The following is a 72,089-nucleotide window of genomic DNA, read 5'->3' as shown; positions in this document are numbered from 1 at the left end:
CTCCAGTTTAAGCCAGCCTGTATGCTTTTGAAATATCTTATCTTCTGTGCTATACCTGCCAAGGTATGTGTGACATCTGCCCCGATCCGACCCGACCCAGGTACCCGTTTCTCTGATCCGATCTCTTTCTTTTATGATTTAATATTTATTTATACTTATATTTTACTTTTAATAATAATAATATATTTTCCTTCCCGCCTCTTTCTCTCTCTTTTCTTTCCGCCTTCCTTTTCTCTTGTCGCCGTCCCGCCCTCCTGTTTAACCCCTCAGCCTTGTTTCCCTCTTTTTCTCCTAACTATTTGCTTGTCCTTTGTTCCTTCCCGCCTAAGGTTGTCTGCGCAGCTCCACGCGCCAGACTCCTTACAAGGAAGCCTGCGTGAAGACCGCCTGTTACTGCGATACGCGAGACGAACTGTCCCCGCAGCGCGCTAAGGATTTTAGTTCTTCCCGCGGCGCGCTATGGATACCGTTTTTCCCGCGACGCGTTAAGGAATATAGTTCTTCTCGCGACGCGCTTAGAATTGAAGTTCTTCCCGCGGCGCGCTTAGAAATGTAGTTCTTCCCGCGACGCGTTAAGGTTGGTTCTGTCTGCCTTCGCGCTCGCACTCTTGACCTTCTGTGTCTGCCTTCGCGCTCGAGCTTTCTCGCGCTATGTCTTGAGTCTTCTGTTTAATCCAGCCGTTTACTTTTGTGTTGTCTTATCTTCTGTGCTGTTGACCTGACCTGCCTTATGTCTGAAAAGCCACTTTTGGCGCAGCATGCGCACCAACCCCATTGGTTGACAGAAAAAGTGACTGACATTATCTTTTGAGATCTGCTTTTCCATGCTTTGACCAGTACCTTTATCTGACCCTCCCATGCCTGTTTACTGTTCCCTGTCAGCTTTCCTTTGTCCCCTGCAGCTGCCATATCTTTTGATATCTTTTGCTTTTGGAATCTTTTACTTTTTGGAGATCTTTTCCCCTTTTCTAGGGATTGTGTTCCCTAGGGTTTCTCTATAAATAATAATGTTAATTTCTAAACACTACACACACAAAGCACTTAAACTCTCCTGTTCTCTCTTGCTCCTTGCCGTTGTTCTTCCTCTGCCGTCTCCTCTCTCTTTGCCTTCGTCTTCTATCCTGTTCTGCCCTGCTTTTCCGGTAACATATATTATATATAATAATTTACTTATTAATTATGCTAACTTATAATCAAGACTTAAAACAAATCATTAAAACAATAATCTTTAAATATAGGTTAACTTTGCTTGCTAAGAGTTGGTTCTTGCTTTATCTTACACCGCATCGTTTATCAAGTGAGTAATCTCGTACCTAATCCCTTTTTGCTTTTAATGTTTTGGGATGTTCATGTGTTCATACAAACTTAGAGTCTTAAACTGTTTATGAACTTTAGTCGCGCAGTATCCCATGTGTTGAGGACGTAGACTTGGCTGTTTATTTGTATGTGTGGATCATTAACCGTCTTGTCGGTCTATTCCGCAGTTCTCATGGTACCATTAGATGAACACGGGAGAACTATCGTTTATGATTTTCTCTTTTGTTTACACTTGCACAGTCTTTCTTGTTTGTGAGCTCAATTGTGAGCACTGGCAGTCTATGAATCTTAGAGTTGGTCCCGATCGGATTACACCCTTGTTGAAAACCAGACATACACATGTTGCGCGCAGATTTATTGTTATCTATGTATTGTATTAAACTTGATTTCTCACCAACACGCAAGTGTTTGACGTTTATTTTAACACATGTTCAGGTTTGCAGTAGCTGTTTTGGAGCTTGTGGACACGTAGGACGTTTTTACTTTTGGACCTAGATTAAAATGTATCAAGACAAGTTATTGCTGTTCGAATATTATGATTTATAATATATTGATTTATGATGATTTATGTTATCTTGTGTTTACCTTGCGCGTGCGCGAATGAATATATTTATTAAATATTGACACCCAATAGTGTCACGAGTAATGAAACAATATGTGGCGCCCCGATGTATAATCCGCCTTTGGTCGGGGTGTTACAGATTGGTATCAGAGCTCGTTGACTTTAGGATAGGTGGTTAGACGTAACGGCCTAGAATACCTAAGAGTCCCCTCTCGCGCATGAGAGAAATCTCATGTTTGCGCGCTTATTGTTAATTACTCGTTATTTATGAATATGTTCGCGCCTGCGCAGTATATGATTTTATGTTTTATTCCGCGATATTTCGATTTTTGTTGAATTTCGATTTTTATTGATTTTACTTACATATTCGTTTGTTGGATTTGAAAATCCGAAAAGTCATGGTGATACATGAATAGTTGATTTTCAATTTCCATTTACGATTATGTTCTGAGGTTGGAGACTTGAAAAGTCATGGTGATACATGAATTGTCAACCTCCAATACTCATTTTCTTGTATATTTTATATTGAAGATTGAAAAGTCATGGTGATACATGAATCGTCAATCTCCAATACTCGTTTGCTCGTATATTTTAAATTGGGAATTCGGAAAGTCATGGTGATACATGAATTGTCGATTCTTGATTCGAATTTGTTACCTTTATTAAGTCTGCATTTAGGGTCATTTATTTTACTTTAACTTTTGACAGTAACTGACTCCGCGAAACCAAGCTTTTCGAGGTTATACTTTGCGCTGAAACCAAGATATTAACTAAAAATTAAAACTTTTATAGAATGCCTCCGCTATCAGCTCGCCATCTTAGGAGGAAAGAAGCCGCGCGCAGACGTTCGCTGCAACGTTCCCAGGAAATGGCCGCCGCAATAGCCCAAGCCTTAAACCAAAACAATACCAACACCTCTGGTTACAACATTAAGTCCTTTAACGCGGGTAACCCTCCAAAGTTCACAGGTCTTGAAGGAGCCACCGTGATGCTCCGGTGGCTTGAGAAAATAGAAAACACTTTCCTCCACACCCAATGCCCCTCAGACAGACGAACCCTATATGCTTCCAGTGTCCTGGAATCTAGAGCGCTTACATGGTGGAATGGAGTAGCTCATGCGCGTGGCGCAGAAGCTGCTTCCAGCATGCTCTGGGAGGAATTTAAGGAACTTTTGACGCGAGAGTTCTGCCCTCCCAACGAAGTTAAGCGCCTGGAGGAAGAATTTTGGAATCTTAAGCAATACAGCGGTGAAGCGCGCGAGTACGCGACGCGCTTCCATGAACTAAGCCTGCTTGTCCCTCACCTTGTTACCCCTTCCCGCCGAGCCATAGAGAAATTCCTTGGGGGTCTCCCCATGGAAATTCAAGATTCTGTATGGGCCAGAAACCCAGTTACCCTCTCTGACGCCATCGAGTTGGCAGCTGTGCTCAGCGACAACCATGTCAGAGCAGGAACCCTGTTCCTGCGGAGAACTGAGAAGACCAAACTCACCAAAACTGTCCCTGAACCCGCAGAAACTAAACCAGAACCCTCAAACCATAACCAGAAACGTAGGTGCAGACAAGTCTACGCGCTTACTAGCCCGCCCATAGTCCAGCAACCCGCCTACCAACCTCTAGTATACGCCCCTCAACCCCTGTCAGCCTACCCAACTCCCCCTGTAGTCCACAACTATGCCCTAACCAATCCCGCACTCCCTGCCCCGCCAACTAAGAAACCCTACACAGGAAACCACCCCTTTTGCCCAACCTGTAGACTCCACCACCCACCTCAAGTCCCATGTCGACTTTGTAACCGATGTGGCCGCGCTGGTCACCTTGCAGAAAACTGTAGAGTCCTTCCCGCCAATCCAATTGCGCCAACACCACCAGTCTACCCGCAGAACCCACAACCAACCTACCAAAACCCACGACCCAGATCGTGCTTCAACTGCGGTGATCCCAGTCATTTCCGGAACGCGTGCTCGAGGCTACATGTGCAAATTACGCAAGCGAATCCGGTGAACCAGATTTCGAACCAAGTGACACGCGGACGAGCTTTTAACATAACCGCGCACCAAGCGCAAGCGAATAATGACGTAGTTAATGGTACATTTTTTCTTAACGGATTTTATGCTTCTGTACTTTTTGATACTGGCGCCGATCGAAGTTTTATTTCTCGCGCGTTTGAGCAGAAGCTTGCGCGACCGCGCAACGATTTAAAAGAAAATTTTTCAGTTGAATTGGCTAATGGCGAAACTGTTTTAATTAACTCAGTGATTAAAGATTGCACGCTTAACCTTAACGAAAACGATTTTCTGATCGACCTCATCCCCATGCCTCTTGGAAGTTTTGATGTTATCATTGGTATGGACTGGCTCTCGAAGAATCGCGCCGAAGTTATTTGCGCCAAGAAGATGATTCGCATACCTCGAGAAAATGGTGATCTTCATATCTACGGCGAGAAACCCTCCCGCGGTCTTAAACTTATGTCTTGCGCCGAAGCCCGAAGGCTCATGCGGAAGAGGTGTATTGCATTCTTAGCCCATGTGGTTAAACCTGCTGAAGAAAAGAAGAAGCTTCGCGATATCCCTGTTGTGCGTGATTTCCCTGAAGTTTTTCCTGATGATCTTCCTGGTATCCCTCCCGCTCGAGAAGTCGAGTTCGTATTGATCTTGTCCCTGGTGCTTCCCCCGTAGCTAAATCTCCTTACCGTCTTGCGCCCGCTGAGATGCAAGAATTGGCAAGCCAACTTCAAGAGTTGACTGCTAAAGGATTCATTCGCCCTAGCTCTTCGCCCTGGGGTGCTCCGGTGTTGTTCGTTAAAAAGAAAGATGGATCGTTTCGCATGTGTATTGATTCCCGCGAGTTGAACAAACTCACCATTAAAAACCGGTATCCCTTACCGCGCATTGACGACCTCTTTGATCAACTCCAAGGTGCCTCTTGTTTTTCCAAGATTGATCTCCGCTCTGGCTATCACCAGTTGCGCATCCGCGATGAAGATGTTCCGAATACTGCTTTTCGAACTCGTTATGGCCATTTTGAATTCTTGGTCATGTCCTTCGGTTTAACCAACGCACCCGCCGTTTTCATGGATCTAATGAATCGGGTGTGTAGGCCTTTCTTGGATAAATTCGTGATTGTGTTTATCGATGACGTTCTGATTTATTCTAAGACCAAGGCTGAGCATGAGCAACATCTTCGATTGGTATTGCAAAAGCTTCGAACCGAGCAGCTTTTTGCCAAGCTCTCCAAGTGTGAATTTTGGTCTGATGAAGTACAGTTTCTTGGTCATGATGTAAACAAGATGGGTATTCATGTCGACCCATCCAAAATTGAAGCAATCAAGAACTGGATTGCGCCGACCACTCCTACCGAGATCCGTTCCTTTCTGGGCTTAGCTGGTTATTACCGGCGCTTCATTTCGAACTTCTCGAAGATCGCTTTGCCTTTAACAGCTCTAACGCACAAAGGTAAACCATATATTTGGGGCTCGAAGCAAGAAGAAGCCTTTCTAACGCTCAAGCGTTTGTTGTGTGAAGCTCCTGTCCTTGCGCTACCTGAGGGTAATAATGATTTTGTCGTGTACTGCGATGCCTCCAACCAAGGTCTCGGTTGTGTTCTTATGCAACGAGGCAAGGTTATCGCTTACGCATCAAGGCAACTCAAGGTTCACGAGAAGAATTATACAACTCACGACCTCGAACTAGGCGCAGTTGTTTTTGCCTTGAAGATCTGGAGACACTACCTTTATGGTACTAAGTGTATCCTCTACACTGACCATAAAAGCCTTCAGCATATCTTTGATCAGAAGGAACTTAACATGAAGCAACGCCGATGGAACGAACTCATCAGCGATTACGATTGTGAGATCCGGTATCACCCTGGAAAGGCTAATGTGGTAGCCGATGCGCTCAGCCGCAAACCCTGCCAGCTTAACTGTATCTTGCCGCGCACGCAGCTTCACTTCGCGCCGATCCAAAGCAACCTTGAATCACGCATTCGGGACGCGCAGCGCGCATCCATCAGTAATGGTAACCTTCGCGCCGAGTTAGCGTGTGGCGCGGAAGCACATTTTGTGCCCAATCTGAGTGGGATTCTCTGCTATCTTAATCGCATCTGGATTCCTTGTGATGAGAATCTTCGCGCTGATATCCTGAGTGAAGCGCATAAATCTCGGTATTCCGTTCATCCTGGCGCTGATAAGATGTACAAGGATTTGCGCATTACTTATTGGTGGCCCGGTATGAAAAAGGATATTGCTATGTTCGTAGCTAGATGCCTGACTTGCTCTAAGGTAAAAGTTGAACACCAACGCCCATCTGGTTTGCTCGAACAACCAGAAATTCCTACGTGGAAATGGGAAAGTATAGCGATGGACTTCATTACCAAGTTACCTTTGACAACAAGCAAACATGATAGCATTTGGGTAATAGTGGATCGTTTGACTAAGTCTGCTCACTTTCTGCCCATTCGTGAAAACTACCGTGTTGAGCAACTCGCGCAGCTTTATGTCAAGGAAATTGTCTGCCGCCATGGTACTCCTTTGAGCATCATATCCGATCGCGATGGCCGTTTTATATCTCGCTTTTGGAAATCTCTCCAATCTGCGCTAGGAACTCGCTTGGACATGAGTACGGCATATCATCCTCAGACTGACGGTCAGTCTGAGCGAACTATTCAAACTCTTGAGGATATGCTCCGATCTTGTGTTCTTGATTTTGGAGGTAATTGGGATTCACACCTGCCTTTGATTGAGTTCTCTTATAATAACAGCTATCATTCCAGTATCGGTATGGCCCCATTTGAAGCACTTTACGGTCGTAAGTGCCGCTCCCCGATTTGTTGGAGCGAAGTGGGAGAAGCTCAAATCACAGGACCCGAACTTGTTCAAGAGACAACCGATAAAATCGCCAAGATCCGTGATCATCTGCTGACTGCCAGAAGCCGACAGAAGAGTTACGCAGATCGCAGGCGAAAGCCTCTCGAATTTCAAGTTGGTGATCTTGTTCTCCTCAAAGTGTCACCCTGGAAGGGTGTTGTCCGCTTTGGGAAGAAAGGTAAGCTTGCTCCTCGATATGTTGGACCATTTAAGATTCTCGCGCGTGTAGGAAAAGTTGCCTACAGACTTGACCTGCCGCCCGCGCTCAGTAATGTGCATCCAACGTTCCATGTATCCAATCTCAAGAAGTGTTTAGCCGACGAGAACCTTCACATTCCACTTGATGAAGTTCAAGTTGATGAATCTATGCATTTCGTTGAGAAGCCTGTTGAGATTATGGATCGCGAGGTTAAGCAAACCAAGCGCAGTCGCATCCCTATCGTGAAAGTTCGCTGGGAGTCCAAGCGCGGAGCCGAGTTTACATGGGAAAGGGAAGATCAAATGAAGATCAAGTACCCGCACCTGTTCTCTGCGCAACCTACTTCGAGATAAATTTCGGGACGAAATTTCTTAAAGTAGGGGAGACTGTGACATCTGCCCCGATCCGACCCGACCCAGGTACCCGTTTCTCTGATCCGATCTCTTTCTTTTATGATTTAATATTTATTTATACTTATATTTTACTTTTAATAATAATAATATATTTTCCTTCCCGCCTCTTTCTCTCTCTTTTCTTTCCGCCTTCCTTTTCTCTTGTCGCCGTCCCGCCCTCCTGTTTAACCCCTCAGCCTTGTTTCCCTCTTTTTCTCCTAACTCTTTGCTTGTCCTTTGTTCCTTCCCGCCTAAGGTTGTCTGCGCAGCTCCACGCGCCAGACTCCTTACAAGGAAGCCTGCGTGAAGACCGCCTGTTACTGCGATACGCGAGACGAACTGTCCCCGCAGCGCGCTAAGGATTTTAGTTCTTCCCGCGGCGCGCTTAGAAATGTAGTTCTTCCCGCGACGCGTTAAGGTTGGTTCTGTCTGCCTTCGCGCTCGCACTCTTGACCTTCTGTGTCTGCCTTCGCGCTCGAGCTTTCTCGCGCTATGTCTTGAGTCTTCTGTTTAATCCAGCCGTTTACTTTTGTGTTGTCTTATCTTCTGTGTTGTTGACCTGACCTGCCTTATGTCTGAAAAGCCACTTTTGGCGCAGCATGCGCACCAACCCCATTGGTTGACAGAAAAAGTGACTGACATTATCTTTTGAGATCTGCTTTTCCGTGCTTTGACCAGTACCTTTATCTGACCCTCCCATGCCTGTTTACTGTTCCCTGTCAGCTTTCCTTTGTCCCCTGCAGCTGCCATATCTTTTGATATCTTTTGCTTTTGGAATCTTTTACTTTTTGGAGATCTTTTCCCCTTTTCTAGGGATCGTGTTCCCTAGGGTTTCTCTATAAATAATAATGTTAATTTCTAAACACTACACACACAAAGCACTTAAACTCTCCTGTTCTCTCTTGCTCCTTGCCGTTGTTCTTCCTCTGCCGTCTCCTCTCTCTTTGCCTTCGTCTTCTATCCTGTTCTGCCCTGCTTTTCCGGTAACATATATTATATATAATAATTTACTTATTAATTATGCTAACTTATAATCAAGACTTAAAACAAATCATTAAAACAATAATCTTTAAATATAGGTTAACTTTGCTTGCTAAGAGTTGGTTCTTGCTTTATCTTACACCGCATCGTTTATCAAGTGAGTAATCTCGTACCTAATCCCTTTTTGCTTTTAATGTTTTGGGATGTTCATGTGTTCATACAAACTTAGAGTCTTAAACTGTTTATGAACTTTAGTCGCGCAGTATCCCATGTGTTGAGGACGTAGACTTGGCTGTTTATTTGTATGTGTGGATCATTAACCGTCTTGTCGGTCTATTCCGCAGTTCTCATGGTACCATTAGATGAACACGGGAGAACTATCGTTTATGATTTTCTCTTTTGTTTACACTTGCACAGTCTTTCTTGTTTGTGAGCTCAATTGTGAGCACTGGCAGTCTATGAATCTTAGAGTTGGTCCCGATCGGATTACACCCTTGTTGAAAACCAGACATACACATGTTGCGCGCAGATTTATTGTTATCTATGTATTGTATTAAACTTGATTTCTCACCAACACGCAAGTGTTTGACGTTTATTTTAACACATGTTCAGGTTTGCAGTAGCTGTTTTGGAGCTTGTGGACACGTAGGACGTTTTTACTTTTGGACCTAGATTAAAATGTATCAAGACAAGTTATTGCTGTTCGAATATTATGATTTATAATATATTGATTTATGATGATTTATGTTATCTTGTGTTTACCTTGCGCGTGCGCGAATGAATATATTTATTAAATATTGACACCCAATAGTGTCACGAGTAATGAAACAATATGTGGCGCCCCGATGTATAATCCGCCTTTGGTCGGGGTGTTACAGTATGGGCACTGTAGGCCAGATCTGACATCTGTCTGAAAAGTCACTTTCGGCGCAGCTTGCTTACCAACCCTCTTGGTTGTCAGAAAAAGTAACTGGCATAATCTTTTAAAATCTTCTTTTCCATGTCTTGAACAGTACTTTGACTAACCCCTCCCATGCTTTGAACAGTAACCTGTCAGCCTTCCCCATCCCCTGCAGCTGCCACCATATCTTTTGCTTTTGATATCTTTTGCTTTGATTTGATAAGATCTTTTCCCCAATTCAAGGGATGTGTTCCCTAGGGTTTTCCTGTAAATAAAACTAATTTCTTGGATAATTAAACACTTAAACACTCCCCAAAATCTTTCTCCCTTACTCTCTGCCGAAGATCCTCAGCGACGCCTCCACTCCCCTCTTTGCAATCCGTCTTCTCTTCTTTTCTGCCCAGAAATCTCGGTAAATATATAGTATATAATTATTCTTTAAATAATTTGTTTAAGTGACTTGCATATATTCAAGACATAAAAACCAATCGTTAAACCAATAACCTCTTATTTATAGGTTAACTTTCGCTTGTTTAAAAGTTGGTTCTTGCATTATCTTTCAACGCACCTTTTACAGGTGAGTAATCTCGTACCTAATCCCCTTTTATTTTTAACGTTTTGGGATGTTCATGTGTTCGTACAACTTGAGTCTTAAACTTGTTTATGAAAATCATGTGCGCAAAACCCATGTGTTATGGACGTTTACTAGTGTTGTATATTTGTATGTGTTGATCATTAACCGCTTTGATCGGCCTATTCCGAAGTTTTCATGGATCCATTAGATAAACAAGGGAGACCTATCGTTACGATTTTCTTGGTTTGTTTGCACACACACGAATGATTATTTGTTTTTGCTCGATTTGGAGCACGCTATGAACTATGAGCTATGATCTATTTAGGCTTGATCACAATCTGTTTACACACTATGTTGAACACCAGTTATACACATGTTGCGCGCAGTGCTTTGTTATTATCTATTCATATCTATTAAACTTGATTTCTCACCGACACGCAAGTGTTGACGTTTTATTTTAACACATGTTCAGGTTTGCTGTAGCTGCTTTTGGAAACTCGAGGACACGTAGGATGTTTTCTTTTACTTTGGACCTAGTTTAAAATATAACAAGACAAATTTACGTATTTGAATATTATGAGTTATGATATGTGATTTATGTTACTTTATGGTGTGTTATGCGCATGCGCAATGAAATGTATTTATTAAATATTGGCACCCAAATAGTGTCACGAGTAATGAAACAATTCGTGGCGCCCCGATGTATAATCCGCCATCGGTCGGGGTGTTACAGGTTGAGTAGTCCGACGGTTTCTTCTGACAGTTTCAGGACGTGCAGGAAGTTATGGCGACGTGACAGTATATGGTCATTCCAGACGCTTTTTCAGGCGCGTGGGCGCGAGTTTTCGGGCGCGTGGCCGCGAAGTTTACGGCGAGCGTCCTGTCAACAGCTGTTGCCAGCTTGCTTTTTCCACGTGTCATAGTTTCATTGCACCAGCGTTTTCCTCTCTCTTCCGCATTAAATTCATCGCATTCATTGCGATGAGTATATAAAGGGGGAGAGTGCATTTTAATCCACACTTTCACTTCTTTCTTCTTCAAGCGATTTCCGGCGAATACTCTAACCTTTCTGTCGAGCATTCTCCTGAAATCGTTGCCTTTCGTCCTTCCAGAATGTCTTCTTCCCATGATGTTGAGGCTACTGCCGAGGAGTCTGACGTGTTCGCCGAGAATCCGTCGTCCGCTTCTGATAAGGACGATAAGAGTACTGCTGGCGAGTGCCAGTGTGCTCTACCCGTCGGCCAGTATCAGTATATCGTCAGGAAGTTCATGCTCGAGCCTTTCGAGCCTGAGTTTCCTGAGCCACACCAGACGGTGAATGATGCCCCCAAGGGCAAAATAGGGGTGTATGCTGCATTCTTCATCTATGGGAATCTCAGGTTCCCATTGACAAAGTTTGTATACCGTGTTCTGGAGAGACACGGTGTGCACCTGACGGAGGTACACCCAATGGCGATCGCAAAGATCCGCCATTTTGAATGGGTGTGCGTCATTCTGGGCGTGGAGCCCCATGTCGACCGCCTGATGACCTTCTATTCTTGGAGGTGCATCCAGGGGTGGTATACCTTGGTCAATCGGATCAAGGGTCTGAAGATCTGCGCAACCGAGCGCAGTCTTCGGTCTTGGAAGAGGGAGTTCTTTAATATCTCCGCTCGCGTCGTCCCGATAGCGATGACGTTTAAGAACGGGAGAGCTCTCCCGAACCTTCACGCCTCCAACTATGAGGAGGCGGAATGGTTCGCCAAGATTTCCCGGATCCAGTCTCCGGTTTACCGCTTTGCGGAGTCCGGGATGGTGATGCTCGGGATGAGCCGGGTGTGGAAGAATGCTGGGGCGGAGGCACCGCAGATTCCCATCGTCCTTGAATACGGTTTGAACTCTATCCCTTACGGTATGCTTCACATCTTTTTGCTGATTTAGGGTTTTTCCGCTAAACTGTTTTCTTTTTTCAGAGGGAAACGATTTGCAATCGCTTCTGTACCCGCGGGAAGCTGATGGTCCCGCTCGGATGGGTACCCGTGCTCTTGATGAGAACGAGTTGCCCATCTTGGAGCAAACGAGGGATCGGTTTGTGGAGGTCTACCCGCCGGGCCACCCGATTCTGAGCGCCACGCGGCCAGGTAAGGAGTTATTTAACCCTCGCCCTCTCAATGCTGAAACCTCTGCTGGAATTCCTCTAATTCTGTCATCTTCTGATGAGGAATTCGCAGACGGTCCTTTCTTGACGCGGAAGAAGAAGGCTGCTGGCGGAAAGGGCAAGGCGAAGGTTGCCTCCACCGCCGATCAAGGGAACCGGTCAAACTCGGAGACCGAGAGCGAGGAGGCGGCGGGGAACCCAGGTGGTGTTGAGACCACTGCTCCGGAGGCTGAGACGACTGTCACCTCCGAGCAGCCCAGGACGACGACGGTGACCGGTATGAAGAGGCCGGCTCCATCGGGTTCGTCCCCGCCCGTTCGCACCTTCAAGCTCAAAAGGACCCGTAAGTACAAACTTCCTTTACTTTTAACTTCATATCTTTCCGCCATTATACTTATATATCTTCTTTGTGCAGGCGTGGATGCTACCGCATTCCAGGGTGGAGCGGGGAGGAGCACCTCCGGACCCATGACGGTAGGCTTGGTCAACCTACCTGAGGCGATGACCCAGGCGACTTCGCCTGCTTCAGTTGGTTCAGTTGCTCACCCAGTTGAGCCAACTGTTCCAACTGTGACGACATCTCCGCCGGCTGTCAGTGCCAAATACACTGATTCCTTCACTGGGCGGCGGTGAGTGTTTCTGTGGATTCTTCCGCAGCCGCGGCCAAGGTTGTGAGTTCACCTCTGGTGAGTTCACCTCCGTTGGTTTCCACCGCAGCGGCTTCGACCGTGCCTCCCGCGCCGGCAACTACCTCGCCCCCGGCCGGTTCAGCAGGTATGTTTCGGGCTTCAAGCCAATCTGTGCCTCCTTCCCATCTGCCTGACCTCTTGGATGGATATCCGTTAGGTTCAGGTGATGGGTACGGCGGCTACCGGCCTGTTGTCGACCCTACAGGTGCGTAGGGTGAATTTGGTCTTTTTTTTATATCATCTTTTCCTAACCACCTTTTGTTTTTGCAGTGTCGGATTCGAATGAGGTGTTTGTTCCGCGGTGGAACATCCGCCGGGGAACCACCCTTCGGACGCCTGTAGAGTGCGTCGAATGGGCGCGCCACGCCGCCCCCGCTGGTGCGTTGGGGGAAGCCATGTCAAGCTACCAGGAGGGTAGGCTGACAAATGAGCTCCGGATTCTCCTAGCCCGGATGCAGCCGCGCGTCGAGCTGCTTTGTCGTGAAAACGACAAGTTAAAGGCTGCGCGCATACAAGAAGTAGCTCAGGCGCGGGCTATCCGGGAGGAGAACAGGAGGCTTTCCGCAGTTGCCGCGGATAAGGAGAAGGCCTTCATGGCCCTCGAGGTTGAAGTTCAGGCCCGTCTCGAGGCCCGTTCCAAGGCTGCCCAAGCTGTTAACGAACAGCTTCTGCTGGCTAAGGAAACTGCACGGAACGCAACTGAGAGGGCCACCAAGGCTGAAGCTGTTGCTGAGCCTCTACGCCTCGAGAATGAGGAACTTAAAGCCAAACTAGAGAGGCTCCAACAGGTTCATGATGCCTTGGCCATGGAAGACGCCAAGAAGCTCCAAGAGATCTTGGACCAGAGGGGCGTGCTTGACCATACTGAGCGTAAGCTAAAGGGCATCGAAGAGGCTGCGGCTAAAGAAGTGTTGCTTGCCAACCTTAACAAAAGTGAAGCCGAACGCGTCCATAACCAAGCTCAAGCTGCCCTCCAGGAGGCTCTGGTTACCAAGGAATGGCTTCTTCGAGAAGCGTTGTCGCAGGTAAGCTTAGCTTCATAATGTCTTCACGCTTTTCTTTATACTTAGAAAAGGTTTTGATACTTGTATTTTTGTTTTGTAGGTTGTGTATCGGGTCTTCACGGACACATCATACGACGATGCCATGAGCGCAGCCCTCAACGCTTCTCATGAGGATGGGGAAAAGGCTGGCTTCCTGCTTGGTCTAGGGTTCGTTGAGAAGGGCATTCCGCCTTCCAACTTCCCTTTATATGATGTGGATACTGAAGCTGCTTATGACCAAGCAGTGAACCAGTATGCTGTCTTCCCGCATCCAGTGGTGGAGAAGGTGAACGAAGTTGCTGCTGCTGATGATGGGTTAACCATTCTCAAGACCTTCCTTGAACCGCCACAGCCAAGTGATGGTGCGGGTACAAGTGGGTTTGGAGGAAGTGGTCCTGAAGCTTGAACCTTTAGATCCCTTCCCACTGTTAGGATAGGTTTACATTGTATAGATTTATATTCTTGTAGGCGGGTAGATACCCGGCCATTCTTGTAATACTTGAATTATGAAATATAAATCTTTGTGCGGGTAGGACCGCTACTTTCACTGGATGACTTGCTTTATAAACGTTATATGACTTGCTCATACATACTTTAGTTTAAATTAGCAACCTTCCAAGTGTTCTGAATAAGTTAACCTTTGAATGTGGTAGATAATAGGTTGAAGTTTTGCTTCCTCCTTCGTGATTGTGAGGGTAAGACCGTCACTTGCACTTAGGATAGCTAAACTTCACCTATATCTGACCTGCGTGGAGGTTTTCCTCATCTTTTCGTTAGAATTTTTCTAAGTGTTTTGAATAGGTTAACCGTTCGACGCGCGGTTGTCAATAGGTTAGTTCGGTTTCCTCTATCATGATTTGTGCGGTTAGGACCGGCACTTTCATTTAGTGGGATCACCAAACTTTACCTATAACTGACCTGCGTGAAGGTTTTCCGTTTATTGTGTTTACGCGGGTTTTGCCGCCGTCCACACACAACAATTTCTTTACACTTATGCGGTGAAAACCGGCATCAGTGTTTTGAATAAATTAACCGTTCGATGCGCGGTTGTCAATAGGTTAGTTCGGTTTCTCTATCATGATTTGTGCGGGTAAGACCGGCACTTTCATTTAGTGGGGTGACCAAACTTTACCTATGACTGACCTGCGTGAAGGTTGGCCGTTTTTTGTGTTTATGCGGGTTTTGCCGCCTTCCACACGCAACGGCTTGCTTTCCCACTTATGTACGCGGTGAAGACCGGCATATCAGCGTGGAAAGTTCATAAGTATAAATGTAAGACCGGCGTCAATGTGATAAGGAGAATCATTTCCATTAGAAGTGGCTCTGGGCCTTTTCTTTTACAAGTTTGGAATTGATCTACATGCAGGCTGTGTAATTGAGCTCCCTTCCATGTTATTGGGAGTGTCATCGAGCCTTTCGAGCCGATATGCGCTTGGTTCGGAATCTCGTTGTTTACGCAGTATGTAGTCTCCAACATTGAAGCTGCAGTTTTATTCGTGTTTTCCCCAACTGGGGTTCTACACGCATTAGCCTGCTCAGCGTTCATTACGCCACGAGGTGTGTCAGCGTCCCATCTCTGACGAATGTCTCGATGATGTCTTTCAAGTCTATGCATTCGTCGGTGGTGTGGCCTTTTGTCCTGTGGAAGTCACAGAATTTGCTCTGATCAGCGTTGTGACGCTCTCGGATTATTGGAGCCTTTGGCCATGGGAGCCTCTCGGTGACGCTTTTGGTGAGCGGCGTCCACCGGGGGTTCCGGTTCGACGACTGCCTGTTGTCCTTTCCGCCTAACCGAGGGTGCGAGCCGGATGAGGTGTCGAAGTTTACCCTTGACTGCCAAATACCTAGCTTCCTCTTTTTGTTTAGTCGGGCGGTAAGGACGTTATTTTCTCTTGTTTTTTGGGTGTAGAGGTTTGTGCTTTGGGGAAGATCTCTACCCAATTGCTTTTCCGTTTCCGCGAAGCGTTTAGCTGCTGTCATGATGGCATCCCATGTGGATGGCATGTCATCTTTACCCGTTAAGGTGCGGATGAGCTCTGGGTCTTTCACGCCCTGGATGAAAGCAGCGCGAACAAGATCTTCGCTAATACTGCCCAGACTTAGCTTCTTTGAATTGAAGCGCGTGATGAAGTCTAGTAAAGACTCATCTTCCTCTCGGATGCAGTTGAGGATTGTCCATTGTTCTTCAGTGTACTTTCTTTGTTGACTGAAGTGTTGGCTGAACTTCTGTTGGAAGTCTGCCCAATCGTAGATGTGGTGGACCGGTAGACGGTCGAACCACGCTCTGGCTGCTCCAACCAACGTCATCTGGAACATATAACACCACGTGGGTTTCGTCCAGTTGCTGACGATTGCCCACGCTATGAATCTGTTCAAATGATCGTCTGGGTCGGATGTACCATCATAGGTGCCGATGTTTGACATCTGTTTGGTACTTCTTGGGGCGATTGCTTCCGCAATGTCCCTTGCAAACTTGGAGGTTCCCGCATTTGCAGCTGTTGGTCTAAAGGTTTTGGAGAAGTCGCGTGGGTTTCCCCCCGCGTTACTTGGTTTGAAGGTGACTCCGAAATTCCTTCTCGGTTGGAAGTCCGTTTCCTTACGCTTCCCTTTCGCTTTATGGCGAGGGTTTGCGTCGGTGTCGGATTCCTCCGAGTACTCGCACTCACTACTCATGTTGAGCTGTTGAGCGCTTCCAAATTCGTCAGCCTGTTGGATGGAACGTAAGCGTTCGTCCAACTCAGCTTGGAATTCCTTCTGACGTGCTTCCGCCCACGCTTTAACTTGTTCAAGTGTTTAGCGGGGGAGCCTCGTCTGTTGTTTCTCCAACTGGGCATCGGTGAATCCAGGGAGAAATTTACTGCACTTGCCCCGGCTTGGGTAACCGTGGTAGTGTTCGTAAAATTTACTGCACTTGTCCCGGCTTGGGTAACCGGGATAGTGTTCGTAAATATTGTGTGCTCGCCGGTGTTCCCCCCAGTAGCTGGGGTTGTGGTTACTGGGGCTTCTTGGTCACTCGTTGGCCTTGGCAACGGAGTAACCTTAACCATCTTTCCAGAAGTTTGAAAAAACTGAAAAAGAAGTAGTTCTAGCTTTCTCCCACGGATGGCGCCAATGAAGAAACACTAATTGACCCCGGGCAGATTACGGATAATCTGGGGGTTAAATAGATGTTTCCCACGAGGGTTATGTCCGGCAAAGATGGTTCTTCTGATGACCTGCAAAACAGACACCGTGAGCTCGTCACTGAGAAGGGGGGGGGGGTACCTCCTTGTGACCACGCTCCGGCGTGAGAATCAGACTAGATTGCTCTTGAATATAAGTGTATATTAAGAGATTGCTAGAAAAGATAAGATGTGATAAGGTAATGTCATGTGTTCATACCATTCCAAGGTGTTGGAGTATTTATAGCCGAATGTAGGTTTCCAAGAAGGTACAGCCGGCTGAATAGTATTCCTGTTCTGCCAACTGTGGGCTAAGCACATGCCATGCTGGTGGTTGGTGGGTAGGCAGCGGCTGATAGTGACCAGGTCGGCTGTGTACTATTCCTGTTCCACCCACTGCAGGCTATGCACGTCCTCCGACAGGTTGGTGAGTAGGCAGCGGCTGATAGTGACATACAGTACAAGAGCGTGCTGCTCGTCATACTGTTGTCAGTGAGCTGTCGTATCTTTGGTCAGATCTTTGTCCATACCTCGTCAGGTACAGTACAAAAGATCCTCCAGTATCGTACGGACTGGCTCATTTGGGCGGGAGTTTTCCCTGCTTTGTGCGGGAGTGTTCCCGGCTTGCTCATCTCCTCTTCAGGTGACATTACTGAATTATTTAAGAGTTAAGTGCCTTGTGCGTGTAGCCTTGCTGCGCGGGTAGCCTTCCCTGATGGCTAGTATCCGTTGCTGCGGGAACAAGCGGAGTACGTCGACCATTGGGAGGCTTTTCCTGCGGGAACAGCTTGCGTACTGCGCGTAAGGACGTCACGTCTCTGAGCATGGTTGGTCCTGCGGATCCAGTTGGTTTCTGCGCAGACGTCTCTCTTCAAGGTGAGTGCGAGTTTAGCCTTTGCGCAGACGTCCCTGTTGCAGGTGAGTCTTGCGGGTTCAACTGCGCAGACGTCTCTCTTTGAGGTGAGTCTTGCGGGTCCAACTGAGCTCTGCTGAGACCTACCTCTTCAGTAAACCAAATTTAGTGGTTACCATTTTAAGACATTGATATTGTTTCCCTAAAGCAAATCAAAATGTTTTATACTTGGTTTTTAAAAATGAGCTAAATTCCAACCATCAATATCAAATTTTTTTTATTTTAACCGCCAACAAACAAATAAATTGAAAATGAAATTTATATTTCAATTCATTGAACTTCAACGTATCAAATGTCCCAGATTTTCTAGAATCCAATTGTTACAATTTATCTTTATTATATTGAAAATCTATTTCAATTAATAAGTTAATCGTACTTACTGATATTTATTTTTTAATATTTTCCATAATTTATGATGTAATGCTTTTAATTAAGTTTTACTAAAACATGTTTCAATAAAAGCATTTTAAAGTATTAGCACATACAACAAATATGTCCAAATATTGACATCACTATTAATCAGCTTTATCTCATAGTTATCGACATAAAAGGTGCACTTTCGGTAGATCACGTTTCAAGGTCTTTACATAAAGAAAGTTAATATTCCAAAAGAAAAGAAAAAAGGAAAGAAAGAAAGAAAGAAGAATATACTCTAATAAAGAAGCAATAACGACAATAAATCTTATTATTGTATTACTCCGTATAATAAACTACTTTGACTTAATAATTATATTATCTTGATTATTTATCTTTTTATGTCAACTTTCAAAACAATTCGTTTGCTATTGTACCTTAAGTATGTTACGAGTCACTCATAAAGAAAACTATGAGAATCATGTAAACACCACAAGTCATTTGGATTTTGAGATGCATATACTGGTTAACCAGTTTTTGGTCTACTCAGTCAGAATCGGTTTGAACAAAAACCAGTTCAGTATTAACCGGTTTCCAATGTAAAAAAACCATACCCGATTAAACCGGTTTTGATATAAACCGAACTGGTTAACCGGTAAAAAACGAAATAAATCGGTATTTAATTAAATAAAAGGACAAACCGGTTTGAAATTGGTTATCCGCTCCAAAACTAAAAATCGGTTACGAACCGACGATTCAAATCTGGTTGGAACCGTTATTTTCTTGATCGGTTAGTACATGCCGGTTTTGGTAAAAAACCGGTTCCGGTTCGAAAACCGGTTTTTTGTGCATCACTATTTGACTAAATGGTATTTTTGCAGTGTAACGAGTTGTCTCTGTTTGGATGTGGAGGGTATAAATTGTCGGCGTTGCTGCAACAAACATTCGCGCTTTCATCACCACCGCCAGTGTCACTATAGACACAACCACCACTTGACTACCACCCACGGACCCCACCCTCACTGTTGCCACCGCAATTGTCGCCATCACTACCAACGTCATTACCATTTTTTGTATTTCGATCAGAGAAAATTTATTTTGAGGTAGTGGTATTTTTTTTTGTCTTTTATATGTCACTTCATTTTATTTCTTACCAATCAAACAATACAAAGTAATAATTAATATAGGTTAGTCAAGCTAGACAATGAAATTGTAACGATGCATTTTATTCTCTTGTCTATTCTATTAACCCGTTAATTCTGTTGACGCTCATTCTGTTACCCCATATGGCCATACCAAACATACCTTTAGTAAAATATTAGCTTGTTCAATATCATTATTCATTAAATCATATCATAATATCTTTTACTTAATAATCATAGAGATCAAAACATATCATAAGTTGGTCTCACAAAATAGATTTTCAAGTTGAGTATCAAAAGCTTGTTATGAGCACTTCTCTTTTACGTTATATCACATGGCATCTAACTTTATAGCATAACCTAAAAAAGATATTGGTGGTGTTTTAGATGTTCTAGCAACCTAGTTAGAGTTGGCATTCATCTTAAAAGTTGTTAACTTTTCATAATACTTGTTTTGATTTATACTTCTATTTTAGGAAATCCGTATTAGTAAATTTCTTTTAATATATATGTTGCGTGTTATCAATCTAAAAATAAACAAAGAATGTGAAAAAATAATAGAACACATTAGAAGAAATAAACTTTTAATGTGTGCATAAAATATTAAATGAGTTCGACCGGGTCTCTAAACGTTTTCACGATAATCAAATACTTTGGATATATCACATCGTCCAAATAGTAAGTGTGTGGGTAGTAGTTATCGTTAGCGCAAAACGAAGCTACGAGAATGGTATTTGAGATGTAACCCTCAATCATAGGCGACCATTCCAAGACGTTTATGTCATTGTTGGAATCGTGGACACCAAAGACTGTCGACCAAATTCAAAGCTCATATGAAGCAGTCGCTTGAAGATTGACCGTTGGTATGTTTTGATCTCATCGTGTGTATTGATATCGTCATGCGGTTGGATATTTAGCTTTCATACCAGTGCTTACAATCTATACTATCATGTCAGATAAACCATGCACCATTGCATGCGTCTCGACGTCTCGTAAACCGTTGTGGATCGTTATAGTTGGGCATTCTTAGATAATGTAGAACATAAATATTTATTGAACTATACAGTAGCAGAAATACTCTAAGGTCTCGAGTTGTTTTGTCGGTCGTCTTTAAATACTCGTTGTCGGTCGTGCTTTTCGTAGGCAAGCACACGTGTAGTTGAAGAAACCTTTTGGATTGCGATGAATCCTGGCATCCCTCGATCGTCCGGTTTTTGCTTATTTAAACTCGCGCTCCAAATCTTCGGTAATGCACATAAATACACTCAGACATCCGAAAGCGACGCCTAAAAATTTTCAGGTTCTTGTATCTGGGCGACTCATCGAAGCAGTCTGCCATAAAACAAGTGTTCGCGCCCAGACAATCTCGTTCAATATATGCTCATTTCGAAACCGGGGGTGGAGGAAAACGAAGAGAATTCATATAATTTGTCGCGAGCACAACCGCACTCGTAATTGCCTCTTCTTCCGCGCCATTATAGGTTTGATAGTCGATCCTAATTGAATGGTTGTATATAGAAGTGGTAATCCATAGCTTTGGTTTGTAGAGAATTGATTGTATATTCTATATAGAGAGTTTGAGAAGAGAATCTTGTAAAAGTGTAGGTTTTGATTGAAGAATGGATGAATTATATATGAAAAAACGTTTTTTTTATATAAAATAGTCGTTAACCAACGGCTAGTTAACCAAGGTGTGTTTCCATTCAATGTTGTGTAAACAATATGCCTCGCCAAAATGCCACCCAAAACCTGGCGTTGGGCCAAAACGCAGCCCCAAACTGCCCCACTACAGACGGTCTTAGCAATTTTCTCTTTAATATGTTCCGTGTTTATCATCTCGAATTTTTATAAAGAAAAATAACTTATATGTTGTTAGTAATCAATCTAAAATAAACAATGAGACAAAATAAATCGAACACGTTAGAAGAAATAAACTTTTAATGTGTACATAATAAAATATTAAATGAGTTCGGTCGATTTAGGTACCTATGCATCATTACTTATTTTTTTTTTCTATAACTTTATATTATTTTCGACTACCCATGCAAGTTGTGGCAAATATGTCGGTCCTTCCAACTCATCTTTTCTCAAAACCATTAAATTTGTAATTATTATTTCTACATTTAATAAAATCAAAGCCGACAGACGAACTCATTCTAAGCTGTCGGGTTATATTTCATTTTCTCCTTTTCAATTTTGATTGTTTTTATTATTATTTTCTTTATTTTTGAATTAAGGTACTAGTTGTTTTATTAAAGCTAAACGAAATTTTTTAATCTTCATAAAAACCAAATGTTTTATTGTTGAGCAAACAATGTTTCCTCTCTTTTACGATATTATAATGATTAAGATGCGTAAATAATAGATGATAACATTATACTTTAATTATATATATATATATATATATATATATATATATATATATATATATAATTTTAGATTTTGTAGTTACTTCGTGAATCATTTTTGTTATTTTAAACAGAGTAAATTATATATATATTTTTCACTTTTGTCGCATATTTATGTCTATAAAAGTTTGTAAGTTTCTTCCTTTTAACTATTCATACGAGGAAAGTTTAGTCATTTTATCATTATAAAAAATAAAATCAAATGTAAATAACACTCACAACAATTTCGAAAATGCTCATACGATTTTTGCTATGTTCAATTTTGGCTTGGTTTTTAACAAAGACGATCGGCTCCGTTCAATTCGTAAACATGTCAAACACGTAAACATGTCAAACATGAACAAGCCTTTACTTTGTTTATATCTTATCTATAATATATATAAACAAAATATTTAAAAGCCCTCTGGTTGCTCTCTACTTTTTCCTAAGCCACCAGATTGTTTTATTTGTAAATGAAGGTTTCTCATGCATTTGACACGAATTCACATGTATGAATCTCACCAAACCAAGATAGCCCTTAAACGGGGTATAACATCTTACTAAATTGAAATTTTTGCTCCCTATGCATTTGACCCGAATTCACAGGTATGAGTCTCACCAAACTTAGATAGCCCTTAAACGATCTATAACATCTCGTTAAATTAAAAATTAATCTCACAAAATATTTGATATGAAAATTCATACAAAATAAGAATATACTAAAAATTAATATCTTATTTATAAAAAATGTTTATAATTAAAATTCAATTTTATAATTAAAAAATAAGCAAGTCATAGGTCAACCCGAATGCATATAGTTTTTAAAACAGGTTCACATTTATTTAGAGATGGTAAAAAAAACCGGTCCGGGAACCGGTTTGCCGGTTTAAACCGGAAACCGGTTTTTACGAAAACCGGTTTTTTAAAAACCGGTTTGACCGGTTTACAAACCGCCGGTTCGTATTTCGGTTACAAGTTTTAGAGCCAAAACCGGTTAACAAACCGGTTAATGGAAAAACCGGTTTTTTTTAAAACCGGTTATTATGAAAAAAACCGGTTATTAACCGGTTATTTAAAAAAAAAAACCGGTTAACCGGTTATTAACCGGTTCTAACCGGTTTCTAAACCGGTCCTAACCGGTTAGACCGGCTAGGGTTTTGACATACAAAAACCGGTTATTAACCGGTCCGGTTATTAACCGAACCGGTTTTTTTTCGGGCCAAAAAAAACCGGTCCGGTTAATAACCGAACCGGTTTTTTTAAAAAAACCGATTTGTGCACCTCTACATTTATTTATGAAACCTTTTTAGCATTAAATCCTAATTACATTATTAACTTACTTACAATAAATAAAATTAAAATCCAAAAAAATATATAAATATTAAAAATAAATAAATATAAAACAACCTTGTAATACAGGAGTTAAAAACTAATATATACATACTGATTTAGTTAGTTGTTAAAAAAATAATAAACAAATAAAGCTCGAGAACAACCCTAGTCAAACTTAACATAAGCATCTATAAATGACGGTACTTCATTTTATAGTTAACCTTTTTAAATTAAACAGTGTACTGATGTAGTTTGTTTATAACAATTATACCAATAAAAAAAGAAGAAAAATAAAAGTTAGAAAAGAATATTAAAAAAGATATTTGTATTGGTTGAGCTTAGCTGGAAATAGCGGAAGACAGCTGGATGAAAAGTGTACGGTGAGGGTGGATACGCAGCTGTAATCGTCGCCGTTTCAGCCCACTGGGTCCCACCGTTTCACTTTTACCGAAAACACCCCTCTTGTCACTTTATTTTTACCAATCACATTATTCTAAATGCCATTCTTGTCCTTCCTCTTATTCCAAGGACACAACTATTTTCACTATCCTTACTACAATAAGTTATTTTATTATTAAAGAGTTTGAATACTATTTAATTAATCACCTTAATAAATAGATTAATTTTTCGTCAACTCCCGCTCAACCCAGAACAAAATGCTCCAATCGAGACTCGAGCCCACGACCTCATGCAAAGAAAGTCATTAGGTTGCCGCTAGACCAATTGGCATTTGGTAGTTAATTATTTTATAACTTGATAGAGTAGTAGATTGGTTGTTGTGGGGCTGGAAACCCGACACAAATGATGATGTGGCCACCCCATAAGGCAGGCTACTCCGCGCCTCGGTGTTAAGGGGTGGCGTCAATGTGGAGGCGGTAGAACAATAACAATCGCCAAAGGGATAACTGGTGGGCATGTGGGCCCCTAACTTGTTTAAGCCACTCATATTTGTTTTTTGATTTTTTAAATATGTAGTTAATCATGATGTGTTAGTTAAAATGTGAGTTAATTGAAATTCAACTAACCCAACCACAACAACCAACCTTAAAAGTATGTTATAGTATTTTCAACTCATTCTCTAAAGTTGTCAAACCCATATAATTTAAGGTAAATTTTAAGAAAACCATCAAAATCACCTCTCCAATCCATTCTTTATTATATGGATGAGTTATATGGTAACTAAAGTAAATCCCTAAATACAGGGACTCATTTTTTATCCATACCATGTAATATATCACATATCTCCCAATCACCATTTACTATATAATAAGACAAAAGAGAAAAAAATAATAAAAAATTAATTTATGAATATAAATAGGGAATAGAATGTGAAAGAATTTTGAAAAATGATAGAGCTTCTGACTCCTTGCCTTTGTATACCTCGCCCTCAGCTAGTTGCCTTCTTAGCCTCAACAGCTAAAGCATCCGGGAACAGCTGAAGAATCTGGAGTTAATTATTCCAGCTGGTAGGAGAGGGTCTTTTATAACTCATCAGGAGTGGATTATGCAATAAATTTATGGAATGATGTTTTTTAGCTAAATTATAAGGAAAATATATGGAATGGGATGTGAATGCTCTTAAAAGTAGTATTTTTCTTTCCTTTAAAATTTTATTTTAAGTTTGAGCAAATACAAGAAAAAGAAAGGTTTTGTAAGTATAAAATTTAGATAGTTTATGGGTTGTTACCTATGAAAAGTACATTATTCATATATTGTTATAAGTACATACAGAATATAAATGAATGTATTGTACATATGGGAAAATACATTTTTAACGCACATTTTTTTATATTATTTGTTTTATATATTGACTACATTGAATAAATTTTTTTTAGCTCGTATTACCCTTTAACTATTCTTTTAAATCTATCGCTTCCGGGTATCATAGCACCTACACAAAAATGATGGTTAACATTTTTTTATATACAAAGTATATAACTGTGTTGAATTTTAACGTCTAGGAAAATCACTTGTCTTTTTATCAATTTAAGAAAAATAATGAATTTATAAAGTTAGTATATAGTCCACACTATAAAACAGAATGATTCACGTATCTAAGCATTTAATTATATGATTAGTTATGAAATAAGACAAGAAAAAACAAAGGAAGAAACGATAAAAGATATAATTTATGTTGCATGCATTATATGAATTAAATTAAAAAGGCTAAGCTTACAAATAATTAGGCTAAAACAAATAAGACCAAAATATATGATTGATATACAACGATAAATCAATAATCAATAGCGGATTTAGGATTACTTTTATGTGATTGCTTTTAGAATATCATAATGCATAAGAGTTAATTTTCGTATATCATATATAAAAATCTAAAAACATTGATCACGGTACTCATCACTCGGGTTGCCCCTAGGCGCAATACGATAAAAGTTCATATATTTATATATCTTGTTAAAAAGTTTTTCCTTAATATACAGTCATATATTACATTGATACAACTTAAAAGAAATACAGAAATACATGATGAAATAATAAAAAAATATTTAAAGTATACACGTCATTTATATAACTTATCTTAAAATATTAATATTAAATTTCCCCTTACCTATTTTAGAGAATAAACATATGCAAATTGAAGTTAAAAAATGCGTAATAAAACACATGGCCATGGTTGTAGAGTTGTAGTTGTCGCATTCATTGGCCTTTTGATTTGAATACAAATAATTTGACCAGAGTTACTATAAGCATTAGGTCAGATAAAGTCTCCTTGGTCCATAAGCCAACCAACCTCTCAAAAGTTTCGGTTGAACCCAAAAAGGATCAAGTGGTACACATATAATAATAATACCTAACAAATTTTATAAATTGTATCTCTATTCTTTATTCAAAAGTATATCATAACATTTATAATTTTCAAACTGTGAACTTTATATAAACAAATCAGCCGCAGATAAACAAAAAAAAACCCATACCGCTCTTTACAAGACAGAAAGAAGCCTGACTTTAAAATAAATTTACATCAATTTTGACCACTCAGTTGACTTACATTTTACTTTATAAACTATATGTCATTACTTTTATAATATTAAAAATTAAACATTACGGCTAGGATCATGGAAAATGGTCATGATGTTGAAGGATATGAAATATCATAAAAGTGGAAGATGAAATCATAACTCTTTTTAATCCATATTATTAAAAGATTTCACCGATAAAAGAGTCAAAATATTTAAACATCTTAACTTAAACAATATATAAATAAATAATTACATAGTAGTTTCTATATTTAAAAAAAAATTGATACACATTAACAAATTTCAAAATTTTGTAACAAAATTAAAAAGATTTTTTTATCAAAAAATAAAAATAAAAATAAAAATAAAAATAAAAATCTAAATCTCAAAGCCTATTAAAATAACATGTTTTTAACGACCAAGTGCAACTGGTTGTCGGGGGACTCCGAAAGACATGCCACTCGCATACAACTCATCTTATCCAAGTTCAAATCTACTTAGGCTATGTGTAGTGCATGAGCTACAAAATGGGACGATTTTTGACACGTGGCAAAAAATGGGCGATATGTAGCCCCCGATGGCGGTGTTGTAGCCAAAAAATCGGCCCTCACAACGATAATTGATAGCCACGTCATCATCACCATAACAAAAGCAGACGACATGTTTATGTCGCCCCTTTTATCGCTCGCAGGGGCGGTGTTCTCGCCCTCATTACCCACATTTATAGCCTCACTACACATGATCTTACAATAGTGTGGCCATATAACAAACCATGCACATAAATAAGAACACAACCCTAAAAATAAATCTTAATAAAGAATTAAATGAAAGTAGCACTGTTATAGTAACTATATTCATTACATAATCACAACTTACTTATTAAAGTAATGGAATCTAATATTATTTTATAAATATTTTATAAGCCTAACCATAACTATCGAGACAAAATATCGTATATATATATATATATATATATATATCTTATAAATCACCTAAAATAAAGAAATATATTATTTAATAACCCAAGGGCAAATCCGTCATTTGACAATAAAAATATAAGTACCCACCAGTTCGCTTTCTCAGTCCAAAGACCACCTCTCTCACGCATTTCATCGAACACCTTCTCTGCATATTATTATTATTATTACCATTAGCCCGTCGTTTACTAGCCGGAAAACACCAATCCTCCGTTACCGTTAACTTTTAAACACGCCGCTAAGTAATTAGTCAACAACCTCTCTATTCTAACGGAACTTATGGCGGCTGAGACGGAAATAGGTTAAGTAATCGGTTATTTGAAGAGCATATGGGGAAGTTAGGGTTAGGGTTAGCGGTGACGTGTGCGGCGGCGAGTTGTGCGATCGCGGCGGTGATGGCGGCGAGGAGAGTACGGAGCCGGAGACGGCGGTGGAGAGTTGTGGCGGCGGTGGATGAGTTTGAAGAGATGGCGTCGACTCCGGTTGGACGGTTGAAGCAGGTGGTGGATGCGATGGCGGTTGAGATGCACGCAGGGTTGGCTTCTGAAGGTGGAAGTAAGCTTAAGATGTTGCTTACGTTTGTTGATAAGCTTCCGGACGGGTAAATTGTTATTATTTGTTTATGTTTATTTATTATTATACTATTATTATTATTATTATTATTGTTATTATTATTATTTTTTATATTTTTTTTGCTAGTGTTAATGAGTTAGGTTAAATGTGTGATTATTGTGTGTGCTGGTTTAATTGTAGTTGTTCTGTTAATATAGGTGGGGAAAAAGCGGTTAACCGAACTAGTTTGAAACCGATAATGTAGAAACTGGTTTGGAACTGGTTTGTAATTCTCTCCACGGAAACCGGTTCCAAACCTGTTAATGGAACCGAAACCGGTGAAAACGGGTCAAGAACCGTAACATGGTCAAGAAACCGGTTTTAATGTGAACCGAAACTGATTTTAAACCGGTTTTGACTTTTGTTGACTGAACCGAACCGGTTTTGGGGTTTAAACCTAGAGGTGCACAAATCGGTTTTTTTAAAAAAACCGGTTCGGTTATTAACCGGACCGGTTTTTTTCGTCCTGGAAAAAAACCGGTTCGGTTAATAACCGGACCGGTTAATAACCGGTTTTTGTGCATGAAAACCATAACCGGTCAAACCGGTTACGACCGGTTTGTGAACCGGTTAGAACCGGTTAATAAACCGGTTTTTTTATTAACCGGTTTTTTAATAACCGGTCTAACCGGTTTTTTTTTTTTTTTTTTTTTTTTTAAATAACCATTATTTTTTCACAGTATAAACAAACCGGTAACTACAAGGCAAACCGGTAACTACAAGTATTAAATCGTTATCGCATATTCGTAACTCAAAAATACATAACTTTCATTTATAGCTTTTACATTAAAAATACAAACATTAAATCGTTATCGCATATTCGTAACTCAAAAATACAAACATTAAAGAATGCTTAGACACGATTACATTAACAACTTGCTGTTTCTTACTCATTATTTTCATCGCTACCCGATCCCGAGCTATTCCTTAGGTAATCGTCGAACGCGGCTTCTTCATCGGTCATTGGTTGAGTGTGTCCTTGATTGACCTCGTCTTCATACAAGCCCGCCTCATAGTCCATTTCCCCCTCGAGTGAGCGTTGATGTTGTGCCCTATCTAAAGCGTCCAAGTAATCCTTGTAGCAAATAGACATCTCTACAGCTGGTGGAGTGAGTCGAGTCCTCCTAATCGATATAACCCTGCCAGAAACAGAAAAAGCAGACTCCGAAGCTACCGTGGAAGCTTGGACCGTTAGTAAATCTTTGGCCATGGCGGCGAGGATCGGAAACTCATCCTCCTTACCTCTCCACCAAGCCAGCAAATCAAGACTTCTAAATTCATCTGGAGTCATGTGTTTCACAAAGTTGGTACCACCATACCTTCCAAGTTCACTGCTTGGGGTGTTTACCTTTTGACGTTTACCGGCGTCTTCCCAAATCATGTAGTACATCCCCATTTCAAGGTCGGATTGGGATTGGGCAACAGCTCTTAACGAGTCATGAATTTGGGAAGACGACCCGTATTTTGTAAGGTAAACATCATACATGTTAGACAAGGTGGTGTTGAAAGCATTCTTTAAAGTTTGGTTATAATGGGGGTTTTGATCGTCGTTTAACTCTAGCTCATCACAAATTTTTTCTATTAAAGCTTCAACACCACCAACATTTATGCAAGGGTTTAACGCAGCAGCACATGTCAAAACAGCGGGTAGTTGTTGAAAATATTTTCTAAATTTTTCTTTCATTTTTACACCCATATCAAAATAAGGTGCACCCCTACAATGAAGTTCACTAAACTTTGTGCACATGACAGCAATTTTTGGTAAAGCAATGGGGCTTGTTGGATAGTAAACCCCGGATAAACTAGTTGTGCAAGATTTAAAAATTTGAAGGACCTCCGTAACGATCTCAATCAATAACCAGTTTTTAGGATCGTACGGTGCACATTTACCCCTACTTGACATTATTTGATGAAACGCAATTAGTGATTCTTTTTGTTGGATGGCTTTCTCAAACATATCACAAGTCGAGTTCCATCTTGTTGGACAATCCCAATTGGGCCCCAACCATTGACAATTAGCTTCATCACAAAATTTTTTGTATCTTGAAAATGTTTTATTGTTGCTAAAAACATCTCGTAACATTCTTTTAAAATTGTTTCTTTGCGTTTCGATCACGTTTAACCCATCTTGCACGGCCAAGTTGATAATATGTGCAATGCATCGGCTATGAAAAAACGCTCCATCACAAATAGGTTTATACTTTAATTTTAAATGGCCAACCGCGGCCGTATTGTTGGACGCGTTATCAAACGAAATTGAAAAGATTTTATCTTCAATCTTGTATTGTCGAATGACTTTATCCAAGAGTTTAAAAATATTTCTACCCGTGTGCGGGTAATCAAACAATTGAAACGCAACGGTTCGTTTCATCATTTGCCACGACCCGGGGTCAACCCAATGAGCCGTCACACAAATGTATGAGTCGGGCGAACCATTAGGTACCGACCACACATCCGTTGTTAAGTTTACACCAGTTTTTAAGTTTGAAAAGTATGAAATTAGTTCGGATTTAGCGTTTTTCCAAGCTTTAAGACAATCTCTTCTAAGGGACGAACGACTTACGTGTTGGTAGCGTGGTTGAACATACTTTTGCATCATCTCCGTGAATTGAGGGTTGTCGAAGTGGTTGAAAGGAAGTGTATTTTGAATCACAAAGTTTGAAAACTTTTGACGTACCGCTTCAAGGTCGTACGTAAACACCGTTCCTTGATTCGTCATCTCCGGCTGCGAACTACTTCCTGATTCGTCCTTCAAGGCCTTGCAAAAGGGCCTTTGTACATGCGCTCTTAAAGTGGAGTTTGCATCTTTGCCATAAAACTTCAAACAATGTTTGCATCGAGCTTTTTGGGTACCGTTAGACATTTCGCATAGGTCGAAATGTTGCCAAACATCTTGGTTTCGTTTCGTGGGGATGACCCGAACGACCGTTTCTCCCGTGTTCGAGGCACCCATGTTGACGGATGAAGCAGCACTTTGGGAGGCCATGATAATCGACTACGAAATAAGAGCGTATGGAGTGGTAATGTGGTATAATTGAGCGTGAGATAACAAAATAATCGCGTATGTAATAAACGTTTAGAGCGTTTGGAGTTGTATAATCGAGTGTGATCTAACCAATACCCAACCTAAGCTATATATAGATGTTTGTGGGGGTAAATGGGGAAAAAAAAAAAAACAGTCAAAAATTATAAAAAACGGCTGTATGGCCGTTAATCAACGGGAAAAAACCGGTTTTTAACCGGTTAACCGGTTTTTTTATAACGGTCAAAAACCGGTTTATAAAAAAACCGGTTAACCGGTTTTTTAAAAAACCGGTTATTAAAAAAACCGGTTTTTTAATAACCGGTTATTAAAAAAAACCGGTTTTTTTTATAACCGGTTATAAAACCGGTTTTGGCTCCAAATTGTGTAACCGATATATAAACCGCCGGTTTGTAAACCGGTCAAACCGGTTTACAAAAAACCGGTTTTCTTAAAAACCGGTTTCCGGTTTAAACCGGCAAACCGGTTCGAGGACCGGTTTTTTTGACCACCTCTACCGGTTTGTGCACTTCTAGTTATGATGATTGTTGAACTGAAATGACAAAAAACCGGTTTTGACTTTTGTTGTCTGAACCGAACTGGTTTCAACTGTTGGGTTACGGTTTTAAACCGGTTTGTGCACCACTAGTCTGTTAAAGTTTATAATTAGGATGATTGTTGACTCTTTGCTTTAATTAGGTTGACTTTGGTTTAATGCAGAATGTGGTTTTGTCTTTTGAGTTTTGACTTTGTTAGAGCTATAAATAGTGTATTTTGATTGATATTTTAATAGTATTTGATGACAAATATCAAATACTATTATTAAATTTTAAACATTTAATCTCCTAGAAACTTTATGATACGGCTAATTTTAATATTTTATATATTTATTTGGTAATGCTGATGAATTAGGGTTAATTTATGATAATTGTGTGTGCTGCTTTCATTGTAGTTGTCTGTTGGAGTTTATAATTATGATGTTTGTTGGACTCTTTTTTGCTTAATTAGGTTGACTTTGGTTTAATGCATAAGGTGGTTTTGCCTTTTGACTTTGCTAGAGCTATAAATAGTGTATCTTGATTGGTATTTGAATAGTATTTTATGACACATACTATTTTTAGATTTTAAACATTTAACCTTCTAGAAGCTTGATTTTGCTTTGAACTAGTCTTTTTGAAAGTTGATGTTTGAATAAAATCTTTTGAATTTTTTTTTTCAAAAAAAATTAAATTGAATTGATCTTATTGAAAGTTTATGTTTGAATCAGCTAGTGAACATGTTTATTGGTAATTTAATGTGAGTCAGCTGATGGTGGGTTGAGTCCAGCTTGATTATGTCAATTGCTATGAGTAACTGTTTACTAGTATTCTGTTGAGGTTGTTGAAGTTATGTCTTTGGTTATAAATAGTAAAGTGGTAATTACATTGACAAAAGATATTTAAATGGACAGCTATCATGTATAAATAATATGTCAGAGGCATTTGCTTATTCAATGCAATTTTAACTAAATGCTTTCCACTTATCTCAGCAATTGTATGGCACATTATGAATGTATTGAGTGAATATATTAGTAGTGTAATAATATGTCTTCATTGAATTAGCCTAATATGTGGTACTTTGAATATATTAGTAGTTTAATAATATGCAATCATTGTAATAGCTTAATATGTGGTACTTTATGTTTGTTGTTCTTGATGTTGATGACATTTTTATGTTTTCAGGAGTGAAAGTGGAATATATTATGCCTTACATGTTGGAGGAACCAATTTCAGGATTCTTAGAATCCAGCTTGGCGGTCAGAAGTCTATAATTGGACATGATGTTGAGAGGAAGCCTATTCCGCCGCATTTAATGACCAGAACGAGCGAGGTACGGGACAAATTATAAGCAGCATTATATTCTTGAATTTTCAATTGTATCTTTGAGTTGATGTGATGTCTTAACTGTTATTTGCAGGAGTTTTTCGATTTTATCGCTTTGTCTTTGAAGGAATTTGTTGAAAAGAAAGGAGATAATTCACAGATTTCACAAGTTAAAGGAACAGATCTTGGATTTACATTCTCTTTTCCAGTGAAGCAGACGTCTGTCTCATCAGGCACTTTGATCAAGTGGACTAAAGGTTTTTCCATTGACGACATGGTTAGTTTAAACATGTGCGAATATCAATTGTCAAATATCTGTTTAACACCATCAGCAATGCAGAATGCTTGCAAAAACTTGCTGCAAAAGTGCAGTTATGTGATTTACTTTTCTAGAATTGTAAAAAAAGAGAGAGAACTGAGTTTATAGTGTACATATGATATCAGTTGATAGTTGAAGTATGAACTTTTGCAATCCTATCGCCAGATATCTAATGTCGTGTGCTTATTATTTCAGGTGGAAAAAGATGTTGTTGAATGTCTGCAAAAAGCATTGTCTAGAAGAGGTCTAGATATGAATGTTGCTGCACTTGTAAGCACATCAATTACCTTTCCATTTTTGTTTTTTGTTGTTTTGGTCTATTGGCTTAAAGATTTGTACTTGCTAAACATTTGCTGTCCAATTCTCTCTTATTTTGTGTAGATGTTAACCTGCATGTTTACGCTTTAGAATACACGCGTTTCGATCTACGAAGATCAAAACGTTCAATAGCAGCATTATTTTCATTTTCAGTATCCTCAACTAGCATTTTTAAAACATTCAAACATCGAAATGCATATCGTTCTTAACACACTAGTTAACTCAAATATCATTTGAGAGAAGTGGATCAATTGACAACCAACATTTAGCAAGTATAATCCTTAAATTTGGACTTTGAAAACTATTTGAGTAATATATTTTGATTGAGGACTATAGTGGCACAAATAACACACATGCTTTTTCATATTTTGTTTTTGTTGGGTGGTGGGGAGGGGTATAAGTAGATCTTAGCACCAATAATAGGTCATGTAGCTTAATGGACCCAACATCAACATGTGTGTTTTTAATCTTTATTTGCTTTGTATTCTCAACGGCTGAAGTCAGCATCTAGTCATTTATCAAAGTGGTGGATTAAGCAGCCAAACTAAAGTGGTAGGGGAATTTAAGTGGAACTTTTTATAGAAGACTGCCCTTTTAGGTTTTAGTGAAATGTTGTGGATTAAGCAGCCAAACTAAAGTGGTAGAGGAATTTAAGTGGAACTTTTTATAGAAGACTGCCCTTTTAGGTTTTAGTGAAATGTTGCTTTTGTAGGTTTTACTTTTTCTCCACTTTTCGCAACATCACTTTCTTTCCATCTTTTGCGAAACCACTTTCTTAGTTTTGCATTTTAGCCTCCAAACACTATTATAATTGTTAAATTGTGTAAGATTAAGTTACCTGTAAAACAAGGGTACTATAGGAAATCTGTCAAATGTTGCTCCAAAACTGAATCATTGGTACAATGTAAACAGGTGAATGATAGTGTGGGGACATTGGCTGTCGGGCATTTTTACGATAAAGACACTGTTGCAGCAGTTGTAATCGGGACCGGTACCAATGCCTGTTATTTAGAGCGGGCTGATGCGGTTATCAAATGTCAAGGTCTTCTAACGACTTCAGGAGGCATGGTATCTTTGGTCTATCTAATCAATTATTGTTTTTCTAGAACTATTCAGTTCACTTATGTAAATTAATGTTAATCAGGTTATTAATATGGAATGGGGTAACTTTTGGTCCTCACATTTGCCTAGAACGTCATACGACATTGATCTTGATGTTGAGAGCCAGAATCCTAATGACCAGGTTAATTTTGTGTCACGGTTATATAATTACAAGTATTTTAAAGATTATGTGACTAATACAGCGATCATGCTACAGGGTTTTGAGAAAATGATATCAGGAATGTATTTAGGTGACATTGTAAGAAGGGTGATCTGCAAGATGTCTTTAGTGTCTGATATTTTTGGACCCTTTTCTTCTAAGCTGTCGACACCCTTTGCGTTGAGGTATTTTTTTTTCTTACCAAAATACCCTTCATTGAGGTGCAGTGGACATGATTATCTCAAATAATTAAACCTACAGATCTCTATTGAAAGTTTGAAATTAGGAAGGTGGAAACAATAATGTTGTCACTTTACTTTCTTAATAGGCATACAAAGTCAATGTTCTGATTTATGTTGTAGGTGTTAATTATTAGACAATCGTCCTTTGCAAGTATTTTTAATGCATGAAAATGGGTTGTAATTTGTTATTTGCTGTTGTTAGTTCTTTTGAATAAATAAATAAACTATTAAGTGGGCGGTGAGAACATCAAATTAAGAAATGTTATTTTTGTTTTCAACCAAACTCTTGAATCTTAACATCTAAGTATATAACAACCAGGCGAGTTCGTTCGTTGTCATTTTCTGCTCTATTGTCATGCGTCTTTTATTTAATTATTTTCGTTAGCTTAAAATAAATGTATAATTCTAAAACTGCTGTGGTGGTCCTCTGTTTATATTCTAATCAGTATATGTGCTAAAGCAGCCCACTTTTCATTCTCTTTCTCTTTTCAAAGAAAGTGGATGTCTTCTTTCTACTATAAAACATATTTTCTTTTGCCCTTTATTAAATTCGATTCAAAAGTATCCCATATGTTCCATGTGAAGAAAATTGAACTTTTATTGTTTCTTGATATTACTCAGTACACCACTAATGGCGGCCATGCATGAAGACGAGTCCCCTGACTTGAGTGAAGTTGCCAAGATTTTAGAAGAAACCTTGGATGTAAGATTTTTCCTTTTACGTTTCTACACACACACACACATTAGATGCGTCACAAGTTTGACCCATTTACTTATAAATAGGGGTGTAAATGAGTTGAGCTGGGGCTCCTTTGCCCAAGCTCGAGCTTGGCTTGGCTTGTGAGTAGATTTTTCAAGCTTAGACTTGGCTCGTTTATTATATGTTAATTATTTTGTATATGCTAATAATTTAAATTTTTGTATATAACATAATATATATTGTTTGGTTTCCTTATGTCATAATTTTTATACGATAATGGTATAAATTTATATTAAATAAGCATTATATAGTAATAGGTTTGCTAGCCAGCTTGAGCTTGATATGTTGATTTGGGTTCGAGCTCTTAAACAAGCTTATTTTGAGCTCCCGCTCGTTTATGCTTGGCTTGATTTTAGCTTTTAATTATCCGAGATTGAGTAGTTCACGAGTGGCTTGGCTTGTTTTCACCTTTATTTGTAAACGTGTCAACTTGTTTTTTTTTTTCTAAATTTTATTTGGGTCAACTTTAAAGTAGCTAAAAGATAATGGGTTATCGTTCTAGAGTTTGTTTTCATAGACATTATTAAATTTGTTATTTTTTTAAATGATTACTGGTCGATCCAACCCGACTTGTTTTGACCCATTAAACACTTGAAAATCCTGCGAGTTAACTCTTTTGTAAATCTTGTGAGTTTAACTAAAGCTTTTTGTTGTTTTTTATGCATCAACAGATACACAATGTCCCATTAAAAGCTAGAAAAGTTGTCGTCAAAATATGTGACGTGGTGACAAGACGGGCTGCTCGGTTGGCAGCTGCAGGCATTGTTGGGATCTTGAAGAAGATTGGTCGAGATGGTACAGGTGGCATCACCAGTGGAAGAATCAAGGGTGTAAAAAGTGGTAAAATGAGACGAACAGTGGTGGCAGTTGAGGGGGGGCTATACACGAGCTACACCGTTTTTAGAGAATATTTAAACGAAGCGGTAGCAGAAATATTAGGTGAAGAAATTGCCCCGTTTGTGGTTCTGAAAGAGATGGAAGACGGATCAGGGATAGGGGCAGCTTTTCTGGCTGCTTCAAATTCAGCTAGAAGTGTGGATATGGTACAGGTTCTATGAACAAATATATATATATATATATATATTTATATATATATATATATATTTATATATATATATTTATATATATATTTAAAATATAAATATACATATATAGCACCCTCTCTCCTGAAAATTGTAAATGGTTCTTTGGTGTTATGTATAGAAGGGAAGGTTGTAAATGTCATATAGCAGTAAATGAAGCTTGTGGCAGTTCTTTGTAGTAGACATTCATTTCTAAGGTTAAATAGTAGGAATTTGGTTTTAGAGTTTGTGTTTTTGGTTTATTAAATTGGTAAATAGCCAAGGACGACCAGTTTTAAATCCACTTAGATGGTTTGGTTTTCGGTTATATTATTTTTCTGCATGTTACTTTCGATCGGGTCTATTGAAATAGTTATTCGGATGTATGTACACGACACTGCGTTTGTTATAGCGACTCCTGTTGATGATGAAAGGCGGTCGTGGTTGCCAAGCATACACCTAAACTCGCTAATAACTCAATCCAAGTAACATTCACAATCGTTGGTACGCTACAACATTTGATGTTTTCAATGGTGTTAACATAAACGGGCTAACAACTCAATCCAACCACATTCATCATGGTTGGTACATTTCAACATTTGATGTTATCAATGGTGTTAATTTATATTTCTGCTTTGCTAGGACACATATACTTAAAAAACTTGTTAGGTAAATGTACATTTGCCTACTTAAAAATAGCTAATGTCGTAGGTGTAACTGAGTAAGTACATAACTCGTGATGGAAAAAAGTTGTACTATAGTTTTCGTACTTGAACATTATGTTATATACTTGCATTTACATCATATATTTCAAAATTTATCACGATTGTCATTCAACATTGTATCAAATTATCATTTAACATTTTGTTATTATGTTTTCTATAGAGGTAGGGTACCAAAAGACATAAATACTTTTAAATATCACCCGCAGGTCAACAGGAAATTCCCTACGGGACACCTGCGGGACATATGGGTCACCCCGCATAACTCTTTAAAGGAAGAACATTCTTATACCATGCGGAAGCATCTAGGTATCCTCACACGTCATCCGCGTGGTAGCACATCCACCCGCCAAAGTGACCAGGAGGCAAAGCCAACATGACAGCTGTAATTAACCAATTACCTTCTAGAAGAATTACCACGATCGTTACTTGGAGAATACGTGACTCATTAACCTATGAATAAAGGACACCTGGCCAGGTTGTTACAACCGTGCACATGGCCAGGGATTAACCCGTCCTATCATAGATCAACACGTGTCCAGGTTGTTATGCCCATGCACATGTGACGTATAGCTCAACCTATCATATGAAGGCACGTGTCCAGACGGTTACAGGAGCATCTTCTAGAAAGGGACAGATGACCCAATCATATTCCCACATCATTCGGCTATAAATACCCTCTCAATCTTCATGAGGTATTTATTCACTCCTCACTATCTCCTCTCAATACTTAAGTACTTTTTCTCCATCAGAATTGTACTTATTCTCACGCCGGAGGGTGGTTATGGGAAGCCCCCCCATCTTGTCCTTCCTGTAACGAGCTCACGGTGTCTATTTTGCAGGTTCCGGTCATTGGAATTCAAGGAATTGTGCTCGTATCGTATTAGTTGTTATATGTATCCAACCTTGTGGACTTATTGGATCTAGGACCCGTCTAGGGGATTAGATCCGTGTTTCTTCATTGGCGTCATTCGTGCTTTTGTTAGAACATCAACCATTCTTTGGTTTTTGGTTCGTACGATATGAGCCAGTTTCCTGAAGGGCCGACGGGAACTCCTGCGCCTGTTTCACGTGTTACTGATACAGAAGCACCTGGAGGTATGACTTCAAGTGTTTTTGCATGTATCACAGCCCCGGGTTCACGAACTGCTGATGTAACACCTGGAGGTTTCACCTAAGAGCGTGTTACAGCACTAGTCGGGCTCTTACTGATTTAGGACATGTCACAGCACAAGAAGGTTCTAATCTGGGTGACTAGGACGAATCATGAGAGAAACTCGCCGGACTCGCTCAGAATTGGGTCTAGAAGACAATTCTGGTGATTCTGAACTGGCGAGAAGTCACCGCCATAGTTCCAGATTTAGGGGACTCTTATCTCCGGATGAGTGGCTCCGTATTCAATTGGCTAGTGTTGTAGCCGAGTACGAGCGCATGGTGCGTGAAAAGCGACTCTATGCTCGTACTCTGACTTATGATGAATCTCCCAAGAGGTCTCTTTCTCCTCCTCCAACAGTGAGGAGGAGCCAGATCCGTCAAAGTGTTCAGACGGAAAGAGATTTGGCGGAGGTTTGGGAACTGCGGGAACGTCCTCGCAGGGTTATGCGTGTAGCTGCTTATGTGGAGGAATACAAAAGTCATGACTCAATGTACCACCCAGGGGACGTCAGTTATTACAGTGGCGATAGCAGACTCCACCTACGAGGAGGAACGAGTTACCGGCGAGCAGTAGTCCGTCAAGCGGAATATCACAGCAATGCCGAGGAAGACTTCTCTAAGCCTTACCGCCCAACTGCATTTGCTGACATATCAAAATTCATTGCACGAATTGCAACAACTCCGTTTCCGGTCAATGCAAAGATCCCAACATCTGTTGGAAAGTATGATGGGATGATTGATCTTAGCGATCATTTAATGAACTTTGTGGCTGTGGGAGGAGTCAGCGGTTGGACTCTTCCCTACTGGTGTCATATGCTTGCTTTAACATTCACTGGTGCAGCACGTGAATGGTTCGAGAAGTTACCGGACGGACAAATTAAGAGTTGGGACGATTTTGTTGCCAAATTTTCTCAACATTTTAGTCAACAGCGGAAACATACTCGTGATCTGTCTGAGATATTAGATGTGGTTAGCCGGAACAACGAATCCATTGAAGACTTTATCAACCGCTTTAACAATGAAAGTCTCAATATCGGTGGTGTAAGTGAAGACATGTTGCGAGGAGCTTTCCGCAAAAATGTGAAAAGTGATGAATTAATCTGGATCTTGACTGGCAGGGACGGAATGCCGACGTCTTGGAATGATATCATGACCGCGGCAAAATTTTTCGCAAGAACTCAAAAAACTTTGGCAAATAATGGTCAGAAACAGAACCTTAAGGTTGAATTCCAGACCCCACGGCCAAATAAACAAGCAAAAGGAACGATTTAGTCAAGACTCCAACCGTCGACGGAACCATCAAAATAGTTTGATGCCAGATCTCTGATTGGCAACAAGAATAAGCAAAATTCTTCAACGCGGTCTTCCAACAGTTGTACTCCATTGTCGAAAACACCTTCAGAAATCCTCACTACAGAAAATGTGAATTTCAGAAAGCCCCAACCACTCACAAAGAGATCGTTCTTTGACGCCAAAAAGCACTGCTCATTCCACAATGATATATGGCATAATACGAACGAGTGTGTGGCATTGAAAACGAAATCGAAGTAGCTGTAAAGTCCGGAAAACTTGAACATTTGGTCAAAGGTGCAAAACCAGGGACTTGTAAGGCTCCCGTGCGAGACAACCAGGGCCCGTCCAAAAAGCAAGTCAAAGATTTGAATGTCCACATGATTTAAGGCGGACATAGGGTTGGAGGAAAGATGAGAGAATAGCTGGATGAAGAGTGGAAAAATGAACCTGTGATTTTTCCGTGAGTCAATGGAGGACCGTGTAATAAGAATCCTTTGATAATCACCGCCCTCTTTGGTCATTACCGATCGCAGTATGTTTTCTTTGACACTGATAGTAAATATGACATTATATACGACCAGTGCTTTGAACAGCTAGAGTAGGAGTACAAGGAGAGGTTAAAACCAATTCATGCTCCTGTCTCTAGATTTAGAGGGGAGGTGATGCACCCGTGAGGGGTGATATATTTCCCGGTCACTCTCAGTGACGGGGTACATTCAAGAACGGAAGATGTTGAGTTTTTGGTTTTTACTAGCAACATCGAAGCATGACATCATTTTGGGGTGGGAAGCAATCGGTGACTTTAATGCTCACCCGTCTACAGCTCACGGTGCGGTAGGGGTTCCAACCCGCACCGGCGTAGCAATCATTCATGTCAATCGACACTGCTTCACAACGGAAAGTTCAAAGCCCAACAAAGTCCCAAAGCAAAGTCAGAGGATCAAGCCGGAAAAATGGGTATTGATCAAGAAGTTCCCCGATCTGACAGTTGTGATTGGACATGCTATCTCAGAAATAGTAAGAACTTTCCTAAAGCCATTGTTGACCAAGAATATGGACATCTTCGCTTGGCAACCCGCGGACATGATTGGCGTCACGCGGAGCATTGCGGAACACAAATTAAGGGTAAACCCGATGTTTACACCGATTGTTCAGAAGAATCGAAAGATGGGCCCAGAACAAACGAAAGCCATGAATGAACAAGTGCAAGATCTTTTCCACACTGGAATCATTCGTGAAATTAAGTACCAAACATGAGTGGCTAATCCGGTCATAGATCCAAAAAGCAGTTGAACATGACGGATGTGCATAGACTTCAAGGACTTGAATAAAGCATGTCTAAAAGACTGCTATCCGTTACCCGAAATCGATCTTAAAGTAGATGCAGTGGCTCGGTTCAAGTTTAAGTGCTTCCTCGATGCCTATAAAGGCTATCATCAGATCCGCATGGCGGCGGGTGATGAGGATAAGACAACGTTTCGAACAGACCATGGTACATTTTGCTACAAAATGATGCCTTTCGGATTGAAGAACGCGGGAGCCACATATCAGCGATTAATGGATCATGCTTTCAAAAACCAGATTGGTCGAAATCTCGAGGTCTATATGGATGACTTGGTAATAAAGAGTGTGAAAGAAGATCAGATGTTGAGAGACATCGAAGAAACATTTGACACTTTGAGAAGTATTAATATGAAGTTGAATCCAGTCAAGTGTTCATTCGGGATGGAAGAGGGGAAGTTTTTAGGAGTCATTGTTACAGGAGCGGGTTTTAAGGCCAACCCATTTAAAGTCCAGGCAGTAGCCTGCATGCCTTCTCCTTCCTCCCTTAAGGAAGTGCAGACTCTCAACGGAAGGTTGGTGGCGTTGAACAGATTCTTGGCAAACCATGCAGCCAAATCTTATCCGTTCGTTTCAACTTTGAGAAATTGCCTCAAGAAGCCACAATTCAAGTGGACCGCGGAAGCTGAACAAGCGTTCCTGGAAGTCAAAAAATGCTTGATGGAATTGCCCACCTTGACAGCACCTTATGCGGGAGAACCTTTGACGTTATACTTATCGGCATCAGATATTGCCATCGGGCCTGTATTACTAACGGACAGAAAGAACGTCCAAACGCCGATTTATTACGTCAGTAGGACATTGTCAGATCCGGAGACCAGGTACTCGATGCTAGAAAAACTTGTTCTAGCACTGGTCTATGCCGCGCGACGTCTCCGCAGGTATTTTCAGGGGCACCTCATCAATGTATTAACTGGATACAAACTCAAAAATGTTCTGAGTAGCCGGAATTGTTTGGACGACTGGCGAAGTGGGCCACTAAACTGGGTGAGCATGCGATTTAATACAAACCCAGGCGAGCAATCAAAGGGCAAGTGTTAGCGGACTTCGTCACTGAAGTTCCGCAAAGCAAACAAAAAGAATGTTTAGTGGAACAACAACCCCCAAGTACCTCCTGAACAAGGACAAATATGGTCATTGTTTATAGACGGAGCTTCGAGCAACGAGGGATCTGGTGCAGGCCTAAGGCTAGTCAATCCCGAAGGTCTGAGTTTACTTACGCTATCAAGTTAGAGTTTAAGAGTACTAAAAACGAGGCTGAGTACGAAGCCTTTTTGGTGGGTCTAAAAATAGCTAAGAAGCTTGGGGTGAAACACCTAGAGGCAAGGGTTGATTCCATGTTGATCGCAGGACAGATAAACGGAACATACGAAGCAAAGAACGACGTGATGGCTTCATATTTGTCGCAGGCAAAATATTTGATCCTTTAATTCTCTTCATGCAAAGTTATTCATATAAAGTGAAGTGAGAACAAATCGGCAGATGCCCTTAGCAAACTGGCTTCAACTAATTTCGAGCACTTTGCTAAGGATATTCGCTTTGAAGTCCTAGATTATCCATCTGTCCCGCAGAATCAGGTTTTGGTAATTCAAACGGGCATTGAGTCTTGGATGACACCGATTAAAGCCTATTTGTCATCTGGAGTCTTGCTGGAAGAGAAAGCCGCAGCTTGGAAAATAAGGCACAAAGCCTTGAATTATCAAATGAATGATGGTGTTTTATACCGAAGATCCTTCCTGGGCCCACTACTACGTTGTGTGGACGCTGAAGACCCGAACTACCTAATAATGGAAGTTCATGAAGGCATTGTATTGGAAAACAGAGTTGCAAACTTGCAACTTTATGGAATGTCTCGTTAGAAAAAAAGAACGTCGCAATGAAGAGATCACTTTTGAATAGTATATGGTATTTTCTATACCATTATATTTTGACAAGGTATATAATCCTATTTATAGCGAATATTGTTACTTTGATTCTAATCTCCAATATTCTATTTTGATTGAAATTTTAATTATCAAATGTGTATATTTTCAATGGACTGGGCATGTTAATTGGGTTGGAAAAAGTCTTGAACATGGGGCCTTAAAAAGAAATAGAAAGGGGTCTCACATTTTGTTAATTACTTACATTACAATATTTAGTAATTATACAGTCCCGTTGAAAACTGAGTTGCACTTTTTATCCGCACTTGTCATGCTATTTATCATAGTAACTAGAGGTTGTCATCGGCGTCTGCGTCGGTGTCTTACAAAACTAACAATAGAAATTGAAAACTTCTATTTTATTAAAAAAAGAAAGAAAAAGAAACTAAAACCGCCCCCCCCCCCCCCCCCGCAAGGTTCAAACACACATTAAACACAATGCAACACAACTTTTCCCACCGCACCATCTTATATTTTCGTTGCTTGATTTAGTATGCAGTCTATAAATATATATACCTTAAAAAACAAAAAAACTACCTTTAAATAAAACATTAAAACCGTTGAAGAGCGTATTCGAACCCAAGTACAGTGGATTCCAACAACAAAGCTTTACCACTACACCAGCTTACATTTTGTTTTAGTTTGTAGTTTCAAAGAAATATATACATAAACTATTATATGAAAGGGGAAAGTGAATACGATGCCGTCAGCCGCCTAACCTTACACGAAAAACACTTCAAAACTACGTAGTTTTGATTAAAAACTTAATCTACCTATTCTAATAAAAGAAAATAATTGTGACACATGTCAGTTTATGGTTAAATTTCACAACTTTTTTCCCTCCAAAAACCAAGATCTTAATTGACCCTAATATAGTAATATATGTCATATTCACTTTCCTTTTACATTATATTTCAAAATAAATATTAACTATTACTTTACTATATATTCGAAAATATTTTGTGAAATCTAAAATTAACAACAAACCATATTTGTTGAAGAATGAAAAGAACATAATTTCAAATGTTATCAATAACATATTGTACTATGTATAATGTTGAAAATTATAAAAAACAAAACTCGGATATGCTTTCATTTTACAAAACGTTTTTTTAATCATTAAATTATAAATCCATGCTTAAAAGTTTATCAATTTTTTTAAAAGCAATCCATTTATCTATATATTATTATTGTAAATTGTTATATAAATTTATAAATTATAAATATATGCTTTAAATCTCTCAATTTATTTTTCCAGTTAGTTTGGTAAATTACATATTTTTCGGTTATTTATTGAATATATACCAATCACTTTCATATATAACAAAGTTTATCATACTTAATTAATTAATTTTTTTTATCATGAATTGTTTCGGGTTTTGTGAAACTTAAATTTAATTTTTATAGTCAAAGGTTGGCAAATAGATTGTTTTGTACAAGTTAACGACATTTGAGTCAGAATTTATTACGGGGCAAAAATGAGAAATATGAGTATTTTTAAAAAGTTTGAGAATACAAATAGATTGATCGCCAAATTTTTTACAGGTTCAAAGAAATGTTGATTTGAAAATGTCAATGAAAGTTTGAATTTTAAACGTGATTCGGATTTCAAATTTATATTCAAAGACATTTTGGAAGTAATCAAAAGGTTCGGGATTTGAAAAATTGACTATTTTTCCTTCGACTATTAAAATTTAAAAAAAGATAGTGAGTACTTCCGACTTGCCACCCATGTGCCTATTAATGCTTCTAACTTTTATCAAATTTGAAATATTTGTGTCAGTATTAATTTTTTCCTTCAATGATGATCAGAACCTTGTATGGAAAGCATGTTATGCAAAACTTTGCTCAAATGAAGCAAAATATTCACAAAATTAAATGAGTTAACCTGTTATTTTGTTGTCATCATGGCAAAGTCTAGAACCCCCTGAAACTTATCAAAATCCTTTTCATGGTGTAGCTCAGAATATCCGTCGTTATAATTTAATGCTCTCATTTCCTTCTATGGGTTGTAAATTGATATATATATTTCAATAAAGGTAATGCTCATTTGGTATTTAGGCTGAGTGATTAGAACTACTATTGTATGAGAAGTGTTCTTACTAAATTCTTTCAATTATACATATATGATACTGACAATGAAAGTTTCAATAAAAAATGAGTGTTCTCGGGTACGTTTTTGCACGTGAATTTTTTATTAAGTTCATTTAAAAAAAATATTTTGTGATATAAATATAATCAAATATTGTACACATAGTATAGATACAAGCATAGATGCAACGTATTTTCTCATATATGTTATGTAATTAGTTGCTTATGTTATGTAATTATCTGCTTTACTTGTAATTTTATAATTTGAATAATCCCGTGTATTACACGGGCTCTAAATCTAGTTAATTAATATTTGACAATGTCTGATGTCACACCTCGACCAAAGGCGGCGGAACATGCCGAGGTGCAACGTGATTGGACAAATACACAAGACACTATTAAAGTGACAATATTTAATCAACTCATTAATTTCATTCAATCACCAAAGTAACACATATTGTTCATACAAATAACATCAAAACATAAGAAATAGATATTGTTCATTCTTCTAATAACCTAGCGGTATCAAAATAGAATGACGTCTTCAAACTCCAACTCAAGTAATAATCAAACCTGTAACATGCATAAAATAACATTTGTCAACACGTATTTTGGTGAGCAATTTCATAGTTTTTAGTATATATAATATGAGTGAAATCCACAAACGTATATGAGACTATAAATAAAAGCATCAATCATGGTATATAAAACATATGTAATTGAGGATCCTTTCTAATCGGTAAGAATACCGACATACTTGGATAATGAGGCCCTATTCTACTAGCACAAGGCTAAGTAGTTAGGGGAGCGTATGATCATACTTAATGAGGCTCAACAACAACATAAAAATAAACACTCGCGCACGTAAAGCATAGGAGACATATAACACACAATAGAGCAAGTATTCTAGCATCATATACCCTAAAGTTTGTGGTTTGAAAAATGAGTATAATATAAATCATTTTTGTTTGAATAAGTATGCATGTTACTCCCAAAAGATAAAAGTGAAAACGGGGGATGAAATATACTCACGTTAACTAAGTAACTTGAAAGATTGATTCGTGAATAATCGGAGATCGGGTTTAACGAGCAAGACCTAGATTAAACGGGTCTTAAGTTAGTAGGTAGTCTTGGAAGGGTTTAAAATAAAATATGACAAGTAAAGTAAATAAATGAAGTTTATGGTTTAAAAATGTAAATACTTGGGAAATTAAAGACATGTTCTGAAAAGTAAGTTTACTCGAAAATGGGTCTTGGTATTTCATTCATAATTATTACTCAACCTATGTTAAGTAACTTATGTGGGTTATAATGCACTAATGCAAGACCCTTTGGGTATATGAACACCAAAACAAGGTTTTAATCGAGTGTTCGGATTTGTTAACTTGGGTCTAGATAATTAACTAAACTCAAAGTTAACTTTCCAAAATGTTTTGAGATAACTCAATAAAATCGAAAGACTTAACCAAGTATATAGTTCTATTATGAAGAACCTTAACGTCCGTTAAGTGTGTATTTGGTATCACCGGTCCAAGCTTGTTATAAGATCAAGTTGGATACCGACACACCAAGTAAGTTGATAAAATACTTAAAATTAGTTTAAAATACATTCTTGAAGAAAAGATGAGTTTCGATGGCCAAAAACACACTTGTGTGTCTTAGGCAAGTGAACTCGGTTTAGTTCGGTTTTGGTTCGGTCCTTGACTCGGAATGATACCGAGGATGGTTGCCACATACCCAAATACCATAGAACTATCAAAATGGTTTTAGAAGTTACAAGGTTCAAATCTTTCATAAGCATGTTTATTTAACTATTTTAAACAAAGGCTAGTAAACAAACTATTTTAAACAAAGGCTAGTAAACAAGAGTTCGGTCTTGGTTCGGTCTTGATTCGGGTCTAATCTCGGGATAAAACCGAGACTAGTGACTTCATACCCAAGACCATGAAACTCTTTAAACATGAATTAAAACTAAACTATTTTAACTATTTTAAACAAAACTAGTAAACAAAACTGTTTAAAACAAAAGCTAGTAAACAAGAGTTCGGTCTTGGTTCGGTCTTGATTCGGGTCTAATCTCGGGATAAAACCGAGACTAGTGACTTCATACCCAAGACCATGAAACTCTTTAAACATGAATTAAAACTAAACTACTTACAATATAAACAAGACTAGTAAAGCATTAAAGGAAAATAGTATAATAAAGAACTACAAAGAGTTCTCCATGAAGCCTTGCCTTGTAGCATATCACCTCCCGAAGAAGATGAAAGCCGAAGGAAACAAGGGGTGCATATTATATATATGTTGTACCCCAAGATATGAATTAGTAAGTAACAAAACAAAAATTAAAGAAGGTTGTTGTTTGATAATTATGAACCTTGAAGGTTAGAGATAGTGTTCTTAGTTTGAGAGAGAAAGAAGATGAATGAGCAAGAAGAAATGAAGGGGATGGGGTTGTTTATATAGGGAAGGAGTCAAACTTGTTTTCCTTGTTTTATATCAATACTTGCATGTGTTTTTTTTTTTATAAAAAAAGGTTTAAATAATACAAACTAGTAACAAATCCAAAAAGTAAGAGATGATTATGAAACATAAAAATCCAAGATTTTATATTAGTGAAAGATTTGGTTTACAAATCGGGTTGGGTTTTGATACAAATACAAATACAAAAAAAAGGACCGAAAATGACGAATGTTACATCTGATGCTTTTTCCAATCAAACCTATCAATAAACCCTCGGTCCTTCCCTCATCTAACAATGAAGACGAAGATTAACATTGAAGATGAAGATTAGGTTGTTTCCTAATCTACTCTGCAATTTTCGATCAACCCGTGCAGGTAATGTTTTGCGGTTCCGATTGATCATTCAAGTATGTTTTTTAAAACACTGATTTACAGTAATAGGTTTCAATTTGATTCTAATATTCTAATTGGTCTATAAACCCTAATCCCCTAAATCTTAATTTTTTCCTATTGCCAACAAAAATACGGTTCAATTCTTGTTAAGTGAAGAAGTTTTCTTGGAGGAAGGTTGCAGCTTCAAAGAGATTTGATTCCGTATTAGTTGTGTATGTTGATATTTTATGGGTATATTTTGATATTTTGAAAAGAATTCAAGCTTTGTTACAATTGATTAATTAGAAAGTTTAAGAAGGCTACATGTGGACGGGCGTACAAGTTTGCTGATTTACTTAAAGAATATCTTGGAGTTGTAATTGAAAAGAAGATGAGATGATTGTGTTGTTGCAGGTGCAAATGTTTTTGCTAAAGGTGAGTCTTTTCACATTGTATACATAAACATATTAATCAAGTTCACACTTTTATTTGTAACTAGGTTAAATCAGTTAACTATTTTGTAGGCAATTGATCATGAAGCTTTCACTCAAAGAATGATCTTGAAGCTACAAGGAATAAATTTGAAGATAAGTTGAATATAAGTGAAAGATTATGCACGACAAATGAGGAAATGCTTGATTTATAGTTGGATAGGTTTTCTAATTTTTGTTCTTAAAGTTTTCTTTATAAATTTGTAATATATTAGGTCCAAAAACCCAAGTGACCCATCCAAAAATAATTTAGTGACTCATTCATAATTTTTTTAGTACCCAAATTTAACTTTTTAAATTTTAAGCAAAACTTTTTAAGCCCAGATTTAATTTTTTTTATGAACAATAACAATTAAGTCCATATTAGTTAATTGCTCAATCACTTTTGAAAATTTGGAATTAGTGGGAGGCGAACATATTAGGGTGATAACAGCTTCACATGTTGTTGATGACACTGGTTATAGACCCAAAAGACAAAGGTACACAATCACCTATCAGCATTATTGTAATTTTGATTGTTTCAACAGTGTTGTCGATATGGAAATTCAAGAATTTGGTGATTGCTTTAATAAGATTAACATGGATTACTTCAAAACATGTTGGTTTTCAATCCGTATGATTCATTTTTCAAGTTTTATGCATCAAAGTTAATGAGATTGTGTGAGTTTTATCCATATGATTTTGATAATGGGAACAAAATTGCTCTTGCATCTCAAATTGGTTGTACATTGATAGTGTGCGGAAAGATGAAAGATTTGCTAATCTGAAAGGTATTGCAGATCTTGCTAGAGTTATGGTGGAAACAAAGAAACATATCTCTTTTCATTTGGTTTATCAATTATTAAAGCTAACATTAGTTTTACCTATTGCAACCGTAATGGTTGAGAGATGTTTTTCGGCAATGAAGATCCTAAAGACAAATTAAAGTAATCGAATTGGTGAAGATTTTTTGAATGCTTTTGTAATTTGTAGTGTTAAAAAAGAATCATTTTTAAGTGTTACGAATGAAACTGTAACTGACCGTTTTCAAAATATGAAATCACGTAGAGGTCAATTGTAATATGTATTTTGTTTATCTTTAATGAAATTTATTGTTTACATTTCTATACGTAGTTTGTTTAATGTAAATTTTTTACTCAACTCGTTGTGGTTTGACCCGACCCATTTTGGTTTGACATGTTTTAGTTTGAATTGACGAGTTCTAGGTTGAACTTTTTTTTTGCACCCATTGATTAAATTTTCTGGATCCGCCACTGCCTTTATGTCCATGTAAATGATTATCATTGTATTTGGAAGAAATGGAAAAATTTATATTTGTTATGTACTTTGTAACATAAACAAAGATTGCAGAAATGGAAAAACTTTTATGTGTTTCATCTATTTGGAATGTTGCTTAGTTTTAGATTATTAGTGATATTTAGTCAGAGTTTGCAAAGTTTGGACAGTTTGCTGCACACACATTTTGGACAAATATGCGCCATCATATATGAAGCAATTCAGCTTCCACCGTTTCCACAATCTGCACACAACACATTTGGATGTTTCAATTTATATTGCTATATTTTGACTCAGTTTCAATTTATATTGATACGCTTTGACCCGGTTAAGTTTATATTTCTATTTTTTGGGCCGTTAGTGTTTGTATTACTATATTTTGATCCGATTTCAATTTATATTGCTACGTTTTGGCCCGTTTAAGTTTATATTTCTACATTTTGGCCAGTTTCGTTTTATATTACTATATTTTGACCGAGTTCTATTGATATATTTTTGACTCGTTTAAGTTCGTATTGCTATATTTTGGCCCCGTTTTGTTTTATATTGCTATATTGACCCATTTCATTTTATATTACTATATTTTGACCTGGTTCTAATTGATACGTTTTTTACTTGTTTAAGTTTGTATTCCTATATTTTGGCCCGTTTCGTTTATATTACTATATTTTGACCCAGTTCTAATTGATAAGTTTTTGACTCGTTTAAGTTCGTATTGCTATATTTTGGCCCGTTTCGTTTATATTACTATATTTTGACCCGGTTCTAATTGATACGTTTTTTACTCGTTTAAGTTCGTATTGCTATATTTTGGCCCGTTCGGTTTAGTCCGTCTACAGCCTCATGTACACGCATATTTATCAAGTTTGTTGTTCTTTGCATGTTATAACAATATGATTGTTATTTTCTTTTGTTTTCCTGACATCAGTTTTTCTTTTGTTTTGCACTTGAAATCAGGTACATACTCGGTTTCTGTGGGCTAACATGTATTAACATTTCTGATTGGAGTTTTTTTTCTAACTTATTTTTACCGTGAAGCCGGAAGTCTACAACATACTCTTATGTTATAGCAAGCCGGTTTTCCCTTCCTATTCCACCTTTAAAAATAAAGAGTGCAGGGGGTAACGAGCGCGTTCAACCAAAAGCGGAGCATTTTATTGACGTGTCAGCAATGACGTCTGATATGATTGCTCGGTTAAAAAAAGATGATCAGAAAACTATACGTTTTGGCTTGTTTATACTACTATATTTTCCCCTTTCATTTATACATTTTGTTCCTACAATTGTATTTCGACAAACAAAATAATACAACGTTTTCTCTTTAAAAAGATTTAAGAGAAACATACTGCCATTAAATTATCAAAACTACTTAAAATGAAAAGATCTAAAGATTACATCAACAAGTTTATTTCATACACTACTCAAAGAAGTGCGAGCATAGTAAATCTCCAAAACTATTAGGTCTCCAAGTCGATTCACATATCATTCTTCTCTTTCTACTAACGACTCATCGTCCTGCAAAAAGCTAATGTAAGTACAAAACTAACAACCACTATCTGTTAATAAATACAGGTTTACCTTCTTTTTTTTGGGACACCCGGTGATGTAATGACCCGGTTGCTTGCAGTAAGAACAAGTTTTCTTTTTCGGTGCTTTCAGGGAAGACTTGATTCTAGTTGCACTTTTGGGATGACCTTTATTATTTGTTTTAACTTGTGGATCACGAACAGAAATTTGAGGCATCAAGTTTACTTGCGAACTTCCCACATTAGAATTTTGTACAGTACTTACCAACTGTTTCGAAATTGTTTGAACGCGTTGTTCTTCTAAAAAGTTAACCAAGATGGAATTTAGTTTCTTTATCTCACATGGGGATTCTCTTGCATGTTCGATTGCTTTTCTAAGTTTGATTGAACACACCATAAACTTAATGCACTGACTTCATTTCCACCATGTGTATCTTCGAGCCCAATCGTTTGATTATCAGACTTATACCTAACATCAAGTGTCCACCTAGGTAAAATATAACGATTAGGAAGGGTTTCAACATTCCGCTTCTTCAATGTCATACCCTCAAAATTCACTAACGGAGTTTTACCTTCAGAGGGTGTGAACTAACAGGATCAGAATCATTAGTTATAATCAAACACCATATTTAAAGTTTTCAAAACCAACAAGACATCCAGTCTTAAATGAAGTGCGGAAGCGTAAATTGTAAACCAAAAAGTTGCGCTACACAGGACGACTTAAAAACCCAAGTTATCAAGATAAAAATTAAAAGAAGTTTTTAAAGCAATGGTGTTTAGCAAATGCATGTCCTATACCGCACGCCCGCCTTGGCTACCCGAGAATAACATACTAAAAGTGTCAACACGGGGTTGGTGAGTTCACAAGTTTATACAAATCAAGCGTTTGCGTTTTAGCGTTACCAAATAGTGTTAAGTCAATTATATATCAATAGGTAGCTAACCTATCAAGCATGCATTACTAAGTGTTCGACACCGAAGTTGACTGTTTAACGATTGCCTTGCCACCATGTCAATCACGACCATGGTAACGTGTTAGCCAAGATTACACCCACTCGACCTACAATCGAGTTTAGAGTTGGGTGGGGTTTGTCAAACCCAGTAGTACTACTCAAAGGTGACTCGCTAGTATACAAATATTAACCGGTTCGATGTTCAGAAGGAATTTAGTTGGTTTATTTGCCACTTAGTCTTACAAGTAACATATAAAGAATAACAAAAATCTAAAGCGTTGACTATGTTATCTCCTCCTAATAAAAGCGTTTAAAAAGAGTAAAAGGGGCCGTGAAACTCACTGTTTGCGAAGATAACAAAAAGATCCGAGAAATGTGTGCGTCACAGAAAATCCTCACTAGTGCTCTAAAAACAAAAATGAGATTTTCTAAGTATTAATACTACGAGTGAGTCCCTAGACTCGACACATAAAACTTATGCATGAGATACGCTTCGTGTTTCGTTTGTGAAATAAGTGCGACTCGACAAATACGTTGGTGATTAGTTACATGTGTGAGCAAGTATTAAGTGTTAAGTGTTACCATTATAAATTACTAGAAACTATCCCCCAAAAGGGCAATTAAGTCAACACATAGCAAACATCGATCAACAGTACTTTTCATGTTAACTTAAACAATTCAGCAGCTAATTTATCAAGACAGATTTTTACTCGACAAGATTACTCTATTTAATAAACCATAACATATCAAATAAATCACAAAAAATCATCACAGAAGCAAACTTGAGTTAGGTTTCTAAAAATAGCTTTATTATATTTTTATCATATACGGTCTTCTTACAATGATCAAAACGTCACAGTAAACACACATAAGTCATTATCATGCGCAACAGAATGTTATTTGTTATTCCTGTTACATGGAAAATCCAATTAATGCAAGACCAATTGGGTTAGATTCCTAGCTCAAAATATTAACTCCCAGAAGTGGAATCAACTCCATTGGTCTTGTCTTTTATGAGATATCTTAATCTCAAAACAGCCTACCAGCAGGCTTCTCGAATCAGACTTGCACAACAGATTTGTAAAATAATAAAAACTAACTTTTATACGTCCAAAAATTGCAAACTCAGACTCTTTAGAAACTAGATTCGACCTACTACATCATAGGATCAATAATCACGTCCAAATACAACATTAACATCGAGTTACAGCCATTTAAACACGAATTCAAGAATCTGTCCAGCATCAGTTTTCATCAAAACTCAACATACAATTAACCTATGCACTATAAGTCATGCATACAACCTTCAAGATGCATAATCCACCAACTATGAATCTCAATTTCACTTTACATATACAATTAGGGTTTTACTTCAAAGTTCAATTTTAAGAAACATGCGATTAAAATCAATAATCATACAACTCGTTATCAATTTACTAGTATTCATCAACAAACACATAATTAAACCCTAACTCATCTTAAATCATCACTTTCAAGATTTAGGGTTTTGATTAACACATTCAATAGCATAATTAAACTCATATAATGACTAAGGGGGATGCTAATTACCTATCTAGCACCTTGAATTCTTCAACCAAACTTGAAAAAGAGATAGTATGTGTGTGTGGTGTGTTACGGCTGCCAAGAGGGAGGGCCGATCGCAACCCGGGGGCGAGGGGGGGATTAGGGTTGGATAATATTTAGTTTATAATATTAATTATATTAACCAATTTCTAGCACAAACTAGACTTTTGCTCCTTGAATTAGTGTTCTATATATGAATATCAAGTAACACATAACTTAACGCATAAGTATCAAATACTTGTTGTTTCGATATTTATCGTTTGTTTACCAACGGTTTGAATAGACTCGTGTGTGTTTCAGTGAATTTTCGAAAGACTACTTGTGTAATGATTGTCGTGTGTCATTTAAACCTTAATTTAAATGTAATGAGATATGCGTTACAGTTTTTGTGATCTTAAGTTTGAATTAACGGAGTTAACCTAAAATTGATGAGTGTCACATCATTCCCATATTGAAAAAATTTTCGACCCGAAAATTTGTGTCAAGTCGCGATGGGTGTCTGAAAAAGACAAACATTTTTAGTTTGTCACATTCAACACGTATAATATATACATCCCATCTGTTTCAAACTTTGCACATGAACATGCTACATCTATCTTATCCGAGAGACGAAAGTTTATAGTTCTCCAGTATATTTATCAATATCGAGTTGTCCAACCTTATATTTGATTTCTTCTAGAGTTTTGCTTAGCGTCTCATGGGTTAAATTAAGGGTAGCTTCGTTCCATTCTTTCTTAAATACATCAAAGAGCTTTCTAGTGTAGCGTTGACCTCCTTTTTCTCTATCATATTTATAGAAGAAAGATTCGGCTTGGAGTCCATGATCCTGAAATCTTCGTCATCTTCGGAACCCCTTCGACACACAACAGTTTTATCATACTGGATTACATACTCATTTAACATGGTATTTGAATTTACAAATCCATCAAAAAAAGAATGAATACTCTCATTTCTTCCACTTGATGTCATGCCAACAAAAAAACAATCTTTCAAGAAGGCTTTAGCCCAATATCTTCGTTGATTATACATCTCTATAATCCAACTACCACTGTCAAATTGGTATTTACCACATAAAATTTCCCAATAAGTTTCAAATTCTTCAACTGTATTACTCTTTACCCACCGCTTGTATGGCTCTTCAATGTCACTATAACGAGCTGTAAGTGGTCCAAGATGTTCGATTTGATGATTCTTTATATTCCACGAGCAAAAACGATGTCGGGTTTTTGGAAAAAACTGTTTTGATTGCATTTCCAATAGCTTTGTCTTGATCGGTAATTATTGCCAATGGATGCTTATCAAACATGCACTTTAAAAATGTTTGAAATAACCATTCAAAAGTATCTTGTTTCTCATTCTCTAACAGTGCACCGGCAAAAAGAATGGACTGGAGGTGATGATTAACCCCGACACACGGAGCAAATGGCATTTTAAATTTGTTGGTCATGTATGTGACATCAAACACAATAGCGTTAGCAAATTTTATATACGAGTCTCTAGATCTCCCATCCGCCCGAAAAATATTTCTAGGAGACCCATCATCACATAAGTCCATAACAAAATAAAGGTTGGGATCTTCTAATAATTTGTCTTTGAAATGTTTAATAAGGCCATAAAACTCCTTACCTTTGTATTGTTTCCGCTGTTCATTCAAGATATCGGCACATTGTTTCGACGTGACATCATTTTCGCCTGGGTTTTTCATGGTATTTACGACCTTCTTAATTTGACAAGGTCTCAACCCGGATTGACCAAGTTTCAACATTAGAGATTTGCAAGCCATTGAGCGGTGAAACTTTGCATGAGACCTATGTTTCATTACTTTGGTTGGAGTAACAGTTAACTCATAGTTATGTGCATCATTAAATTCATCAACTAACCATTTGCCATCATTTTTACCAATTGAAATCCGAAGATACGCTTCACATCCTGTCCTTAAATCCCTACGACGTTTCTTAGCATCTCCCCCAGAAGTACCACGCTTCAAATCTTTAAAACCCTCTTTATTGAATACATATTTGATTCGGTAAGCCACATTTGTTGTCCTATTTTCATAAGTCTCATGAATGCGTATTCCAAATCCATGTGAAAACGCATAACTATTATAGAAAGCATATGCGTCATCAGGAGTATCGAAAACCTGTCCGATTACTTCATTTGTTATTTCTTTTTCAACACCAAAATCCAGGTACACATCTTTTGTTTTCTCTACTTCAACATCAGAACCGCTATTTATGACCAAATACCCATTTACATCAATATGTTCAATCAAATTTGTTTCCAGATCTTCCTTCTCTAATTGAACTTCTAAACCCATTAAGGTGTGGACATCCTGTATCAACAAAAGCGGAATATCATAACACGGAATGCTGATAATCAACAAGCTAAAGAAAGTATCAGAAACTTGAAACAAAATTCAGAGTTAGGTGATTACAAGAACTTATTAAGATCAATTAACGACTATGCTTATGTTATTTATTAGGTGATAACCTTTTGATTTAGTAAATGAAGAGAAATAAAAATACAACCAAACCTATCAACTAATTAAGTATATGATGGAATCATTCAAGAGCTATATGAAATACCGTCATGTCTGAATGATTAACTGTTACCTGCCCTACTGCATCCATCACGTCCTTGTTATTTTTTGATCATCATGTACTGGAATGAACTAGGATTGTTGGGTTTTCAATGAAGCAACTGAGAGAGGTGATTATGCAAATCGTATTTTTATATATTTTAGTTTTAGTTTTTTTTTTATAATTTAGGTTGATTGGAAAAAGCATCAGACATTGTCAAATATTAATTAATTAAGTTTTTAGTCAAAACTACGTAGTTTTGAAGTGTTTTTCGTGTAAGGTTAGTCGGCTGACAACATCGTATTCACTTTCCCCTGTATGGAATACTAAAAAAATGGAACTAAACTGATTGGACCTCCCTAGAAACACTGTAGCAAGTTAGGTTTTCTTTAATATATAGTATAATGAAAAGGTGATACATGAACGTTTCATGTGCAGTTATAATTTAAGCAAGCAGCTCCAATATTAGAGTGTTATATGTGAATAAGAGGCGATACAATATTTTAGTAGGGATTCACTTAATTATACCTTATTTTTTTTGTTGTAACAACTAGGGGTGAGCAATAACTGTATTGTTAACCAAAAAATGATGAAACGGTATCAAAGCTAACTGAAAACCGAATTAACAAAAAATTAGTAATAGGTTTATTATCGTACCACTGGTTAACTGAAACTAACTGAATTGCACCGAATCATTCATATTTTCATATATTGATTTTTTTGTTTGTACCTTTATTTCATGAATTTCATCTAGTTAAACCTCCATTTCATGTATTTATAGTTTTATACATCTACTTCGTATATTTGTACCTTCATTTCATATATTTTTAAACAAAAAATTTAGCCAAAGTTTGATTATGGTTATTAACAGAATTAGCTAAATTGAAGAAAAAACTGACAAACCACTGAATAAACCGAATCAATTAACGACAACCGATTAGGGAGGACGAAAACAACCAAACGAACCATTTTTTAGTAAACTTTTCACCCGAAAATAACCAAACGAACCATTTTTTGGTAAACTTTTCACCCTAAAACAACCAAACGAACCGTTTTTAGTAAACTTTTCACCCGAAAACAACCAAACGAACCATTTTTTAGTAAACTTTTCACCCGAACCGACCCCGAAAACAACCAAAAGAACCATATTTTAGTAAACTTTTCACACGAAAACAACCGAACGAACCATTGTTTGTAAACTTTTCACCCGAAAAGACCCCGAAAACAAACAAAACGAACCATTTTTTAGTAAAATATTTACCCGAAAACAACCAAAAAAACCATATTATTATAAACTTTTCACCCGAACGAAACGATGACCGGAAAAACGAGATGACCGGAAAAACAATATAGCCGGAAAAAGGAGATGGCCGGAATCCATGGCGGCGGCGTGATGCCGCAGGTTAGGGGTTTTGATCGGAATGACTTATGGGTGTGGTGGTTGAATTATGGAAGCGATTGGAGAGATTTGAGTGATGAAATCTAGGGTTTAAGGAACAAGTATGTTTGAGGTAGATGATGAAGATGATGATCTGTTGCTGTAGTTGTAATCTAATGATGAAGATGAGTATTATTATTATTAATATTATTGTTATTATTATTATTATTACTATTATTATTATATTTATAATTTATTAGAAGAAGATTACTAAAATACCTTTAATATGTTGGTATATTACTAAAATACCAACAGTCAACTGATGGTCAACTGACGGCAGGGGCACAGATTGACCCGCCGGAGAAACACAATGGCAGAACATTCACAATTTCGTTTTCAGTGGCTAACCCATCCAGCGACGATATAAACTAGGGAGGCAAATTGCAGATTTCCTCGTAAAACAATAATGATAACTTCTTGCAAGGTATTATCCATGTTCTGCACTTATACGAATGATTCGACCAAACAGGTCCATGTTCTGCACTTATACGAATGATTCGACCAAACGGGTCCTTGGTATCATCTGAAAATCCAGCCCACCATTCTCTGAACTTGCAAATAATATAAGCACCACACTCCGGAGCCCCGTTGTGCGGTATTCCACCTCTGATATTGGAATTGGGTCAGCATCACGCAACAACAAAAACTGAAAAGAGAACGGTATTTCAAAAGTTTAAAAGCTAAAGTTTCGGTTTTTGATTCGGTTTTAACCCAACCGAACCAAAACAAAAACCGACGGTTTAGCTTTGTGTGTTTTGTAAAAACCGAACTTACAATTCGGTTTTGGTTTTTCAATAAAAAAACCGAAAAAACAGAACCCAATTTTATAGATTTTCTTTTTTATTTTTATTTAAAATAATATATCAAAATTTAATAAATATGCACCTCAAACATTTTATGTTTTAGCTCAACTGTATAATAAATTAATAATCATTTAGCTGTTAACTAACAAAATTCTCAAGCTCAAATGACAAAACCTACAGCGCGAACGGTTTCAAAAGTTCAAAACTGAAGTTTCGGTTTTCGGTTTGGTTTTAACCAAAACCGAACCAACCTGCGTATAGAACCGGAATGCATCCAAATGAACCCCATTACAGAAACAGTTATTCCCCTTGAGTTTGAACTCCAAAGCAGATTCTTCATCCTTGAGACACAGCGACGTACTCGTGTGCGCCTAATTTTTTTATGATTACAAGAAACTTAACAAAAGATAGTGAATTTGACATACCATATAAATATAACAAATAAAATCCTGCTCTCTTCGCTTTCTCTCAATGAAGTGACAAAGAGCAAATGGAATACAAACTTACGTGAGGCCTAGAAAAGCAATTTGCAACCTGTTCGTTTGCTTTTTGAATTCTGAGCTCTTCAACAAACTCCATAGCTCGAATCTTCATATCGGTTTTTCCTTCCACGTCTAGCTGAATTGTTGGCCTTGGCTTGTAGAAAAATCTCGAGCCAGCTCGTTTTCTGAAAAAAAATAAAAGTTGCTTTAATATTTTTACACATATAAATACATATAGAAAAAAGTTAATATTTATACACATTATACACAACTAATAAACTACAAATTAATAATTCATATGCATTAAAATTTGGGTTATGATTCATGTCTTCAAATCATTCGTTTAGTTTTTAAAAAGTTTAATTTTTTATATATTTACACGTATTGATATAATACATACAGAAAAAAAGTAATATTTTTAACATCACATAATGCATAGTTAATAAACTACAAAATTTATAATCGACATATCTTAAAATTTGAGTTGTATATTCATATTAAAATTTGGGCTTTAATTTAAACGAGCCAACAAGCAAGCTAAACAAAGCCTAACGATTGAGCCAGCGAGCCTAGCTTACCTTCGCTGGGCTCGTTTCTTGTTTACAAACAAGCGAGCCGATTTCGAGCGAGCCATAAAGCAAAATTGCAGCCTAATAGAAAGCAAATACAGTGGTTAGCAGTTAAACACACACGTTAGATTAACGTCGGGTGCTTAAGCACCACGATCTGAAATGGAATTTTATCTTTAGCCGTTATGCACCACAATCTGAACTGGGCCAAATGTGGCATGCGGTTGAAAATGGCCAAGCGCCTTTTGAAATGTGACGGTACAACCCAAGATTAACAGTAAGGATATGTGGCATGAACCCTACATTTGGCGAACCCGTGGCGAACCAGAAAATGGGTTCTCCCACATAATTAGTAATTCTAATTTGCAATTAGTAACCGCGCTAAATAATTAAACTCGATTATAAGTAAGTCAATGACAAAATACACATAAAAACCTATTAATCCCCTTTTATCATATCACCAAATGCATTTAGCCGCTAGCAAATATACGAATGCCTACTAAATACAGTCTCAACCAACACCTTAGTAAGTGCTAATTGAAAATTAGATGCAAATTGAACATAAACTGTTGTACACGATTGTCATATTGGAATTAGATACACATAAACAATGGTCACCAAATTAGATGCGAATTGAAAATTATATATAAATTGGCACAGATAGCTTTGATTGTTGTGATGTATAGAATAGCATCTGAAAAGCATTTTGATGTGCAAGTTGTACTAATTCTAGAAATGAAGGCAGGTTATGAGAATATCATACGGCATGATGCAACTTTTCTAAACCTCCTCTATAACAATTTCTCTGAATAACAAAAAAATAATATTAAATAAAGAAAAACACCTTCTAACAAAAACAATTTCATTCAGTCATTTCATCAAACACCTAATGCTCATGATCTATAACATTATCTTACTGGATGTAAACAATCACTATGAAACTTAATTAAGAACTACAAACAGTTAACAAAATCCAACACAACTTGAGAGCTGCAACAAGAATATACAGATGGCTTACATGTAGCATACCTTTTGGAAAAGTAGAAGTCGTAAATTTAGTTGATAGCACACTGCAAAGTTGAAGGGATAAAGGTTGTTAGCGACACAATTGGCAAAGGCAAAATCGCAATTCATATCAAATTGAAGTAATATAGACGAACACTGAAATTCACCGTCCACTGCAAATTCTCGGATTGTAAGTAATATAGACGATTAGACAAACATTGAACGTATATGGAAAACTGAAGGTGTGAAACGTTGCTGTTAAAATTGAAGAAAAAAATTGAATGCTCGGAATTGAAGGCTCGTAACGGCCGGCTGCAATGAATGAACGCCGTAGTGGAATTGATGGTCCCTGTAACGGATGTACTGAAATCGTCGGCGGTAAAACCTCATAAATAAAACGGCGTCTCACTGGGAATTGTTAAATTCTGGAGGATTGAATTGAATGGGGGTTTTAATTGTATATGATTAAATTGAATGCGGGTTTCATCTTAACGGGTTGAGGTATAATTAAAAGTGGGTTGAGGTATAATTGGGGAATTAGGGTTACATATAGTGGAAGGAGTGGTAGGAGGCCGGAGAGCAAGTGGAAGGTCGCCGGAAATTGAAAGTGTATTAAATATAGCGGCGTCTCTTGTTAGAATTTAGCAGCGTCTTAAATTAAGCAAAAGACAATCTTGTCCATCTTCAATCTTTTATATGTGATATAGATATAGATAGTTGTGTAAGTATTCCCTAAGTTGTTATCTAAAGTTGGACCGTTTAATTAACTCAATAATGTCTGGGCCATCAAAAGACGACAGTGAATGTCAGGCCTCCCTAATAAGGTCACGATCCCCGTTAGGATCTGGTGTATTGTCAGTTAACGTTGTGCCCTGTGATGGCGACAACCAGATTATTGTTAGTCCACTGTAAATCAGCTCTGACTTCGCTATATATGAAACGTTAATCAAGCTAAAAACAAATAAGCATAAATCTTCACCCAACAATATGCTGATAATAATAAAAAACTTATGACCCAATGCCCTGCCAAATGATCTTTCTACACACATATTTAGTTTAGTCTTAAATATAATTAGCAAGGACGAATGCATCTTTTAAACTTACTCAAATAGAGAAAAAGAGATCATGACTACTTACTACTTACCACAAACTTTTGTCTAACTTCCATTAGGTTTGCTAATTAACTACATTTTCTTTAATAAGTAAAAACTATCAGCTAATAATTGATGGATGCAATAGATAACATTACCTCAGCATGTTGATGGAATGTGATCTACAGCTCTAAACTATCTCTTGAGGGCATCATAGTCTTTTTACAACTGTTTAGTTTTCCATCTAGATTTTCTATTTTGAAACCAAATGGCAATACGTCTTGGTTGCAGTCCAGGTGGCCTTCCATCATCTGATAACTAATCATTAGGTAAGGATCACTTGCTCCAAGCATCACATAAACAGGTGCTTATGCAGTCCCTATAAAATTAAACTAATGATGAATATGATGATGCTCTTCTTTCATAGGCTGCAAAGATCAGTTTAAAATCAAATGATCAACAAACTGAACAACGCGCACCTGATCATGGGAGACTCAAGTTGAAGCTCTGAGTCAAAGCACAGTACTTTGCACGCTTCATTGCCTATTCCCCCAGTTGCTGCAAAACCTTACAAAAACCATACAAATCGAACTTCAAATTTCATGTGTGACCAAACCAAAATGTTTTCAGCTCAAGTTTAGTCTATATCAAATTAGTAGATCGATAACATATGCCATAATACACCTATAAGGCTATAAAACAAACCATTCGACATATAATCACCGAGCCATCAACAATCCGACTTTAGGCTCAGATCATATTCATGGTTGCAAATCTGGTTGCCTGTTTCTAAGCACCACAGTTGCCACCCCAAGAGCCTGTTATCATCATCGCCTTACGTAAGTAGCACAATCGTCAAATCATTCCCTCAAAACACCTCACATGCACGATACCTAAGGGCACAGATATTCACAAAAGAGGCTCAGTAAACCATCACGGCCTTTGTAAAGCCCAAGCGGACAGATGCATTTTATCGAACACCTCATGTGCACTTGTTATCTATGTAGTAAATCAATGAGAGGCTTGTCTAGAAGACTGACCATGAAGTTGGTTAGCAAACAATGACGGATCAGTTCGGGGTCTCGTATTACACGATATGTTGAGAATCAGCAGAGTAATAGCAAAAATGTGAACGCCAAAAGCAAATGTAACACTTAAGTATCATTCATGAGAACAGTACCCTAATGTGATGAACAGTGAAAGTAGATCTAGACACAAAGATGTACCTGCAAACTAACGAAGACATACGATCCGAGTAACAAAACTGACAAAAGAAAGAAGAAAACAGAATCAATGCAATGTTATGATATTACTAAAGAACAAACATCAGTCTATAATGAAAGTTAGAAATTTATAATGAAAGAAAACATAATCAATATTTGTTGACTAATATATGCTTCATCCAAATGTTTTTTATTGATCTAGAAATTTATGACACAAACTGAGCATCTTAAGTCAAAATAGCACGCTGATGTTTTTATTTTATTCTATTATTAATCCAAATATAAGTGTTGAAACACATTTAAAAAAATTGGTAGCAAGGACCAGCAATAAACAACAAAGCAAACGAAAGACGCACACGTAGCCATAAACAACTGCCAGCTAGCTAACTAACACGAAGTAAACACGAATCAAGCAAGCAACAAATAAAAAGAAAAACCCAAGCCATGCTGCTGCAATTCACCAAGAAAAGCACTATAAAAATAACCTACGTTATATGTTCTTTCCAAAGGCTAATCAATTGCACAGAATATCCCAAAAGTCAAAAGTAATAAGTTAATAGTGTCAAAGATCAACATAGAACCACATAGGCATGAATTTATGTTGGCTTTTTAACAAAAAAACAACCCCCATCTCTATCACTATCACCAATTGCAAAGGTACTCGGTTAGCTCAAAGAATGCGGAATAAACCCGATTGGGAATGTCGGCTCTGCCACCGTCGTCGCCTAGGGTTCCATGGAACCCAACAACAGTCGTGGCATCGCAGTCGCCTAGGGTTTCCAAAATGGAACCCGACAATATATGAAACAGAGTCGCGACAATCTAAATCGAAGAGATTTCTGTCGCCACAATACAGCGCCACAATACACCGGTGGCGGATGATTGTTAAACAGAAACCATCATAAAAAATGGCAAAATATAAGTTCTATGCGAAGGAATAAAGTTCAGTTTCAAACCATCGTTATATCACAAATGAATTAAAATAAATCAACGGTACAAAACAAAGGCTCAGATCTCCGTTACGGTTGCAACATATGTTGCCATTCCAAATAACGGAGCGTCATCATAGCGAAACCCAATGTGCAAACAACATAAGCAGACCAGTTATTATAACCACTAAAGTTCAACCAAGCTTCTATATAATAAAAACAAACAAAGCTCATAAGATCCATATCATCACAACCTCCATCAAAACGAAGATGAAATTAGACAAACTCGACAGAGGATTCCAACGCGGGGCTCAGACAACATCATAGCCACTATTGTTTAGAAGACAACAACCGACTTTGTTTAATAATATAATAGACTCGGTGCTCAGGCAGAAATCATCGCATCACAAACAAAACTTATCTTTTTCAAATATTTTCTACAATGTAGTTTGCACCTTTTGGTTTGTTAATTGTACCATCTGAACCGAACAGGGTTCTCGTAAACAACCCCGTCTACCAATCTAAACAACAGCAGGCAACAACAACCATTAGGTATAAGTCAAACACCAACAAATGACAGCAACAACATCAAATAACCACAGATCCAAAATCACATGTTGACAAACTCAACATAGCATCAATCATCAACAACAATACATCACAGATTACAATAACCAACCATACCTTGAAGGTGAAATAGAAACACCATTCAATGTAATGACCATATAACCGAAGTCACAAACAGAATAGGTCCCAAACCCCCATCCTCAACCAACGTTAGGGACAATCTACGCAAACACTAACCACCACTCTAGCTCTGCGCTGCCATAGACGACCGGAATTGGCCACCGACGATAGCAGGACAACCCCTTATTTTACGACTCATGTACGTCCAGTGACCGAACCACCGCCACCACACCATTCTGCCTGTCTCCCCACCCCCACTAAAAGATCATCGGACCACCTAGGGATTCCAGATAGAAACCAGCAACGGAAGATGACCTCTTCAACACGGTGGTTTTTTAATATATATATATATGTACACATGATTTATTTCTTTTGGGAATCACTCTAAGTTTTATGAACTCGAAAGAACTCAAAGTAACAAATATTTTTTTTTGAATTTTTTTTACAACATGTGTAATAGTGCAAGTGATGTACAAAAAATTACGGTATTTTTTTACACACCGAATCGACTTTTTACAAATGTGTAACTAACGTTTAAACTTGTGTAATTATCAAAAATACTTATTCTCTCCCCTGCTTCATTTTTTAATTAAATTTAATCTCAGCCACATATTTCATATCATTTAATTAAATATGTGGTTCAAAATTGAGTTATTAAATTTTTTAAAACTCACAATGGTTCTCAAAATAACCCTCCCCTATATATATATATATATATATATAGAGGAGGGATATTACCGTAATTTTTTACACACCGAATCAACTTTTTACACATGTGTAACTAAAGTTTAAACTTGTGTAATCAACAAAAATCTTTATTCTCCCTCCTGATTAATTTTTTAATCAAATTTAATCTCAGCCACATATTTCATATCATTTAATTAAATATGTGGTTCAAAATTGAGTTATTAAATTTTTTAAAACTCACAATGGTTCTCAAAATAACCCTCCCCTATATATATATATATAGAGGAGGGATATTTTGAGAACTTGATGAGTTGTTAGAACTTTAAAAACTTAATTTTGGACCACACATTTAGATAAATGAGTTAGAATATGTGGCTAAGATTAAATTTGATTAAAAAATTAATCAGGAGGGAGAATAAAGATTTTTGTTGATTACACAAGTTTAAACTTTAGTTACACATGTGTAAAAAGTTGATTCGGTGTGTAAAAAATTACGGTAATTTTTTGTATATTACTTACACTTACGTATTACACATGTGTAAAAAAAATTCAAAAAAAGTTGTTACGTTGAGTTCTTTCGAGTTCTTAAAACTCAAAGCGGTTCTCAAAAGAAATCAATCATATATATATATATAGAGAGAGAGAGAGAGAGTAAGGATCCTAAGAGAACCCTTTGCAAATTGAGAACTTTGAGAACCATTTTGGACCACAAAAAACACCTTTAAATTTTTTTAAAAAAAATCATAAAACAAAAAATAACAAAAATTTTAAAAAAGTAAAAAAACCAAAATTCTTATATTTCATTTTGGTTTCATTAAAAAAAATAAAAATAAAATAAAAAAAACATTGTATTATACACATATGTATAATTTTATTTAATCTTTAGTAATATACACATATGTACAGTATCATTTATCATAAACTATACACATGTGTATAAAAAAATCATGTAAATGTACATATATGTATATATTATACATATGTGTATATAATTTGGTTAAACCGAGTTTTTTTTATGAAACCGGGATTTTAAAATAAAAATTTTGGTTTTTTTACTTTTTTCATTTTTGTGTTTTTTTATTTTATGATTTTTTTTTATTTTTGAGTTTTTTTGTGATCCAAAATGGTTCTTATGGTTCTCAATTTCAAAAAAATTCTCTCATGATCCTGATCCTATATATATATATATATATAATATATAATTTATAACTTCTTTTACAACTAGTCAACTCTTTAACTTATTAAGGTAAAAAATTATATGGATTACATGTTACATGATTATAAGCTTGCGATCATGCATGCGTTGATCCTTCATCACCGAAAAAAAACGATGGTGCAAGTATTATAGAGCTTTTAGATTAAAAAATCGATGGTATGAAGATGTAATGTAGGAGACAAAAATGGTAGTAAAAAGTTTATGTTGTGCACATTCTTTTCACTAAACGTATATATTTTATTTGTCATAAACATATGTATTTCTAAAATCATGACATGTATGTTTGGCATTTTAAGATCGGAATTATAGTTTTGAACTTTTTTCACACCTAATCGTTCTTTTTATAGTTATGGATATAGGAGTAGTCAATGAATATCAATTAATTAGTTCAACTAGGTGTTTTATTTTACTAGAATTCATACTTCTAATTTATTTTATTTAGTCTTGTGGTGAAGTGATAAAAGAAAGACTTAGATGTTTTATGTGACTCAGCTATGATTTCTATCTTGTCATTTAGTTTCGATGGCATGGGTGATAATGGCCAATGGGAGACTAGTTGAGTAGGTGGAGTTCGCTAGTTGGATCCATGAATTGAACGTGTTTTATCTCACTGTATTGTCTTGTCTCCGGGCAAGTGTTCACAGGGGTTAGCCTTTGGTGAGGGTTTCCCCCATATTAAAAGACGAGTGTATCCAGATGCGGTGAATTCACCTAGTAACTCATTTGAAGGATTCATTAGTCGTTAAAAAGAATCAACTATTTCTCTCCCACAATAAACGATCCCAAACACCTTTTACCGTATTAAAAAAAGTTATAAATGGATAAAATAATGAAATCCCAAACTAGAGGTGCACAAACCCGGTATTTCCAAGAACCAGAATATAGTCAACCAAAGTCAAAACCGGTTCTGAGTATAGTCGGGTATTTGACCGGGTTTTTTTCACGTTTTAGAGTCGGGTCGGTTTTTGACCAGGTATTTCTGATATCTATTGTAATGTGTAACTTGAACTTACTATGAGACTAGACTAGCATCCTCTCCAACTTAACCGAAGCCCTTGATGGAAAAATGCTCCAGCTTCCGGCGTTGCTTGCAGGTATATATGTAACATCGTGAAAATATCGGGTAAAAAATGTCAAGTTCTAAAGTCGGAGGTCAAAAATGAAAATTTCTGATTTCTTGGCCGATCGCGATACGCGACGGCCTTAGACCCAATGTCAGAGCGTATCGCGATGACACTATCTGACAGCGAGACACGTGTCACCACGTGGCACTATGTTTTCGCCACGTGTCACCACGTGGCACCATATCCGCCACGTGGCAACTCTATGCATGAATCATGAGACCTACGTCGCGATACGCAACGGCGGAACAAAAGGACCATCGCATATCATGATGGGTCCTGAGATCAGCCTATAAATAGTGATGTCCAGCCCCTCACTTCATCACATAAACACTTCACATCTACTTTCTCTCTCTAAAGCACACTCTCTCTACCTCGAAGTACGTGAAAACCCTCCTCGTAATCAGTGCCTAAACCGACGTTTCCTCGACTTTCGTGCCTCGTACAAACGACGATATCTCGAAGAATGTGTCACCAAGGAGACAACCCGATGACCCGTCTTGAAGTACGTGCCACAAAAATCTAAAGAATGGCGTGCCTCAATTTGCGTGCCAAGGGTGTGTAGATCAAGAAGCTCGAGAAAACAAAGAGGCGTCGAAGTGCTGCCCAAGTAACTAGGGTTTTATAAGCCAGCCAAGGTAGACATAATGCCCGACTAAAATAATAATAAAATAATTAAAAAAATGGATTAAACCCTAAGTCGAATGTATACTCGATACCTCGAGAAATTAATAAATAAAAGAAAGGAAGAAAGAAAAGAATAAATAAGGAATAGGAATATTAATAAATCTTTATTTATAATGTTATTATTATTTAAATTGTTATTTGAATAATATAAAAGAAAGTAAAGTATACGTTTCTTCAAGAAGAAGAAACGTAGTGTTAACAAAGTAAAACAAGTTAAACTAAAGGTTTTAAACTTGTAAAATAAAGAAAAGTATTTTGAACGTTCATAAATAAAATATAATCGAGGTAAAGATTATACAAAATAGACTAAAGTTCTTAAGCCGGATTAAAGATCCGGTATTAATAAAAGGTTATACTCATACTATAGATGCGAGATAGCAAGGAAGAACCGGTCAGTGTATTGGAGCTGATATTTTCAAAAAAAGGTGAATACGCTCAACTTTTATAACTTGTATTATCGAGTCAAATAAATTGATTACATAAGATTACATATCTCTAAAACATTATAATAAAAAGTAATCGCTAACCCTCAGGTAATCGTGTACGTTTGTTTGGAACTTTACATATGTGGTAAAATATTTTATGCGTCAGCCTATTCATCAGCATGTGTTGCTGACGTATTTTCTAAACATTTTACAGGTAAAGAAGATTGCTGACGTATTTTCTAAACATAAATCACCCAAATGATTGAGTTCAGACATCCACGTCAACTGAATTTCGGGACGAAATTCTCTTAGCAAGGGGAGAGTGTGACAACCCGCAATATCCGTACAATATATTAGTGATAATTAAACGTTATTATTGATCCCAAGCTCCTGAAAACGTATACATGTTTATTATTTCATTAAAAGTCAAGTAAAGTCAATGCATTCATATCATATACCTTAGGTAGTTATACTTTAGGTAATTATAGGAATCACCACGTCACACGCACGAATACCCGACACACACAAATGTTAGTGATACTATTCTTTAAATATGAATATAATACTTTTATAGGGAGAATGATACACCATATTTTATATGTGTATATATATATATGTTTGTATACAAATAACGACCCTGAACCGTTCCCGAAGCATAACAGTACTTTACAAGTTGGTAAATAAACTCGTGCACCTAAACCAAAAACCTAATAGTCTCTTAGTAAATTTTACTACACCTATATAAACAAAGTAAACACAAGGTTTAATGAAAATAATGCAAGGTTATAACTAATAGAAGGCATCATCTAAATGAGTTATAATATAGTTACCAAATAATTTAAAACTCTAACTCACATACATACCAAAATCTATTAGCATGCATGCATTAAACTCAAGATATTCACAAGTTGGTGAAAGGACATAAAAGCCCTGTCCCATTTTCCCAAAAATTTTACCCAAAGTATATATATCATTAAAAGGGATGTAGGACAAAACAAGAGTTGTTAAGTAATTCAATCCATCCACACTACCACCATTACCCAACTCGTACATATTTCATACCCCTAGCACTTTTTGACTGATTCTTAGCATCAAACACAAAAATTTCACCTAACAAGCAAAACACACTTTTGATCAACTAGAAAGATCATTCAAAACTTACCTTCTTTGACTTCTTTATTCTTTGAGATATTAAATCAGAAAACTAAAACATTAGGAGCCAAAATCTTAGGTTTATGTGAGTATAAAGAAACACAAACACCCTATCCAAAACAATGTTGGAAATATGTACGGTTCGGGTCAAGTTAACGCAGGCCAACCCGGTTATGACCCGTGAGAGTTACACCGAGGATAACGAACTTCAAGCCCACTTAATTAGTTAACTGGGCCAGACACAATTAAAAAATGTTAAAGGGTGGATAAGGCTTTTAATGTGGTGATTGGGCTCAAAGCCCATTGGGTTTGTTGGTGGATTATACTCCAATCTCCTTATATATATACACCCATATATTATCATTAGATGGTGACACACTTGCTCCACACATAAACCCTAGCCACCATCACTAAACCAGCCGCCACCGACGGCGCCGCCATCTCTGGCCACCGCCAACCTTCAATCGCCACCCTTTTCCTGTCGCCGCTGCTGTTCTCGGGCTGCCGCTGCCGAATCGGAGCTACCGCAGCTACTGTTGCTGCTGTTTATATTATTATTATTATTATTTAAAGAAAAGAATAAATAAGGAATAGGAACATTGATAATTCTTTATTTATAATGTTATTATTATTATTATTTAAATTCTTATTTGAATAATATAAAAGAAAGTAAAGCATACGTTTCTTCAACAAGAAGAAACGTAGTGTTAAGAAAGTAAAACAAGTTAAACTAAATGTTTTAAACTTGTAAAATAAAGAAAAGTATTTTAAACTAAAGGTTCATAAATAAAATATAATCGAGGTAAAGATTATACAAAAGAGACTAAATGTCTTAATCCGTATTAAAGATCTGGTATTAATAAAAGGTTATACTCGTACTATAGGTACGAGATAGCAAGGAAGAACCGGTCAATGTATTGAAGTTGATCTTTTCAAAGAAAGGTGAATACACCCAACTTTTATAACTTGTATTATTGAGTCAAATAAATAGATTACAGGAGATTACATATCTCTAAAACATTATAAACAAAAGTAATCGCTAGCCCTCATAATGTCGTGTACGTTTTTTTGGATCCTTACATATGTGGTAAAAAGTCTGTGGGCGCACCGCGCCACACTTGGTTATGATCCTATGCCACGATAGGCCGGACCTAAGTTACGTCCGAGTGAGGGTAATCATGTGTATACTGATGGTATCTAAGTAATATCGAACGCTGCGGTGTTTGCTGAGTGGTTCGTGTAGAACTTAAGTTTATAATTGTGTTTTGTTTTAACTTGAGTATTCCTAATCCACGATGGGTCGGACCTAAGTTATGTCTTGAGGGGTAATCAAGTAAAGAAAATATTTTATGCGTCAGCTTATTCACCAGCATGTGCTGCTGACGTATTTTCTAAACATTTTACAGGTAAAGAAGATTGATGACGTATTTTCTAAACATAAAGTCACCCAAATGATTCAGTTCAGACATCCACGTCAACTGAATTTCGGGATGCAATTCTCTTAGCAAGGAGAGAATGTGACAACCCGCAATATCCGTACAATATATTAGTGATAATTAAACATTATTATTGATCTCAAGCTCCTGAAAACGTATGCATGTTTATTATTTCATTTAAAGTCAAGTAAAGTCAATGCATTCAAATCATATACCTTAGGTAGTTATACTTTAGGTAATTATAGGAATCACCACGTCACACGCACGAATACCCGACACACACATATGTTAGTGATACTATCCTTTAAATATGAATATAATAATTTTATAGGGAGAATGAAACACTATATTTTATATGTATATATATATGTTTGTATACAAATAACGACCCTGAACCGTGCCCGAAGCATAACGGTACTTTACAAGTTGGTAAATAAACTCGTGTACACCTAAACCAAAAACCTAATAGTCTCTTAGTAATTTTTACTACACCTATATAAACAAAGTAAACACAAGGTTTAAAGAAAATAATGCAAGGTTATAACTAATAGAAGGCATCATCTAAATGAGTTATAATATAGCTACCAAATAATTTAAAACACTAACTCACATCCATAACAAAATCGATTAGCATGCATGCATTAATCTCAAGATATTCACAAGTTGGTGAAAGGAACATAAAAGCCCTTCCCCAATTACCCAAAAGTTTTGCCACAAGTATATATATCATTAAAAGGGATGTAGAACAAAACAAGAGTTGTTAAGTAATTCAATCCATCCACACTACCACCATTACCCAACTCGTACATATTTCTTACCCCTAGCACTTTTTGACTGATTCTAAGCATCAAACACAAAAATTTCACCTAACAAGCAAAACACACTTTTGGTCAACTAGAAAGATCATTCAAAACTTACCTTCTTTGACTTCTTTATTCTTTGAGATGTTAAATCAGAAAACTAAAACATTAGGAGCCAAAATCTCAGGTTTATGTGAGTATAAAGAAACACAAAC

The 72,089-nt window shown here is 37.5% G+C and overlaps 1 protein-coding gene and 1 long non-coding RNA gene across 4 annotated transcripts; one reads left to right on the top strand and one right to left on the bottom strand.

Annotated features, from left to right (window-relative positions):
* The first annotated feature begins 27,022 nt into the window (after positions 1-27,022).
* Positions 27,023-36,798, top strand: LOC143618922 (hexokinase-3-like). Of its 2 annotated transcripts, none has more exons than XM_077090969.1 (9): positions 27,023-27,500; positions 32,258-32,402; positions 32,490-32,672; positions 32,910-32,984; positions 33,945-34,100; positions 34,177-34,275; positions 34,351-34,478; positions 35,157-35,238; positions 35,967-36,798. In XM_077090969.1, exons 1-9 carry the CDS (start codon positions 27,229-27,231, stop codon positions 36,351-36,353), a joined length of 1,527 nt encoding a protein of 508 aa, XP_076947084.1. In that variant the 5' UTR covers positions 27,023-27,228; the 3' UTR covers positions 36,354-36,798. The 2 variants fall into 2 exon arrangements, with proteins under 2 accessions (XP_076947084.1, XP_076947083.1); XM_077090968.1 differs by having other exon boundaries at positions 32,255-32,402.
* Positions 36,799-61,684: 24,886 nt separating this feature from the next.
* Positions 61,685-62,442, bottom strand: LOC143618853 (uncharacterized). Of its 2 annotated transcripts, none has more exons than XR_013151088.1 (3): positions 62,196-62,442; positions 61,991-62,078; positions 61,685-61,890 (listed from the first exon to the last, which is right to left on the bottom strand). It is a non-coding gene; the product is annotated as an uncharacterized LOC143618853 (long non-coding RNA). The 2 variants fall into 2 exon arrangements; XR_013151089.1 differs by having other exon boundaries at positions 61,991-62,069.
* Between the last annotated feature and the right edge of the window lie 9,647 nt (positions 62,443-72,089).

The sequence above is a fragment of the Bidens hawaiensis genome, unplaced genomic scaffold, assembly GCF_021521415.1.
Source record: "Bidens hawaiensis isolate Kalapana, Puna unplaced genomic scaffold, B.hawaiensis_p1.1 tig00002343_1, whole genome shotgun sequence".
Taxonomy (NCBI): Eukaryota; Viridiplantae; Streptophyta; class Magnoliopsida; order Asterales; family Asteraceae; genus Bidens; species Bidens hawaiensis.
This window is presented reverse-complemented; position numbering and strand designations above follow the sequence as displayed.

Coding starts and splice junctions, on each gene's coding strand:
- LOC143618922 (XM_077090968.1), top strand. CDS start 27,229: ATGGGGAAGTTAGGGTTAGGGTTAGCGGTGACGTGTGCGGCGGCGAGT. Junction 27,501..32,254: donor GTTGATAAGCTTCCGGACGG/GTAAATTGTTAT, acceptor TTATGTTTTCAG/GAGTGAAAGTGGAATATATT. Junction 34,479..35,156: donor TCGACACCCTTTGCGTTGAG/GTATTTTTTTTT, acceptor GATATTACTCAG/TACACCACTAATGGCGGCCA.